The sequence below is a fragment of the Ochotona curzoniae genome, unplaced genomic scaffold, assembly GCF_017591425.1.
Source record: "Ochotona curzoniae isolate NIBS_2020 unplaced genomic scaffold, NIBS_Ocur_1.0 contig_430, whole genome shotgun sequence".
Classification (NCBI taxonomy): domain Eukaryota; kingdom Metazoa; phylum Chordata; class Mammalia; order Lagomorpha; family Ochotonidae; genus Ochotona; species Ochotona curzoniae.
In genome coordinates this window covers 28,111,597-28,172,447 of record NW_024466219.1, presented here as the reverse complement: position 1 = coordinate 28,172,447, position 60,851 = coordinate 28,111,597, and the positions used below count along the sequence as shown (strand labels likewise).

Below are 60,851 nucleotides of genomic sequence, written 5' to 3'. Positions count from 1 at the left end.
AAGACATGTGGGTGAAGGTGCAGAAAATCAGATTATAACTCAGGTTTCTTGGTCTGAAAATATTTACATTATCTCAGGCCCTGGGTTCTCAGTTAGTGACTGATGTATAGACAATGGAATGTTTCGTTACATGTATTGATGAGCATGAGGCATGAACTGGCAAGGGTGACGCTGTCTGCCAAGCAGTGTTGATTTCAAGTTTGTTGACAGAACATCCTGGAGGGAAATTGGAAAAAGATGCTCAAGTCCTAATGAAAGCGTGTCTTACATTTCCTTTCTCTATGAAAGAGCCATTTATAATTTTTTCCGTTTCTAACACTAACAATTTGAACATTCAAAATCCATCTAAATTCCAATGGGACTGGAAATTTTCAGAGTAATTCTCAGAAATCTCCACTGTGTTCAGGGATGGGATCTAGACCCAGTTAGGAAGCACTAGCACCATAAGGATTAGGACACCCATTTATGGACATGGCTATTTTTAGTTTAGAAAGTGTGATTTTTCAATACAAAGAACTCTTACATTTGTACTGACTGGAATAAGTGTAGGGATAGAACTTCTTTAACAGTTTTGAAACATTTTATACGACATCAGATGTTGTATGGCAGGCTATACTAGCATTACATATAGAGTAATTAAATATGCTGATACTGTTCTATTATGTTTTTGGGGTTGGAGGTTGAAAGTTGAAGAACGTAGCACTGACATCTGCCTGGCATATTTTTGCTGCATGATAACATGGAGTAGGATATCACATAGTGAGACTCACCAAGCACGTGTCAGCTCAGGTGTCTCTAATTTATCTTCTGTTTATAAAATCATCTATATCATCCTGAGAAATCATCTGTTCTAGCCTGATAGCTTTTTAAAAGTCATAGTTACCACCCACAGGACCACCTCCAAATGTCAATGTAAGAATTTGGGGATTCAGTTTTAATATGAATTTTATTGAGAATACTCAAAATATGGCCAGCAATAATGTGTTTGCTTGTATGAATATTTCACTAATGTCTTTAAGTTTCTTATGGCCTAGGGCATAGCTCCTGTTACTCATTACTTGTATCTTCAATGACATGAAAATGTTAATAAATGCATGAGAGCTATGGCATAGCCCAAGGGAACTGATGATGTCTCCTAATTGGGAGGTCTCTGAACTCTTTGTGGTCATGGCTGTCCTATGATGTAGAGTGGATGAAATATAAATTAAATCGATGGATGCCCCAGAAAAGGGAAGAAAAGTAGAGAACTGATTAGAGAACAAAATAAGATGATGTTACACATATTTATTTTATTGCAGGGCAGAGAAACACAGGGTGAGAAAGTGAGATAGGGAGACAGCACAAGGAAGCACTCTCATTCATGAGTTCACTCGCCAAATGCTCACAACAGCTGGGAAACGGAGTATGAGGGAGCAAAGTCTGGAGCTGGAGTACAATCTAGATCTTCCATGTAAGTGACAGGAAATCATTTTTCAGAGCCACTACCACTGCCCCAATGTCCACATTAGCATGATGCTGGAATCAGGAGCTGGAGCTTGGAATCACAGGTCAGTCCAGTGCAGTAGCTAAGAGGCTAAATCCTCATCTTGCTTGTGCTGGGATCTTATTTGGGCACCAGTCTGTGCCCTGGCTTCTCCATTTCCCATCCAGCTTCCTGCTTGTGGCCTGGGAAAGCAGTAGAGGATGGACCAACGCCTTAGGTGCCACATGGGAGACCTGGAAGAAACTCTTGGCTCTTGACTTTGGATTGGCTTGGCGCCAGCCATTATGGTCATTGAGGCAGTGGACCAATGGGTGGAAGATCTTTCTGTGTTTCCCTCTGTAAATCTGCCTTTCCAAAAAATAAAACATAAATAAATCTTTGAAAAAAAAAAAAAGAAATTGGACACTTCCATGTGGGACTGGAGTATCTCATGTGCCAAGCCAAACATCTGTCCCAAAGAACTCATTTTGAAGATGTTATTTTCATACCAAGGGGCCTGGAAATTCCCAGCTGCTTTGTGCCATATGGCTTATTTGGGAGCACTGGATTTGATAATGACTTTGTATATACAAAAAAGTGTTAAATGTCAGGCAGGAGCTCAAAACCACACCAACCCCTGCAGGAAAAAGAGCCTAAGGGTAGGAACTCAGGATTCTTGCCAAATGGTGACTTTGGGCTTACTGTCTTTCATGATTTGAAGTGATGTGCTGTAGAATTGAATAGTACACATCCTGATGCTTGTGCACACAAGGGAGGCAGATCTTAACTAACCCTTCGGTCACTTTCCTAGTAACTGTTGATGTTTCAAAGTATGACGAATGACTGTAATCTCACAAGTTTCCTGGAACTGAAGCATCTAACAGAGATGGCTATTCAATTATTGAAGCTATGAGTAGAAATTCAAAAGCTAGGAAATGAAATAACCCATGTGACTTTTAGCATCTCTTTCCACACAGACATTCTAAGGTTTTTAGCCTTGGGAATGATGGTGCTGACTGCATTTCCAGTTTCCCCAGAATAGTTCCTGAATTGGGGAGGATCTATGCATTTTGGAGATATGTGACACTCTTCTGTTAAGAAAGACAAATTTTATGTGTTCTGCACAGTTGTGGGAATTCTGGTTTTAAGTTATTATTGATAATTCCAGTGGGAGTGATATGTAAATAGAAAGTCATACCAGGAAGAAAAGACTGATGCTAAGTAGTATACAGGTGATTGCAGTCATTTTAAGGAAAGATACATAGATAGATAGATCTGAATTATATATCCCAAGCTATGTGAAGAGACTTCCCAGGGTTCGTGAAGAGGCACTTGGAGGGCTGCAAGAGTACTTTGGTGAGATCAAGTCACAACAGACAGCAACTGCTTCTCCTTCTTTCTTCAAAACTACAATTGTATTGTCCAGATTTGTACATTTGTTCTACAAACGGAAGTCACAAACATTTGATTAACTGGACATGATTTCTTCTGAAGTCTTTATGTGGAATTTATAAAGATGTAAGCACAGGGGTTAATTACTACCAGAACTATCCCAAGGCAACCATATTGTTTTCCTACTTGGCATTGTAGTTGCCTACCTACCTGAATATATGTCAGCTTATTCTAAGGCTGTCCACATACTTAATTTACTTAATTATATTAAGTAAAATGCTGACTAAGTATAAGAATTTTTATTTTGGAGGTGCCTGATATGCCTACAAAGAAAAATGAGAAATTATTCTGTTATAGAATACCTCTAGAAGTCTTACAATTATTTTTAAAAATAGACTATATTGTTAGAGATTTGTATATGAGAATAATTAAGGCACATTATTATTAAAGCTCAAAAGTTGTCCATGATAAGACATTTTGTTTTTGCTGTATTTTTTTTTCAGAATGATATATTTCCCATCGAAAGACATACAAGAATAAAAGCTTTTTTTATCCAAACACTCTTTAACACAGATCTGTTGATGATAACTAATGGCCCCTGGCTTTATCATGTGTTTATTAATTGAGGTGTGTTCTGTATTGTTTTCTGCAAAGAGAAGAATATGTCTTCCTGTTTCCTCTCATTTTCACATCCTTGTCCTATAGAACTTGTGGAATTATAAGGGGTTCTAGGACCACATCAGCTGAGAGCCCTAATAGAGAGATTTCTGTCCCAGATGTGAGTAATTAAGAATGACTCACTAACTGTGGCATGCAGGATTAAAAGTGTTATTGTTTTCTTATTAGAAGTGATGAGGCATGGGCAAGGGTATTTGTCCACAAATGAGTCCATTGACAGCTTCATGTAATTCTCATCTCTGATTAAAATGCTTAATTGAATTCAGAGCTCAAGATGCTAAAAGCCATGATTCATTTTTGATACTGATGGAAGAACGATGTTCACTAGAGATGTGCTTGTATAGAAGGAGAGAGAAACTGTTGCTAATCGATAGGTGGGAAGTCAAGTTCATGGTGGTGAAGCCTGGCAGATCAGGAATGACACAGATGTGAATCAGTCTTTGATCCAGTACTGGGGCAGGAACATATCTTTACTTCAATTTCTACTTCTGTAATGTAAGGATAATAATATCTCAGAGCTGTTGGGGCATGAGATGAGGGGCAGTAAAACTGTGGTAGCTTAATAAGCCTTTTATTTACTCTTATCTCCTTGCAAATTCTTAAAATGATTTCAGTTCCATTTACTGTCTTAATGTGCTACAGATAGAGGCCAAACATGGACTATTAAAAAATCTTCCTTTATATATTGGTAGATACACTGAATTTTATTCCTTAAATGTGTTGGGCCCAAATTGTTTTAGACATTTTACTTCTTCCATCTGGCCTGTCTGTATCCCTCCTTGTTCTTTCAACCTCTATGTACTTCATTTGGTCGAGAGAATATCTGTGTCCGTAAGTGAAAGAGTTAGTAGGGAATAGAGCAGGTAGGCAGTACTTTCCCTTGGAAGAATGATTCCCGTATATTCCCCGGGTTCCCTGATGGTTAACTTTGTGCATCGACTGTCCTGGGTCACAGGATACTTAGAGATTTGGTTAAATATTATTCAGTGAGGGTCTTTCTGGATGAAACGAACAATTGGACTGGTATCCTGAGTAAATCAGACTATTCCTCTCCATGTCATTTAATGCTGTTAATATGGGTGGACTTGGTCCAAAGTACTATAAATCAGAATAGAGTAGAAAGGATAGCTAAGAAAGGATTCTTTCTCTGTGTCTGATTGTCTTCTGTCTGTCACATCGCTTTTTCCTGTTTTTGGATTGAGACTCAGATAAGAATTTACATCATCAACGTACCTAGTTCTCAGGCTTCAACCTGGACCATACCATGGGACTTTTTATGTCTCTAGTTTTATATCTCTAGTTTTATGTCTGAACTTGGGGTCTGTTCAGTGTCTATAATCACTCATGCCAGTGTCTTACAATTTCTTCCAATCTCTTTTACTTTATCTCTCTCAATATACTTAGACATCTACTTGTGTGTCTTCATCTACATCCAAAGATGTATTTGTATTTTAATATAATAAATGCACCTGCATCTATAGATGTATTAATGTTACTCTGGATTCTGCAGAGAAACAGAAACACTATCTATATTTTTAGATCTATCTATATACTATTGCTTTTATTGTTCTGGAGAGCCTAGATTTTTTTTTAAAGATTTATTTATTTATTGGAAAGTCAGATATACAGAGAGGAGGAGAGACAGAGAGGAAGATCTTCCGTCTGATGATTCACTCCCCAAGTGAGCGCAATGGCAACGGCCAATGCTATGCTGATCCGAAGCCAGGATCCAGGAACTTCTGGGTCTCCCACGTGGGTGCAGGGTCCCAAGGCTTTGGGCTGTCCTCGACTGCTTTCCCAGGCCACAAGCAGGGAGCTGGATGGGAAGTGGAGCTGCCTGGATTAGAACCGGTGCCCATATGGGATCCCGGGCATGTTTAAGGTGAGGACTTTAGCCGCTAGGCCACGGCGCCGGGCCCGAGAGCCTAGATTAACATAGATTTTGTTGCTACAAGTTTGTAAGGTGCAAATATTATAAATTTCTGAGCATGAGACATGGATTTGAACTGGGAAGAGGCTGAAAGAGATTTGAGGTGCATGCCAGAAATATAGCTGTTAAAACGATTGCTATGATGGATTAGATGGAAATGAGAAACTGCTGGAAACTGAGGATAGGTGATTCAAGTACTTTGGCTGAACCATATTCAGTGTACTGACTGTATAAGGTAGGATTTAAGGGAGATGAAATGAGATATTAATTTGAAGAGATTTATAAGCAAAGAGTTGATAGCATGGTTCCTTTTGATTAGCAAATGCAAAAAAGGAGAGTGATGAAATGAAGAAGGAATTTTTAAGCAGAACTTAAATATTTAGAAAATTCTCTGCCTATCCATATTTAAGAAAGCAAATAAGCTTATTATGAAGAGAATCCTGAAAATGTGGTTGAATAACCTTTGATAAAGAGATCATGGGTGTGACTCATGAGCTTTAAGCTGTCATTTCAGCAGAAGCCAGGAATAGAGATGAAATTAAACCAGCAGAGACACTGTTTGTTTGAAGTAAAGCAGGCAGAAAATGATAGTGAATGAAGAAAGGCTTTTGTATTTAGATACTGTGGAATTAGATTATGGACTGTGTCTGTGATTGTGAAATACTCTCCAAGAAAAGTTGAGATGGAGCTGGGCCTGTGATATTTCAGGTTAAACCCCTGCCTGCAGTGCCAGCATCCCTATGGGAACAAGTTAAGCCATGGCAGCTCCATTTCAGATCCAGCTCCCTGATAATGGCCTGGGAAGGCAGCAGAGGAGGGCCCAAGTCCTTGAACCCCTATACCTATCTGGGACACCTAGAGGTTTGGACCAGCCCAACTCTTGCCATTGTGGCCATTTGGGGAGTGAACCAGCAGATGGATGATAACTTTCTCTCCTTCTCTTCTCTCTTTCTCCCTTCCTCCCTCCCTTCCTCTCTGCCTGTCAAATAAATATGAACAAATCCTTTAAAAAATGAAATGACTGTGAAGAGATTTATTAAAGAAGAAAAGTTGAGAAAGACCCTGTAGGCAGTTGAAAGATCATTAGGGCCACCACTTGGGTTTGAAAAGGCCACCTGGCCTTTTCCCAAGGCTGTAGGGTGGAGCACTTTGAAGAACCTTGGGAGCAGGCTGTGCAGTGTTGGGGTTGCAACTCAAGCCTGGAAGAGCTGCAAAGGTGGGATCATTACCTTTGTGAGTCCAGAAAGCAAAACCCTAAATCAGAAAGGATTATTCTGAGGACTTAGAGCTGGTAATTTTACCTTGTTAAGTCCTGTGTGTTTTTTCCCGCCCAGTACTCTTTCCTTTTTCTTAATTCTTTGTGTCTTTTAAAATTTATTTATTTATTTATTGAAAAGTCAGACTTACAGAAAGATCTTCCAACTGCTGGTTCACTCCCCAAGAGGCCAAAATGGCTGGAGCTGAGCCAATCTGAAGCCAGGAGCTTCTTCTTGCTTTCTCACATGGGTGCAGGATCCCTAGGCTTTGGACATCCTCTGCTGCTTTTCCAGGCTACAAGCAGGGAGCTGGATAAGAAGTGAAGCAGCCAGGATATGAACTGGCTCCAATATGGGAATCCAGCACATGCAAGGCTAGGATTTTAGCCACTAGGCTACTGCCTTCTCACCTGGGACTTCCAGTTGGACTTCCAGTTTCCACACTGTTAGAAATTTTGGTTGTTAGTTATTTTGGTTATTAAAATGTAAGTGTTTTGTTATAGTAACCTGATATAGGACCCTTAATTTTTTTCTTCTGGTGCTTGTGTGGGTGTGCATATAGACAGTGCTAATTTCTGTGAAGTCCAATAATTCCTAGCAAATGAATACATTTGGACACACATTGACCATAACTTTGGGGCTTCCACATTTATTACATAAGCTAATATTTAAAATTCCTAATTTCCCTAAGTTATTTTTAAACTTATTATTATTATTATTATTATTATTATCATTTTATGATATACTTCCTTAGGCTCTGGGATTTCTCTTATACTCCCTCCCTAAGTTCTCCCCCATTATTGAGTCCCTATATTATTACTAATGTATAGTTCTTCATAAACAGTCATATGTCCATTATTGTGGACATGGACAATGGCAGAGAGTCCAGCATCCCACTCTCAAGTTATAGTGAACAGTTTCATTGGGAGCCCATCTTTGATCTGGAAGTAGAGATGCATATGCATTGTATCCTCACATCTGGATATGATAGTCTCTATTACACAGTTATTATACATCCTCTTAAATGAAAAGCCACAATACAAAATCAACAACAGGAAGAAAAATAAAAATGTATAATAGCATGAAGTTAAATAGCATGCTATTGGATATGATAGTCTCCATCACACAGTTACTATATATCCCCTTAAATGAAAAGCCACTAAACAAGATCAGCAACAGGAAGAAAAGAAGAAATTAAAAATGCCCTGAAGATAAGTAACATGCTACCGAATGACTAATGTATCACTGAAGAAATGAAAAAGAAAATTAAGAACCTTCTTGAAGAAAATGATGCTATTGTGTAAATCAGTGAGGAATTTAATGAGAAAGTGGTTTGAAGAGATGAAACTAAATTGAGAAAATGAAAATCTATGAGATATAGTTTCCACTGACCTTTGTTGCTGAGTTATGTCTTCTGTAGGAGACAAATACATTTTTTTAAAGTTTTTTTTTTTATTGCAAAGTCAGATATACAGAGATTCACAGAGACAGAGGGGAAGGGATCTTCCATCCAATGATTCACTCCCCAAGTGACCAAAATCGCCTGAGCTGTGCCAATCTGAAGCTAAGAGCCCAGAGCTTCTTCCAGGTCTCCCATACGGGTGCAGGATCCCAGAGTTTTAGGCCATCTTCTTCTGCTTTTCCCATGCCACAAGCAGGGAGCTGGATGGGAGGCCAGGCTGTTGGGGTTAGAACCAGCATCCATATGGGATTCCGGGTTGCATTCAAGGCGAGAACTTTAGCTGCTAGTCCACGTGTTAAGGCCTGGGTTTTGCTTTTTTAAAAATCCAGTCTACTAATCTATGTCATTTGATTGATGAGTTTAAGCCATTTATATTTAGGGTTAATATGAATGGATGATAATTTGGTCCTGCAATTTTAGCAATGGGTTGTTGTTAATTGATTTAGTGTTCTGTTGGTTTTTTTCTGGGATGTTCTTCACGTTTGCCTTTAGTGTTGGTGGGTGCTATTTCCCTTCTCTATCAAGAGAACATCTTGAAGTATCATTTTTTAGGGCAGGTTTGGAAGAAGCATATTCTTTTAACTTTACTGTGGAAGAATTTTATTTCATTTTCAAAGACAAAGGACAGCTTTGCTGGGTACATTATTATGGGCCGACAATTTTTTTCTTTTAGAATCTGGAATATGTCACTCCATTCTCTTCTGGCCTATAGAGTTTCCTGTGAGAGGCCAGCTGTGAGTCTGATTACCATTTCTTTATATGTCAATTGATCTTTTTTTATGTGCACATTTAAGGATCTTTTCCTTATGTTTGATTGAAGAGAGCTTGGTGATCATGTGTCTTGATGAAGATCTCTTTTGATCAAGCCTGTTGGGAGTTCTGTACCCCTCCTGGATCTTGTTTCCCAATTCTTTCTCTAGATAAGAGAAATTTTCCTTTATTATTTCATTAAAAACATTTTTTTTAACTCAGCTTCTCTTTCTGCACCTTCTTGAACACCCATAACTCTTATATTTGTCCTTTTAATAGTGTCTTTCAGTTCTTGAATATTTTTTTTAGCTTGACCTAGCTCTGCTTCCAGCTTTTTGTTTGCTTCCCCCTGATGACAGGAAATATCTTCCAATTCAGGGATTCTTTCTTCTGCTTCCTTCAATCTCTTTTGTAGACTCTCCACTGTACTTTTAAGTTGCTCCACTGTATTCTTAATTTCTGATATTTCAGCTTTCATTTGATTCATTTCCTGTGTGACATGTTTCTTAAATTTCTTGAACCTCCCAGGCCTGATGCGGTAGCCTAGCAGCTAAAGTCCTCACCTCATAGGTGCTGGGATCCCATATGGGCACCTGTTCATGTCCCGACAGCCCCACTTCCCATCCAGCTCTCTGCTTGTGGCATGGGAAAGCAGCAGAGGATGGCCAAAAGCCTTGGGACCCTGCCCACATGGGAGGCCTGGAAGAAGCTCCTGGATCCTGGCTTTGTATTGGCTCAGCTCCGATGATTTTGGTCACTTAGGGAGTGAAGCATCGGATGGAAGATCTTTCTCTATGTCTCCTCTCCTCTCTTTATATATCTGACTATCCAAGGAAAGTTAAAAAAAAATTCTTGAACTGTTGTATTATGTGATTCTCATTGTTGATAAGAAGTTTTATAACAAGTATTTTGAATTATGTGTCCCCCATTTTCTCAATGTCTTCCTCAGTTAACTCTGAGTTTGGCAAAGGCTTCTAGTGCTTTGCAGGGGAGTCTTCAGTAATATTCATTTGCCTTTGTCTCTTTTGCTCTTGACCATTGTACTTCTGGTTAGCAGATTCTTCTTGGGGCAGGTTTCTAAGCTGTGTCACCACATGCTCTACAATTCGACTTTACTTATAGTGGTTGACACAGAGTTCTTTGTTCGCAGTCACTTGTGCCACTCCCTCCAGTGAGTTCCAGGTCTGGGTTCTTATGTTAGATTTCTACCATGTTCTCCATATCCTCAGCTCCTGGCTCACCACTCTCCACCTCCTGTGATACTGTGCTGAGGCTCCACTATTACCTATACAACCTTTCTGCCACTTCCGGTTGGAGCAGGCCCCAGGATTAGAGACACCAGGTGTCCTATTTAGCTAGGTTGTTGGTGGTGCTGATCTTACCAGCACCTGTTGGCTGCTATGTTGAGGGCCACACGGATTTTTTTGACCCGTTTGATGCCAAAGTCAGTATAATTTTTCATGTGGGACCAGTGCAATGTACTCAGCTCAGTGAGTTCTTGCTGAGCTCACCGTATGCACAACTCACAGTTGTCCCTTCAGTCTTAAAGTTTTTTCACATTGTACATGATGCCAATCCAAGAGTTCTTGATCTACTGGCCATCAGGTCTGAGGGCTACCTGGACCTGTCTTGAGTGGAAGCTGTAGGATGCTATGTTGCTGCAGTTCACTAAGCCAAAAATCAGTGCACTCCCAATTCAGTGCATGCACAGTACTGTCCCATAGCCTTTACTCCTTAAACAAAATGATTTCTGATTCGGCTCCAGGGGCCAGATTTGGCTGTGAAATTTACCCTGTTCCTGTACTACTCCTCTGGGACTTGCTCTGTCTTTGTTCCTGGTCAAATCACACAGACCAGCATGATGGGCAGTTCTTTGTTTGGGTTCATTTCCTGAGCTCCCAGGAAACATTGTTTCCATCTTGTTGCCGGTGAAATTCCAGCTGCCAATGAAGTTCAGATCACTGCTTACTGAATGCCACTGGGGTATCAGTCACTGCAACACCACACTGTTGTATCCACTGCTTTCCTGTCTCTGTCAGCCTCCAGGTGCCCCTTTGCTCTCATCTGTCCTCTCCTATTTCCTCAAATGTGCCCTCTCTGCTTCACACTGGCTAATGTTTCTCCATATGTTTAAACATGTCCTTACCCTATTCTGCCATCTTGTTTCTCCTCCCTAAACTATTAAGGGCTGAGAATTTCCTTGTTAACCTGGAGGGACCATGGTATAAATGCAGAGTAATTTTTTTGAAAATTATATTTTAAGAAGTAGAAAGATGGAACTGTAACTCCTTATGAAGAGTGTGACATTATGGGAAAAATCAATTGGGGGAGCAGAAAATGGAGGGGAGGGGAATCCCAGACTATACAGAATTGTATGATAAATTTTAAGAATTAAAAAAAGAGAATAATTTAAACTGAAAAAAAAAAGAAGTAGAAAAATAGGCTAGAAATTATGAGAATGGGAACAGCTAAGATTTTTGATCATGAAAACTAGTGAAATGCTTCCACTACTTTCCTTCTTTTCTTTCCCCTTCCTTAACATCATTAAAGAAAAATGGGTAAATATTAACTTTCTCCTTTTTTTTGTTACTGGTGTTTTTCCCCCCACGTAGCTTCTTGTCCTGAAATTCAGGCTGTCGTATTTCACTAATTCTTTATATGATTGCTGCTGGTCTGTGTATAAGTCTTGTTATGGTTTGATTGCATCCACTAAGAATTTCTGTATTGTAGGGACCCAACCTGTAGTGACTCAAAACGTGAACCTATTCAGAAGCAGTTATTACATATCTAATTAATTAAGTTAAGGTGAGGTTATACTGTGATAGGATAAATGAGGTAGACTCCCTGATCTATTATGACAGATATTTAGGTCTATTAAATGCGATAATGATAGCATCTACATTGTAGGGTATTTGATAAGGTGTTAATATATATTGATAGAATATATCTATATATATATATTGATAGAAATCATTATATTGCAGAACTGGAACGATTGCAAACACCATTTTTATCCCTAAATGAGGCTTGGTCAATTTCCCCTTAGTTGTTCAAAACATCTTTATTCAGGAAAGTAAAGGTCTATTTAATTTATCATCTTGCCAGATCTCCCCAAACAGCAATGGGATGTGCTGATAATGTCTTCCTTTGAGTTCACAGCTATTAAATGAGCAAACATACATATATATATATACATATACATATACATATACATATACATATACATATATATCAAGAAAGAAAAGTTGATGAGTTCAGCTTGATAATTTGGTAAACATTTAGGGCCATTATTTTTTTTAAAGATTTATTTTTATTATTATTATTATTTTGTATTGGAAAGGCGGATATGCAGAGAGGAGAGACAGAGACAAAGATCTTCCTTCCGATGCTTCACTCCCCAAGTGAGCGCAACGGCCAATACTATGCCGATCCGAAGCCAGGAGACTCTTCCGGGTCTCCCATGCGGGTGCAGGTTCCCAAAGCTTTGGGCCATCCTGGACTGCTTTCCTGGGCCACAGGCAGGGAGCTGGAAGGGAAGCGGGGCTGCCAGGATAGAACCAGCGCCCATAAGGGATCCCGGGCGTGCAAGGTGAGGACCTTAACCACTTGTGCCACCGCGCCGGGCCCTAGGGCCATTATTAACTTGACACCATAACATATTATTTAAAATGTAGGATTATAGAAAAGATTATGTGTCTTGGGAGGTAAGACTGCAAATAGCTTCGTTATAGCTCTTACCTAGAGGTTTAATCACCCATTGCCATTTTGTGTGTATATTATAAGATGTTAGAATGTGTTTGAAGAGGCTTAACACTGACAACCTGTTTGCAAGATGATGCAGTAATTGATACTTTTTTTTATTCTTAGCAGGATTCTAATATCCAGACTTGCAGATGCTGCAGGATTTTGCTTAATTAAGAAGTATTGATTCAGGCCTTGACAGAACTGGAGATGTAGGACCCATTTGTTAAAGAAATTTGAAACGCATGTTAACCCTTTTCTATTTTTATTAAGGATTTATTTTTTTGAAAGTAGAATGTTGGAGAGGGATAAGGTAGGAGGGAAGGAGGGAGAGAGAGAAGGAAAAAGAAGGAGAATGTAGGAAGGGAGGAGAGGGAACCATTTGCTGATTCACTGCCTAGATGCCCACTTCTACATGGGCAATGCTAGGCACAAGGCCCATCCAGGTCTCCCACGTGTGAGGGAGGAACCCAGGTACTTAGGCCATCTTCCAGTTCCAGGTACATTGGCAGTGAACTAGCATAGCCAGGACTTGAGCTGGCTTGCAAATATAGGAAGTCTGTATTCTAAGCAATAACTGAACCCACTACACCACAATACCACCTCAAGAATGGCTCTTTCTGTAGCAAACTGGTGACTGCTAGAGGACTGGATAGTTAATAGTATACACAAGTGTATGTATGTATTGGTTTAGATGTCCAAATTGAGAAGGATTTAGTAACTGGCCTAGATGGATAACATATGCCCCGTAGCAGTCATTCAGCCAATGCACAGTGTGGTGCTGTCAGCTCTGTGCAGTGTGGGTATTGGTTTGTCCTGTTCCAGGATGTCAAAGGGTGAAGCTAACTCTGATCCTCCCCTCTCTGGTGGTGGAAGGTAACAAGAGAAGTGAGGCTTTCTTCGACAATGCGGTTTGTCCTGCCTCCAGGTGGAGAGTGGCAATTGTTGTGGGATGGAGTCCCAAATGAGCAGGCTAAGTGGAACTAATGAGTGGAGAGTGGATAACTGAGAATCCGTCTTGGAAAGTAAATGGGATTGCAGGTGAATCAAAGCTTGAAGACTCCCTGTTTTAATGCATCATTGGGCCTTATATACTAATCAAAAATTGAAAATATGAACTTTGGAAGAATTTTGGAATGACAGCTGCAAATCTTTGGGCTCCAGTTGCAAGGCAATAAGCTCCAACTGAATAGACTTTTTGTGGGAAAGGTCTTATGTGGCTGCACTTGGTCATTGGTACCTTGAAGTTAGTCTTGATAGAGAGGCAACAGAGTGGAATTTCATTAGGAAAAAGACACCAGGATGTCACATCTACCATTGTGATTGATGTAGCTTAAGCTTGCAAGCCATGGTGACCTTCATCTTTGAAGGGTGATTTCAAGGCTAGAGTCACAGAAGGCTTGGGCTTGGATGACTGGAAAGACCACCTCATGCCATCCCCTCACTGGATATGTGAGAAGATACGAGTATTTACAAAGATGTCCTAGATCACACATCTGGTTATGGTCAGGTCTAGGGTATGAACTGGTGCTATTTCTTAAATCTCCTGGATTTAAGAAAGGCCCAAGGGAAGTCTTGAGAGTGATAGGTATGTTTATTACCTTGAATGCAGATATTGTTGTATGAGAGTTTACATGTATTAAAACTTAACTGTATACTTTAAGTATTTGCAGTTTTATTTTTTGCCAGTTGTACATCAATAAAACTGCTAAAAATATTTAAGGTAAGAACTACAAAAAGTACTTAAGAATCAGGGAAATGAAAGTTGAAGTTTAAGATACAGGGGAATATAAGTGAGTGGTTTGTTAAAGAAATAAACTGCCTATGATGTAATGCTTCAGATTTTCAAGAATCCTATTGTCAGCTCAAGCCTTCCTATATTATAGTTTTTTTTTTCCTTGAAAATGCTGTGTGCACAAGAGAGACTACCCTCACCCCTGAAAAAATAAAGCCAACTTTTGTCTGTGAATGGAAAGGCTCTATAATTTCTCCAGTGTTGCTTTTATTTTCACAGCTAATTATTTATTCATAATTCTTGCCTCAGAGATTTCACTTGGGTTCCCAAGTGATGAAAGCTCAAGGTCACAGGGGAAATGTCTTCAAATGCTAAGTGATCCTCCTCATACCTAGTGTTGTAAAATTTTTATTTCAGGAGGAATGTTGCTCACGGGGGAGATGATGGCTTAATTTTAGCTTCCAGATGAAATATTGACTATAGTGCTGATGAGGGGGTGGCAGACAGCACAGATCAGTGTAATGAGGGCTGCGGCTGACTTGTCTCTGCTCTGGATTGGCAACCCCTGCTTAGCTGGATGACCTTAACAAAATGATAATGTGGGGGAGATGAAAGGAGGGTTGAGGAAGGTAAATTATTTTTGGGGATTCTAGGTTGTTGCTAATTTCTGCCTCTAGTGGAAGCAAACAAACAAACAAAAATCCAAATTCTTCTTGCACTATTTGCAAGCTGTGATTTGTATGCCAAAGAAAAATTCTGCTTTCATATCTGTTGACAACAGTGACCTCAACCTTGCTGCATTTTGTTTCTCATTATACCATTATACACTGTGGTTCTTCAAAAGGGTGCAATCATTTATATGTGTTAAAGGATTAAGAGCTGAGATTCTATCCATCTCTAACAATTAATTTTAGATTAACTTTTCAAATTTGGTATTTTTGAATAATTGCGCATAGAATGACATTAAAAATATGTAATAACAAGTCTTATTCTTTGAACAGTATCTTCCTCTGTCTTCCAGTTCCCACCTACAGAGTCAGTCAGTTGATACTTTCATTGGACTTCTTCCAAAAACACTCTATGTTTATCAACGTATACATGTATAAATCTTTAAAAAAGTAATTAATAAATGCAAATTACCAATTTTCTTGAGGTTTTTCCTTTTAGGTAAAAATATTGTTCTAGTGTTACATGATGTTAGAAGCCCCAACATTCTGTGGTAGAAATTGTTCTGAAACTCGGCCTTTAATTTCTTTCCTATTTCCTTCCTACAATCCCAAATTATTTAGTTCCTGAAATACTTAGTGACAAGAAAGACATTCCAAATTGGTTATTTTATGAGCTAGGGTATTGGACATGTTTTTGTCATAAGTAAATAGCAAGGTGTAATTGCTTAAAGGAGACAAAAGTGGATACCTCCGTTGTATCACAGTTCAGAGAAGAGGTCTAGGCTGCCAGGATTCAGTGTTGTTCTCTATTTAGAGCATCCATTCTAAGTCTAAGGCAGGCCATCAATTCTCAGGATGGGGATGTCAATGCACATTTCTTTTTAGGGACCTGACCTGTAAGTGACACATATCATTTCTACTCACAACCTGTAGGCCAGAGTATATTCATATAGCCACACAGGCAGCCCAGCTAAGACTCAGGTATTCTATTATTCAGGAAGAGAGGGTGGAATTTTTTGGGGGCAGCAGTGTTGTCATAGTTAAACGATTTCAGTTGGATTTTGGATGTAGAAACCTGCTAATCCATAGAAAAAATTCTTCCTGTCTTCCCTGCAAAAGCCCAGGGTGGTATCTTTATTTATGGCCTGGCTCTAGGACTAGGTCTGACCCCAGGTAGAAAAGGAAACAATTTAAGAAGCTGAAAGTTGTTTTTCTAAATGAAATTTCAGGATAATTCAGTGCTGAGACAAGGAAAGTATTACTGCCATTTCTACATGGAACATACTTGGTGGCCTTCAATGGAGAAAGGAAATTACATGTTAGTGGGTGGGACAGATGAAACCGAATAGTAAATTATAGAACTCGTTTGATAAATGCTGTAGGAATAAACAATGGGGAAGGACAAGAGCTGATATTGGGTAGAAGTGATAGGGATTGTTATGATTTTGAAAGAGCATTCCTGAAAGGCCTCTCTGAGAAAGTGATATATTTATAAAAGTCTAGAGGATGTGAGCTATGAGTTAATTTGGTGTTCAGAGGAAGTGCATCTGGTTCTAGGAGAAGAACAGGGAGTCCAATATTTCTACAATGGGAAACATGTAATGTAGGGTATACTGGGCCATTGTAGAGACTTTAACCATCATGTAGTGTGAGATGACAGAGTGTTAGAGGGTTTTGCCAAGGTAGAACATGCTCTGACTTACTTTCAAGCCTCTTAGTGGCAATTACTATAGCCTCTTTCCCCCTTATCTAATCTTTCACTTACCTATTAGCCAGAGTCTGAAAATATGGAAAGGAAAACTCCAGAGACAAAAAAAATGACTTAAGTTGCACAGCATTCTGAGTAATGTGGTAGTGTCTCACACAGTCTCACTCTTTCCCATCCAGGGCATAGATCATCTCTTTATTCAGTAAAAATGCTACTACCCTTCCACTGACCATTTGGTAGCTGCCTTAATTATTAGATGAGCTTCTGTTGTATTGAGAGAAAGAGAGACCACATTCATACAATTTTTATTATAGTATAGTATGTCATAATTTTATTTTTGTGTTGCTATTACTGTCAGTTACTATGCATAATATATAAGTTAAACTTTATTTTAGGCATTATGAACATGCATTATGAATACATATATATTATAAGGTATATAGGATTTGATACTCTGCAGTTTCAGGCATCCACTGGGGTTCTTGTAATGGATCCCTCATGGATATGGAGGTGCCTACTACTTGTTGAAAGTCCCTGGAAAGACCAAGGCCAATATAGTTATTTAGGTGAAGGATGATGATGACTTGGTTGAAGAGCAGTGGTAAGAACATTTCATTCAGTTGTATTTTGCAGTGGGGCCTTGAGCATGATGAAGTATTAGATATGACAGATCAGAGAGAGAGAGAGAGAGAGAGACCAAGGGTTACACTAGGGTTTTTACTTGTATAACTAGAGATAGGGTTGTAATTTACTGGGAAGGAGAGGATACAAGGACAGCAGGCTTTGGAAGAGGATCTGATTACATTACATGTTAGGCTTAACAATCATTGGACATCCAGGAGCTATGATTTGAAACCCTGAACATACCTTTGCCTTTAGTCAGGCATCTATCTTGAATTTTTTTTTCGGCCCTTAGATTTTTACCTCGGTACTGCCCTCAGAATCCCTTCTTCACTTCTCCTCTTATCCATACATCAACAGCTTCATTTTTGTGAGTATTCTATGAAGTCACTGAGATTATCTCTCCTTGTGTATTGTCTGTCAGGTTATGATCCACAAAAAGGCAAGCACTAAGACTGTAACCTTATTTTCATAGCCTCTCCCAAGTTCTTTGTGTGTGAGCTGAGTGTGTGTGTATGTATGTATGTATGTGTGTGTTAGAGAATGCCTTTGACCAGCAAGATTCTCAGTCTCGGAACATTGCATAGACACGTGGCCTGACTGTGTAGCACATTTTGCATGACCAGGTCATTTCAATTATTGACTCAAGATAAAGGTTGAAAAACATAACCAGATACACATAAAAGACAAGATAGCTGGCTCTTCTAAACCAACAAAAGATCTCAGGTACCTCTTCAACGGGTGGAAAGAAAGGGCACAACACTTCAGGCCACGTTCCACAGAAAGTACCTAGGCCTGTGGATACTCTGAAGTAGAAATGAACAACCAGCAGGCCTTAGACTTTTTACATAGATAGCAATGAAGAGCCCTATGAGAACAGGAGGATTATGTCACCTCTTATACAATGAGCACTCAACATCTCAATGACATTTGTCCTCTTCCCCAATGCCCTTGTGGTGGCATCAAGAGACCATCTCTCTCCATGCCTTGAACTAATGTAGTCTGACAGTGAGGAGAGGTATAGGCTCTCCTCCCCATCCTCCACCACAACAAATCTTTCTCACCAGCACATCCCCACTCTATTGCTACCAGTGGCCCACACAGGTTTGCAATCCCCATCCCTTCACATCTGCAATGAACATTCAAAAGTAATTTTCAAGAAAGATAAATAAGCCTAGTACACAATTTTTCATTGTAACTTGATGTGTTCGCAGTGATCAGTAACCTGCAGTTCTTTTCATGTATGTTCAGTGTGGACATGATGGTGGTTTGAAGGGATCATTTTGTCACCTTCATTTTTGAAAATTAGTATTAGCTCAATTGGTGCAATTATAAAATCATCATGAATTTGGGTGGATATGTGCTCTGGGGTCACAGAAGCAATGGAAAGAAAACTCTGGAGCAGTTTCCCAGACCAAAGAATTTGAGCCAGAAGGAAAAATCAATGTATGGCTCCCTTTACTTAGGAAGTCTTTTCATGAAAAAACAAGCAGGTAAAGTAAGCAACTGACAGTGTAAAATTTGTATGCTAAGTAAAGGGTAATGTATTCCAGTGTATTATCTTCCACGTTGGCATTGAGAGTGAATTATAAATGACTTCCATTGGTTATGGAGGTGCAATGATTATAAAAAAGTTGAGACCACTATATCCACAGAGAAAAAAATCTTTTGATATTTCTGCAAGATAAGAAAACTGCTAGGCCTCATAATTTTAAAGACTTTCTTATTTTTTTTATCTGGTATTGACCCTAAAATTTCTGTGAAAGAGATTATAGCATGATTTTCAATGGCAGATGAGATCAAAGGCAAAAACAGATGTGAGAATCTTGGAAGAGCAGAGTTTCTATAGATTGCTATGATATGTTTCATAATTTAACAACTATCCTATAATTCACACTTTTGATATGTGGAAAATGCAAAAAAATCACCAAGCACTTTTTGTGTTTTGACAGAATATTTATTTTGTTTTCCATGTATAAGGATCCTTAGATAGGAAATTCATAGATCTGACATCTATTCCTTTAACTGATGTATAATTTAAATTCAATTATGGTTTTATTGAAAATTTTGTTGGTGTGATGACTGACAAAATATTAAAATGCTTTTTGAAACGAAAATACTATGCTACTTTCTTCATTTAGAATAAAGATTTGACATAAATGTCCTAGGCTTACTGAAGTTCCTTTTAAAGCTGTTGTTATCCTGCTGTTGGCATAGCTGTGTAAAGCTGGCTTATCTACCACCAGTGTTATTAAAGCACAACACAGCAACAGTTTAGATACAGCTTGGTACCAGCGAGAAGCACTGTGATCAATCCAAACTGGATCTAATTCCTTAATAAGCACAAAGCTTGCTCATTTTTCATGTTGAGAATGTTAATGTTGAAAATATGATGTGCCTTTGAAGTGTGCATTTAAACATTTAAAATAATGACTCACTCTTTTGCAAATAACTGTTACAATTGAAGAATGACAACATTTTAAGTATAACAGTGTTTTGCTATGTTTTTCAACCTATAAAAATATAATTAAAGACAAATTTTGTCATTTTTTTATGAGTGATAGTCTTGTATTTGTTGGCATGTAATTTTATGTCTGCTGAATGTCATAAATTTCTAGTGTTCATCTTTTTTTTTCAGTTTATCCTTCTAGTACTTCTTCATTTCATCTGCTGATTCACTCTCCAAATGCTTGCAACATTTGTGGTTGGACCATGTTAAAGCCAGGAGACTGCAACTCCATTTAGGTCTCCATTGTGGATGGCAGGGACCCAAGTACTTGGGGCATAATTTATTGTCTCTCAGTTACATTAGCAGGAAAGTGGATCAGATGTGAAGTCATCAGACATGAACTAACACTCCAGTTTAGCATGAGGATATCTAAAACACCTGCCTCTTTCTTCCCTATATCCTTCTTTCTGAAGGAGGAGCTCTCTGCCATCACCTGCATAAACTGGTCTCTAGTTGGTTTTCAAATGCTGTTTCAGGCAGGCCGTTCTGGTGAGAAGTCTCACTACCCCCCCCCCCCCTTGGTCAACCCCTACTAGCACTGCAACACTCAGCTTGGCATCACTTCACCAGGAAGCCCCCTACCTCATCCCCAGCCCCCTCTGGTATTCCCTGGTATCCCGTACCCATCTCTGGGTTTAACCATAACCATATCACATTATATTTAATTGCCTATATCATTTTGTGTTTAGGTTGTGAGCTGCTTTTATCAGGGATTCAGTATTTTTAAATATAACATCTAACCCAGAGTTTTTATGCTTGACATGTTGGTCATTTGTTAATCCTCAAATAATTTATGTGTGAGTAAAATAATGAATGAGTATTTGTCTACTTTTTGACTGTATCTATGGTTCTATACTTGCATTTCCTTTAGTCAATAAACTTCTCCTTAATTCAACACATACAGCAAGCCCAGGAAATATTGATTCTGTCCTCTTCACATTTCCAGAGTATGAAGTGTAAGACAGGAAGAAGCTGTCTCACATTTCCAGGCTATAGGTTTTACATCTCCTACGTTTCACCTTAGCTCACTTTCAGTCAGCAATGTTGTTATATTGTGAATTTGGCAGGAGCAGAGTCCTTTGATTGATGTCCATCACTTAATAGAAAATTTGTTCATCCTAGTGCTGAAGTGTCATCTTGAAGCTCCTGTTTACTGAAGCACCGGGAGCCTTTTTAAAAATTCTACTTGATGTTCTCTTTGAGCTTCTCAGTACTTCTGTTGAAGTGCATATTTAAAAGAAGAAAGCAAATTGTCTTATGACTGTTGTCCATGCTCTTGTTACTTCTATTATTTAGGGGTCTCCTGTCTTGCTTGCGAAGAAGGCAGCATGCTCAGCAAAAATTAAGTATTCCTGTATGTAATAACAGCATAAAAAGCAGCATTGGTTCCCACAGTTTTTTCTTCTGCATCACCTGAGTAATCCAGATTCTTATCTCTGCTCTGTCATCTGTTGCAGGTCATGAACACACAGTGGCTTATTGCAAAGAGGCAATTTACTCTTAATTTTATTACTCCTCTTACTCTTAATTTTATTACACTCCAAATTAATCTACAAAGACTTCTCTGATTATAACAGCACATTTACTGTATTCTATTTCCTTTTCAAATCTTGATCATAAAGGAGTTATTTTTTAGATGACACATTTAAATGGTTCAGAATATAGTTGCTAATACTCTTTAGTAATTATTAAAGTTGTATTCAGCTTGTCTTCCTAATTATGCCACAAACTCCAGAAGCAGGCTCTGTGCCATATATATCTTCTGAATCACTGCCAACCCCTTAGTTAATATTTGGATGAATAATCTTTGGATATAGTGACTTAAAGTTCATTTTCACCAAATATTATTTTGGAAATAATATATGTGGTGTGTACTAGATTTCACTTTTCTCATCTATCTGAGTTGTGCATTTATAAAGATTGTTTATATTCACCCTATTTGAAAAGTAGGGAGGAAAAGATGGAAGGAGGGGGAGAGGACACACAGACCCACACACAGACACAGAGAGGAGAGAGAGAGAGAGAGAGAGAGAGAGAGAGAGAGAGAGAATATTCCATGTGCTAGTGTACTCCCCAGATGCCTGTGGCAGATACGTTTAATTCATCACCTACTGCTCCCCAGGGTATGCATCAGCAGAAAACTGGATAGGACGCAGGGGAGCTGGGGCTTGAACTAGGCACTCAGATATGGGATATAGGTGAACTTCGCTTGTTCTTCTAGACTTCCTGTTGAGTTTCTAGGCACTGCAATTGTTCCAGTGTGTGTAACTTTGACCATTGTTGCTAGACATTCGTTCTTTCTTGTTTCTGCCATGCTGATTGACATGCTGATTGACATGCTGATTGCTGATTGACTGCTCTGTTGGTGGTGGCAATGGTAAATTCTGTCATGAGAGGGGAACTTGAAGTAGTGTGCTTTGACTGGTTTACCTGTGGTGGTTAATATGGAGATGAACGACAAACTTCCTAACAAAGTATATTAGGAGCTTGAGGCAAGATTTTCCATGTACTTTTTTTTTTCTGTGGGAGTATTTAAAGCTATTAGTTTATTTGTTGAAGTTGATTTGTAATTGTCAAATTTTTCTTTTGTACTTTCGTGTCTACATGAAAGTTTTCTAAGTTGGACTTTTTAAGGGAGTAGGTTCATCCAAGTTTTTGGTTTTAGATTGTAATATCTCCTGTTTATTTCCTTTATTCTTGCTGTTAAGTTGATTTTCTTTCTTGTTTTACATATGCTTTGTCATTTATTTTTATTGTTTCCTTCTTTTTCGTTGGCGGAGGTGTTCAGAGCTGTGAATTTCCTGTGATTGTTGTTTTTATGCCCTCATAGGTTGACACTGTTGATTTTGTTATATTGGTTTTTTGGTAAATTCCATACTTGTTGTTTATGATTCTACTTTGCCCAAGAGCTAGTGACCTGGGAGGGCCTCATCCTTTATCTTTATTTTCTACCTTTTTTGTAAAATGACCAACAAACACTTCTGGTGGTATTTCTTACTATATGAGATCTGTAGATAGTTTTTTCTCTGAATTCATATATATGATTAATGGTTATTCCACATGCAGTTGATTAGAAAACATGTTCTCTATCATCAAAGTAAGTTTGATATGTGTCCAAAAGTGCACCTTGTGTTTTTTCCATGTTTTATAGCTACCTTTTTGATTTACTCAATATGCTGTTCTAAGATTCGTATGTTAATGTATGCTGTTATTAGCATATTTCTGCTTATTTCACCATGAATCTCGCTTCATTGTGAATTTATATACATGGTTGCAGGGTTATTTGGTTTCCAAGGTATTTATAAATGTTCCCTCCTCGTTGTGGAATGTGACTTAATCACTATGAAAAGACTTCATCTCAATGAGAGATTTCTGGCTTGCCATCTTCTTTGGCTTTAGGATTGTAATATCTGTTTCTTTTAGCTTATACACTTACCCCTTTACTTTTTAAAAAAAATTATTCATTTTTATTTGAGAGAGAGACACACACACACACAAAGAGAGATCTTCATACTGCTGGTTCACTCCCCAAATAGGTGCAATGAAAGGTCAGATCTGAGTTGATCCAAAGCCAGGAAAGAGGAACTTGTTCGGGGCCTCTCAGACGGGTGCAGAGGGGCCCAAGGCCTGAACTGGAAGTAGAGCAACTGGAACGTGAACATCACTTATGTGGGATCTTAGCACTACTTAGTGCCATTCTCTTTTTACTTGATCTTTTCAAACTGCTAATCTTTTTTTTTTTTTCCTTTTTTGCACCATTCCTAGAGGTACTGCTATACCAAGAGTGGATGGACAGAGGACATATCATATAGGACATATCATATATTAAATTGAAAAGAGCAGACACTATGCTTGATCTTAGCCAAAAGTCTGAGAAATGATGAACTACTCATTTTAATTCTATCTCTTATACATAGCAAAGAATTACATGTTTTATGTAATCATTTGGATATTGTTATTGATATATAAGTTAGGCCTTCTCACATTTATTGATGTGTCTGTCATGTTTAGTTTCATTTCTGCTCTAGTACATGGTAATGATCATGTGTACCACCCCAAATCTGGTATGCTGTCTTTTCCCTACTTGATATACCTGCTTTGATTTTGTTTAATTTTTGTTTTGGTACTAAGTTGGTACTTTGTAGTATTGCAGATTTTATGTTGATGTCCATCGTTCTACTCTTACTGAAATTTTTATTTCTGTCACTTTTGAATGGTATTTTTAGACTCCCACCAAATGCCTACACAGCTGCTAATGATATTTATTTTCTGCTTTTCCTCTTCTGCTTTCACTTTTCTAGTTGCAATGATTTGCCTTTGTCAGAATATAAAACATTTACATATGATTCCTTAGCATGTACCATGTCCCTGTATGGTTTTTTTCTCTGCAGTGGAATAGATAAATATTTATTTGTCTATTTTAGACATGTGCTCCATCATTTTTTTGACTGGATGAAGCTTGGTTTTTTTTGTTAGATTTTTTAGAAAGGGCCTGGGCGTATTATTTTCTTCACTCAAAACTGCTTTTCAGTGAAAGAGTGCAAGTTTGGTAAGCTATCTTTAATTTTTTTCTTTCAGTTTGATAACATGCTGTTCCACTGCTGTCTTGCTTTGGAAGTTGTTTTGCAGAAGGTTAAGGTCAATCATTTGTTCTTCGCTTTTGAAAATTATTCTTTATTCTGTCATTTTGCATGGATGCCTCAGAGAATGTTTATCTTGATCTTTAAAGTCTAATGATTTTGTAAGGAGATGAAGACAATTGATAATTTTATACTAGACTCTTAATTTGTGGATTCGGATCTTTATGGAAAGATTTGTTGGGTTACCATGTTAAGGAGTAGTCACTTCCTTTTCCTTTTTGAGGGAATTCATACCATGAATGTTTGTTTTTCTTCATTTTCGGTGACTTTATTTCTGACCTTTTTATATTTCTCCAATTTTCACTCTTTCTTCTTGATTTTATGCCTTTGTTCAGTACTTCTTATAACATGTTCATTCAAGACTATCCTGTTTTGAGTTTCTTATAATTCAGTCTTGTTTTCTGATATGATCTTCTGCTTTTTCTATTTCTATTTAATTGAGTGATTCACTCTGCACAGAATGATTTGAATGTAGAAACCCTTGGACACAGGTAATTTTTTCATTATTTTCTAACTCTTTGGCTCTTTAGGCTGGTAAAGCCCTTGTTAAAATATTTTAACTTGCTAGATATGAGTATGTGATTTTCTCCAATAATAATATCTGTCTTACAGGTTTGTAATAAATATTAAAGGAATCAGTAATTGTAAAGCACTAAGAATATGGTTTGGGAGGTTCTTTTTATAAAAGGCTAGAGAATTGTTGAATATTATGGGTAGTAGTGAATTAAACCTGTGATTATAGAGTGGGCTGAAATTATGTCTTTGCAAAAATTTAAAAAAAAAAGAAAGGAAATTGAGGGAAGGAGATGGGGAGAGAGGGCAGTATGGTTATCTTCTTAGAAGTATTCTTATGAAATACATAAAGTAGGTTTTTTACATTTTTAAAAAAAATTTTAGCATTTGCAAGTCTCTGCTCACATATGAAAGCAGTCATAGACAATATATAGATGAATGAATAGGTCTCTGTTCTAGTAAAGCTTTTTGTTTGTTTGTTTGTTTGTAAAACAAGGCAGGACTTGGTGTGGTAGACTAGTGGCTAAAGTCCTCTCCTTGCATGTACCAGCATCTCATGTGGTCAGTGGTTCATACCCCTGCTGCTCCACTTCCCTTCCAGCTCCCTGTTTGTAGCCTGGCAAAGCAGTTGAGGATGGCCCAAAGCCTTAGGACCCTGCACCCAAGTGGGAGACCTGAAAGAAGCTCCTGGCTCCTAGCTTTGGATCAGCTCTGCTCCAACCATTGCAGCCACTTGGGGAGTGAGTCAGCAGATGAAAGATCTTTCTCTCTTTCCTTCTCTCTGTAAATCTGTCTTTCCAATGAAAATAAATAAATCTTAAAAAACAAAATCAATAAAAACAAGGCAACAGCCCATATTTTGGCCATGGGCATGGTTTGTCATTACTTGTTTTAAAATAAAATTTGTCACATAGTAAGTGATATGTAAATATTGGTAAATAAAACTAAGTACCAAAATAAGTTCAAATGAAAGAGTTATTTTTCAAAAAGGATGGTTAGGGAGTCAGCATTGTGGTTTAGTGAATAAAGCTTCCACCTGGGGTGCTGGCATTGCTGGTTTGTATCCTGGCTGCTCCCTTCTGATTCAGTTCCCTGATGATAGCCTGGGAAAGCAGAGGAGAATGGTCCAAGAAGTAGGGCACTTGTGCCCACGTGGGAGACTTGAAGAATTTTCTAGTCCTGGGTTCTGACCAGCCCAGCTCTGGCCATTGCCATTTGGGGAGTGAACCAAAGGGATAGAAGATCTTTCTCTCTCTCTTTCTCTATAACTTTTTCTTTTAAATAAAATAAATAAATCTTAAAAAATTAAAAATTTATTGTTAAACAGTTGCAACACAGCTTTGTACCTATGGTTAATGCAATGAGATACAGATCAGCATACACGTTCACACAGAGATGTCAACTGATCACCTGTACTCACACACACATCATTCCTGCCCTCATATATGTTCATACAATTCCTGTGCACATATTTTCTTCATGTTGTAGCTCAATGATTTTGTTGGATTTATTTCTCACTGATTGTCTGTTATAAAACATGCTGATTTATACTCCCTGTGAGCTAGCTCAGCATGCTTAGCAAGGGCACACTAATTGAGGTGGGACCTGAGCACATATCATCAGCGTATGAAAATCATAGAACATTCATGGGAGAAATTATTCACAGTATTTTGCTTAGGTTCTTTGGCCTGATTAATTTCAAAATTAATCAAGATGACAGAGGCTTGCTTATATAGGAGTATTGATGATCTGGTAACTTTTATGAACATATAGTTTTCGGTATCTCAGATTGTCTTTTTTTGACACTTCGACACTTCATGTTGGTTCAGTTCCATATTTAATTGAAATCTTCCTTTGGATTGTGTGCCCCTGAGCAGGTGTAGTGTGGCAGGCAGAAGAGTGAATGAGTCAGTGTCTCCAGTGCAGGGACTCGTGGCCTGTAAGAAGCACATGCATTCATGCACATGCACTGTTAATTCCAACACAACATGGCAAAGTAGGCTCTCAAGGGAGCCCAGTGGGCACTTGGGGAAGGAGAGATTGCCTCTCTTTTGCTTGTGCCGCACCAGGGACTGTGCCAGGTGCGAGTTTGATTAGTTCCTTTGGGTGATGAACATGACATTAATTGGTGCTGATGACACTGAAGAATAATTAGATTTCCCAGGTTCCTGAATTCCAGACACAGAGAAGTTGGTCCGTATCATATGAGTTTTGGTCACCTAAGGCTTTGAACTTAGAAGTTTCCTGAGTCACAGGCTGACTTTGGAAGTCCCACCTGCCTAACAAGTATCATTTCTTCCCAGGTTGCAATCTCTGGCAGGCCCTGACACAGCTAGAAAATTTGACTGTAATCAGTGAGTAGACCAGCTGTCTTTAAAGCAAGTTGCCTGCTTATGCACTCTTCTCATCAAGTCAGCCTCAGAATAGAAGACAAGTCGTTCATTCCATAATAGCTGATCTGCCTTTCCCCCAGAAGTCTAAAGGTGAAATGAAAGCAATATAACATTTTTGCCAGTTACATCCTGCTTTGAAAAGATGATTCATTCTCATGTTTGTACTCAAAGACATCTAGTTAGGTGCAAGATGATTTGCAGACTAATTTTTGTGCAGAAATCACCTTTTGACAGCAGATCAATAGCAGTATATGTATTTGGTCTGGAGAGGAACAAGATAGCCCATATTTTGTGAGTCAAGAGAATAACCTAAGCTATTGTTTCTCAAATTAATTTTGTAATGCTTTTACATAATTCAGGAGGTCATATGCAATGACATTTAAAAAGATAACAAACAAAATCTCCACTAATGGCTTGAGTAAACTTCAATACGATCCTAAAAATAGCCACTTACTCTCTAATCAGCCTCTTCCAAACTGAGTGAGATTCAAACAAATGTTTGAGTAAAAAGGAGAAGGAGATAGAAGAAACTCTCATTTCCTGGTCCATTCTTCAAATTCGCACAACAGCAATGGCTGGGTCAAACTAAAGTTGTCAGTCAGGAGCTCAATCTGGGTTGGTATGCAGGTAATAGGAATTAGCAATGGACTCAAACCTAGATGTACTGATATGGGAGACAGGCAACCCAGTGGCAGCTTGACCACTAGGTCAAATGCGTTGGAGGTTACAGTTTCAAGCATGTTTGAAAGCATCTTTATTTCCGGTATTTCTTTTCTTTTATCTTTAAAAATTCCGAATAATGGAGTCCTGGGCAGGAAACGAATACAAAAAGGAAGAGAGTCAATGTCTAGAAAATGACATTGTGAAGCTGGGCTACTTGCCGATTCATTTAACTTTGGTGAAAGAGAGAGGAAACGTGAAATTTCCACATACAAGAGCTGTCTTCAATGGTGGCATTTCCATTGCCATCTATGGATAGGACTGGATGATGAAAAATTTCATCTCTAGATAACAGTGGAAGTGAGTAAAGTTATTTTATCTATCTTCAAGGTAAGACAATGAATATTACTGAATAATTAAAATACTGAATATATTTTAAATGAGGAGCTAGGGGCAGCACAAGTTCAGAGAGAATTATTACAGAGTTCTTTTTTAAAAAGTGCATTTTCAGAGAAGCAGAGAAAGAGATAAAGGGACAAAGTAACCTTCCATTTGCTGGTTTATTCCACACATGACTATACTGGTTGGGACTGGGCCAAGGGCAAAAGCAGGAGTCAGAAATCCTATCGAAGTCTCCAGTGTTTGTAGCAGGGACCCAAGTACTTGAGCCTCACTTACTGTCTCTTGATGTGTTTACAAGCCAGAAGCTGGATTGTAAGTGGAGGCAGGACTGAATTGTAGGCTCTTTATGTGGGGTGTGGACATCCATAAAGTGGCTTAATCCACTGTGGTATAGTACTCTCAATGAGTTCTTCGTCTTACTTCCTTGTTCCTTTTGTTTCAGAACACTGGATTCAGTAAGCAAGGGCTCAAGTTTTAGAATGTTTAGGATGTTTGTCTTTTATAATTCTAGTCATTGATTTATTCTTAATTTTTAAGGTGAATTTGTTTGTTTGAAAGGCAGAGTTGCAGACAGAGAAAGAGATACAGAAAGAGACACCCATGTGGGTGAAAGGAGCCCAAGCAATTGGGTCACATTGTGCTGCTTTTCTTAACAGTATTAGCAGGGAGCTGGATTGGAAGTGGAGTAGTTGGGATATGAACAGTTGTCCATATAGGATGCCAGAGTTGTAGATGCCAGCTTTACTCCACTGTGCCATAATGACAGCTCCCAATATATCTGCTTGAGTACCATTTGTAGTATACATGGTGCTGTGGTTGATGCTCTCTAAAACTCATGTTAATGTGCCTGGCATGATAGCCTCGTAGCTAAAGTCCCCGCCTTGCACATGCCAGGATCCCATATAGGCACCGGTTCTAATCCTGGTGGCCCCATTTCCCATCCATCTCCCTGCTTGTGGCCTAGGAAAGCAGTCTAGGACAGCTTAAAGCCTTCGGACCCTGTACCCACGTGGGAAATCTAGTAGAAGCTCCTGGGTCCTGGCTTTGGATCGGCTCAGCTCTTATTGTTGCAACCACTTGTGGAGTGAATCAGTGGATAGAAGATCTTTCTCTCTGTATATCTGACTTTGTAATAAAAATAAATACATCTTAAAAACTCAAAAACTCATGTTGGTGATATTTGGAGGAAAGATTTTTCCAAAGCTATGCAGGTTTTGCCCTCATGAATATTCTGATGCTATTATGTGAAGAGTGGTTGATTATTCCAGGAATGAATTTGGTGCATAAGAGAGCTCCTTATTTCTTGTGTGCTCACTGTCCCTCTGCCATGCTACAGGAAGGATGCCTCATCTAATGCTGGCACTTTGATCTCATAATTCTCAGTTTCCAGAACCATAAAAAGTAAATGTCTTTTCTGTCTACTTTACTCAGTTTCAGGGATGGAAAAGCAGCAGAAAATGGACTCTGAAGCAATGAAGTAGTGTGAATGACTATACCTATGTGCATGTCCAAGTAGCTTGAAACCCATCCTATCAATTGCAGCTTAAGGATATCCTCCAAAGTATATGAAATAGCATGGCATTTTCTAAGCAGTCATAAAATATGGTTCAGTTATCCTGACAGCAGCCAAGTTACAAACCCTTTAAGAGCTTAAGACTGAACATCAGTCCTCAAAAGTGATTAGGAATAGAATCAGCATCAAAACAGGTCCTATTTTGATAATGTCTTATAGGCTTTTCTCTTGTGCTTTTATGGGGGCTTGTGTTCACGCTGTCCAGGCTGGCATCTCCTAGGGAAGTGTGAGGTGTAAAGAGGTGTATGGCCACATTTTCCAGAGGGGATCTTGATCAGTGCAGCAGCCCTCTCCCATTTTTCTGCTTATGACTTGGAAAAGCAGTGGATGATCCAAAGTTTGGTACCCTGCACCTGTGTAGGAGACTTGAAAGAAACTCCTGTCTCTTGGCTTGGAATTGGTTCAGCTCTTGCTGTTATGACCATTTGAGGAATGACCTAGTGGAGGGAAGATCTTTTTGTCTCAATCTTTATGTCAATGTGCCTTTTAACAACAAAAGGATCTAGAGTTTCCAACTTTGGATTTTTGAAACCACCTCTCTCATATATTAGCAGAGGTAATTGGAGTTGACTGGAGAGTGACAACTGATTGCTTTTCCAGGCTCTTGGCTGCTCTGCCTTCTTCCATCATCACAGTAATCATGATTACTGAGGCAATTGTTTAAATAGCAGGAGACATGTGGAACCTGCAACAGAATGCCTGGGAAAAAGATTGAAACATGGAGAGAAGAATGACAAAATTCACATAGCTGAATTTATTCAGGTTAGTCATTACATGACTAAGAGCAAAGTTCTGCCAAAGATGCAAGACACAAACACCTGGCCGAAGGAGCAGAACAAGTGCCAGGGAGAAGGTCAGAAAAAGGCAGAGCCTTCAATGGAAGCCCCAAGGCCAGAAACAGGTCAGAACTGCAGCTGCCCCAGTGATATAAGCATAGATGTTGGGTCTGGGCTACAAATTCATAAATTTCAAATAGATTCTTATTGGAATTAGTATTGTCTGATGTTGCCAGTGGTTCTGTCTTGACTTTCAGTTTTAGTGCCTTGGTTCTTACAATCTTACCTATATCTGACTAATTCCCTCCATAAGAATAAACCCTTCTTGTTTGTCTTCCTAGCCATTGGCATACAGGTGATTTCCGAACTTTTGATGTACTAGTTAGATTTTGCATGAATGTGAACGTCAATTAGCGTCATCTCTAACTTCCCAGTCCTTTGGAGGGCTTATTTAGGAAGTCTTGCTGTACACAGCTCTTATTTTCTCCAGATTCATCTACTAATGATATTCCGCACTTTTGATAAATGAAGGCATGGGAAGCCTGGCTTGGATATTTATTCAGGATATATTGGAGATGAATGCAGGTGGGGTGTGCAGACTTTAGAAAATTGGATGCCTCAAGGGGATCCTCTCTTCTGCGGAGAGCCACTTGAGGTTTCCAGAGTTCCAAGGTCACATTAAAATAAGAGACTATTGAGATAACAATGCTTTAGAGATTAGATGGGACTTTATAAAGTTGTTAACTAGAATATTGATTCTAGTCTGTGATCCTGTAACTTTGCTTTATTTGAGGAATTTAGAGCCATTATAAGTGGGTTGTTGGGCAGTGGTCCTGAAAGTCCATAGTTTGGGACTGTTAAGGTTAGATTTTTAATAAGCAACTTATTTGTGCAGTGGATGAGATTGTAAACTCATGGTTTCTGGAGTGTTTAATCAAAATGACCTATTACATTTTTTTCATTTGTTGCTTTGTACCTCAGATTATCATCTTAAATTAAAATTCTTGGCTTTATGATGCTATTTTATTTTCTTTACATTTATTTGACTTGAAATCATTCATGATTTATAGGAATAATTATGACAATTTGATTATATTGTCCTAGTTAACACTATGCTTTTAAAAACTAAAGTCAGAACTGACTCTGAAGTCCTAGAAGGAATGTGGGACAAGAGGGAGGCAGCAGGAGAGCTAGAGATGCTCATTCATTGGAATTCCCAATTCCATTCCCATTCCCAATCCCAATCTCAGCACAGTCTGGGTCTCCTACATGGATGGCAGGGATCCAGGTACTGGAGCCATCACTGCTGCCTCTCAGCATACACATTTGGAGGAAACTGGATTGGAAGCAAGACCAGACTCAAACCGAGGCACTCTAATATGGGATGGGTATATCCCAAATGGCATCTTAACCATCATTCCAAGTACCTCACTGAGAAGGTTTTTTAGGACTTCTGTCATTTTTATTTTAGAAGACTTTTTGCCTCAACATCTTCATATAATGCTGTGCATGTGAGCATCCTTCCTCATGTTTATAAAAATATTTTATCTTATGATTTTCTGGTTTTAGGCTTTGTTTATACACCAATGGAACTCTGGTCTTCTTACTTTATATTTGTGGTATCTTATGGCCGCAGATGAATCAAGCCTGTGATGATAGACTGAATTAAAATCGTATCTTTGCAACAATTAATACAAAGGAAAAGAAGGGAAAGAAGGGATTGGGCGAGGGAGAGAGAAGTATGGTTATCTTCGTATAATTGTACATATGATATACACGAAACCTGCTTATATTAATAAAAATAAAAAAGTCTTGAATGTCAAGTGTCACCACAATTTAGAAACATAATGGAAGAGCACAAAGATGAGACATTTTTAGGAAATCTTTGTTTTGTTGGCTACTTTTTTCAGGTTCTTTTTTTGAATAAGTTTTCTTTCCATTGAGATTCAGTGCTCAGAATCAGGAATTGGAGGCCGAGGACTCTTTTGGCCTCTGAGATAGCCCGTTGATAAGGATTTGAAAGTTAGCACGGGTGGTATAATCTGTACTCAGTTTCTATTGGGACAAATCATAATAGAAGGAAAGAACCCTGAGAACCTTTTATTGGCGATGCCTATTTCTTTCTTTTTCATGTCGTTAGGTTCTGGCCTATAAATTGATTTCTTGTACACCCAAACATGAAGAGATATTTGAAGATTTTATAGCTAAGAACCTCACTTGAGTCTATATTTTTCTGTGAAGTAATAATGGTGAGATTTAAGAAAAAAAAAGAGTAGCATTTTCATTCTTCTTTAGAGGGGCTTCTATTTATCTCTGGATAAAGAAAGATAAAGGAAATATCTCAAAAGTCAGATGCTTGTACATGTTTCTGCAGGGTGTTCTTGCTCACAGAAGGAGAACACAGGGCTCATATTTCTTTCTTCAGTCTTAAACTAGAATCTCAGGATACATATGAATACTGAGATAGGCTGAAGATGGGATTTTGCCCAAGATCTGCCGTGAGAATTTAGGTTTCAAATGATGGGAAATTTGTAGAGGAGGCGGATGTATGCAAAGCTTTCACTATAGAGGTGTAAACATACACTCCTGCTAGCTCCTAACCAGCCATCCTCTGAGTTGAGCTGTCAGGATTAATTACTCAGACTTTGTATGGATACTGCAAAAAGGAAAGGCTTGTATGTATGCCAAATGTCACCAGTTTTCATAACAACTTACATATTGATGGAAAAGAAGATAGACATTTTTAGGAAATCTATGCTTTGTAGATTTCTCTTGTTTTCAAGCTTTTATGAGTGGAGGGGAGATGTCTAGGTTTTCGTTTCCCTGAGGATCAGTGGCTCATGATTTTTGTTGGTATTTGCAGGTTATTAAAAAAGTGTTTCAATCTGTCTATCTTACATATTTTCCTTCACCTTTGTTCTTTGCAATTTAGTTAAAAACAAAGATCTTTGTAACAGAATCAGAATTCCATGTTGGGAAACATACAAAGGGAATATAAGGCAGTTCCTGGAATTGTCTTAATTGTAGCTCTTGAAAAATACCTTCCTCTGGGAATGGAAGTTGATTCCTCCCCTCACTGCAGCTGCAGCAGCTTAGAGATGAGGAAACCTTGTATTTTAGCATCTGCAAGGATAATGCTCATGCCTCGTGTTTCATTCCCTCCTTCAATCAATGATGTGTGGTATTTGTAGGGGTTTGGTTCCAGGACCCTCTGCAGCTAACAGAATCCATGGACACTCAAAAATGCTTTACATGAAATGGTGTAGTATTTGCATATCACCTACGCTTATCCCCTGCATACTTTAATTCATTTCTAGGTTATTTGCAACCTGATACAATGTAAACAGTTGTTATACTATATTGTCTAGGGATCAATGGCAAGACGAAGATCTGCGCACATTCATAACAAATGTTTTTGATGCAAAATTGGTTGAATTTGTGGATATAGGATCTACAGATATGGAAACCTACTGTGCTTTAACATTCTATTTTCTGTCTGCTGTTAAGCAATATACATTTATTAAGCTCTGCAGAGCTTTGCTTAGGTGCTTATGATGCAAGGCAAATAGATTCGTTGATGTTAAGTAGCTTAAGTCTGAAGAAGAGGTAGACAAGAAAACCAATACTCACTATATTACACTGTATATGTATTATGTGTGTGTATTAAACTATATTATGTAACCTTTTCATATAGAACTAGCTCAACTTTTATTGTCAGACTTCAGTGACAAATCTGCTTGCTTCAATATTTGGGACATTCTCAGCTGTTATTATTGCTATTTTCTTGTGAAGGATTTCCCTTTTTTAATGATCTATATTTTTTCTACCCGGAGAGAAAAATCTTCTTGTTTCCTCTATATGTATTAACCTCTCATTTTTCATTTACTTATAGTTTTATCCTATAATCTTGGATATTTCCATGGAACTTCATTTTGGTGCACTGGTTTCCCTAAGCTGGTGCTCTACCCTTTGTGTAAATTTGACATTATCTCCTTCACAAATACTGAATTTTTGTATGAAGTTAATGGTTCTAAATAGGACCATACAACCTCTTCCCAAACATCAAACCAGCAGAGCAGAGTCTAGTAAAAATAAAGTATTATGCCTTGGACTGAGGCCAGTATTAGACCATGACTACTTAAGTTTCTCCAAAGGAAGAGAACTTATGATGGGAGTGATTGAACAATGAAGGAAGAAAGAAGTTTTTGTTTTGTTTTTATTTACACGGTGGCTGATAGCTGATGCCTATAGAGATGATAAATCTTGAAAAATTTTTAACTTTAAAAATTTATATAAAAGGAACAAATTTCATATATTTGATATATGCCATTTCAAGAGTGTAAGACTTCCCACTCTAGCCCTCCCCCACCATTTCTATCTTCCCTCCTTTTCCTTAGTTTTCTTTAATTTTTATATATTTTCCATTTATGTTATGGTCACAAGCTTAAATCTAAAATAACAAAGACTTTAAGTAGTAAGTGAAAGATCACTGTTCCACAGAGCATAAACAGGGGCTGTAAACAATAATCACTTTCAAAACAATAACTTGTCCATGTACTTTAAACTGTTTTTGTGCTTTGTCTATTTGTTACCACAAACCAGGGAAAGCGTATTTCACTTTTGGAGATTGACTTATTACTTAAAGCATAATGGTCCTCAGTTGGATCCATTTTGTTGCAAAAGACAGAGATTTAATTCCTTTTTATGGTTGGGTATTATTTCATTGTGTATGCATGTCACAATTTCTTTATTCCATCATCAGTCTATAGACACCTGGGTTGATTCCATGTATCAGCTATACTGAGCTGAGCTGCTATAAACATGGGGATACAGATTTTGTTATATGATGATTTTATTTCATTTGGGCCGATTCTCAGAAATGGAATGGCTGGGTGATATGGTAGATCTATTTTTAGATTTCTGAGGAATCTCCACTCTGTATCTTTCATAATGATTGTAGCAGTATACATTCCCATCAATAGCAAATTAGGGTACCTTGTTCCCCACACCAGTACCAGAATTTATTGCTTTTTGGTTTTTAGACAGTAGCCATTTCAGCTGTAGTGAGGGGAAACCTCATTGTGGTTTTGTTTTTGTTTACCTGATGGCTAGTGATCCTGAACATCTTTCCATGTTTCTACTGGTCATTTGTATTTCATCCTTTGAAAAAAATCTGTTCATATGCTTAGCCCATTGATTAACTACATTGTTGTTGTTGAGTTTCTTGAGCTCCTTATAGATCCTTTGTCAGTTGTATAGTTTAAAAATATTTTCTCTCATTCTGTCAGTTGCCTGTTTACTTTGTTCTGTGTTTCCTATTTGCCTATTTTGCTTTTATTGCTTGTGGTTCCAGGGTGTTATCCAAAGAATCTGCCTATGCCAATGTCTTGTAGTGTTTCCCTTATTTTTCTGTAGTAATTTGGTAGTTTCAGGTCTTAGGTTTGGTACATTGTGAGTTTACTTTTATGTAAGGTACTAGATATGAGCCCATTTCATCTTCTACCTGAGAAATCCTGCAGAGAAAAACCTCTTATAACTTTGCTTTTAGGTAAAAGAGGCTTTGTAAAGGTCCAGTTTCATTGTTAATGGCAATCACTCCTCAACTAAGGTCCTGAATTTGTGCTAAAAATGGGAAATTTCTATTCAATGAGTGTAGCTGGTACTGTCTTGGAATATGAAGAAGTGAAGTGAGTTATTCTAATAGGAAGAAAGCCAAAAAAAAAAAAGTTATGGCAGGAAAAGTCTGGCATGACTTGTCAAGAGCTTGTCCCAAACTGAGCATGATCAATCCTTTGATTAAGTGTTAAATAGAACAATCTGTTTTGCCACTGAGGCTTAAGAACTGAATTGTCAAATACAGTGAAGTCTCATAAGGTCATGGTTAAGAACCTGCTCCAGGCTCTGGATTTAAACTGAGGCCTATATGTTTGGGAAATGAATGCAGAGATCTCACAGTTATGGTGTGTGTCCATACCCTCAGTTTCTATTCTGTTTTGACTCATTATTTTTCCTTATTAGAAGCAATCCATTATTATTTCTTTAATAGAAACAGTGTTTTCTGGTGGCCCTTATTACTTTTTTTTAATTTCATTTTTGTGACACAGTTTCATAGGCTCTGGGATTCCCCCAAACCTCTCCATGCCCTCCCCTCATGTTGGATTCCTCCACATTGTTGCAGCAGTACAGTTCATATTCAGTCATGATTCCCTCATTGCGAGCATGTTTCATGCATAGAGTCCAGCATCTTATTGTCCAGATAAATTAGGCAGTTTCATTGGGAGACCATCCCTGGTCTGAAAGTAGAGCTGACAGAATACCATCCCCTCCAATGAAAAGCCATAACACAACATCAACAAAGATTTACAACATCGTGGAGTTACTTGGCATGGTATTGAATGACCAATATGTTAGAAAATGCAAGTTCTTAACCATATCCTGTGACTACTTCATTGACATTTCAAGTTTAGTTTATACACAACCAGCTGCTATGCACTTTAAAATGGTTATAAGGTATTATTCAGCTGTCTCGTATCTATTTTCATTCTTATATTTAGCAGCTTATAGTATTGAAGCATGATTTTTACTGAACTTTGTGAATTTTAGGATAGTACAAACAGGCTTATAACTCTAACAAGGCATGTTAAAGATTGGGGCGCAGAACAGTTTTAGGAGGAGTGTGCAGAGAAATCTTCAATGCCTTAGTGAGGAGTAACTTATCTTTGTGTCCTACCTAGTAAGGTATATGTGAGTCCAAGCTATTTCCTGTCTGTTCTAAGCATTCCTTGTTGGTCTCTGTCTATCTACTCTAAGTTTGTTTTTGTGGGGGCCTCCGGAGTGACCCTGATGGTCATTGCAAGAGAGGGTGGGGATCCAAAATTGGAACTAAGTAAGAACCAGAGAAAGCTCCTCTCTCTAGTCCCGAAGGAAGTTTACTGTTCTTCTGTTTTTGAGGACTGTTGAGGGCTCCTGGCTGTTGTTCCGATGACATTAGATCCTGTGAGGAAGGATCTGGGCTTCTTCCATCCCATGTGGGAGATCTGATAGGGAATGGATGACCTCAGAATTCTTGGCCTACAAGGGCATTCCATTTCCCAGTAGTCTCATTTGCAGTTGGGATATAGCCCTTGGTGCCCATGCTGATAGACCTGGGTGAGGATCTGGGAGTCTCCAGGGGTGGGATACAAGCCTCTTCCTGTCCTGCTCCACTCTGGGGTCCCCCCCCTGCTCTGTGCAAATGACCTCCTGTTAAGAGGCTGTCAGGATTGCTCCTGATTCTCACTGTATGACTTTATAGTTTTGCCAATGTCTAATACAGATTCGTTTCTGCTGTCTATAAGTTACCTGTTATATTTCTGTAGGTCATATTTAACATCTTCCTCATACATTCTAAGAAGGTGGGAGATTTCTCTGCTCTCCCCACCCATTATGGAGTAACATAGGGTATTAAAAGCAAATTAGGTTTTTCAGTTCTTTAATGTAGATCATAAGCAGTCTGATTCACATTGATTGTTGGTTCATCCCAATCCTTTTTGCATATGATACAGGCTGTTTGAGGTTGATACAATATTACAATTTACAGGTACTATTTTTTGGATTGACATCACTTCACCTTAAATTAAAGCAAACGTGATATTTTAACCTTTTGGGATTGGCTCATTTCCCTTAGCATAATGGCTTCCAGTTGGGCCTATTTGGCCATAAAGAACTGCATTTCGTTTTTTGTTTTTTTTTTTTCTTAATAGCTGAATAGTATTCCATGGAATAGATGAACCATAGCTTTCTTATCCAGTCTTCTATTGATGGGCATTTCGGCCCTTACTACTTGTAAGTTAATCTTTGTCATTTGTGTTCATGAATGCAGTCTTACAAGTTTGATATAGTATCAGTTTGATTGGATTGATGAATACTTAGAAGCCTGGAAAAGTGTTATTTGGGGTGTGTCTATGAAAATGTTTCTAAACGAGCTTAACATGTGATCCAATTCCCTTACTGTGTATCCCTCCTCACATACCTACATGTGTATCTCATCAATTCTGTATCTCAAGGGAACCCTGATGAATAAAACTGGTTAACAAATCATCATACTGGGAGTAACGTCTGAAGATATTGTTCCAGTAATTTCTGGATTTTACTCTTGCTCACAAACAGCTCACTATTCTTCCATTTTAGGAGAGTGATGCTTTCTAAATAGCTTTTTAAGATTTTCTTTGTTTTTTCAACTTTATTATAATATGTTTAGATATGAATTTATTTCTTATGTTTGAAATATTGATCTATAGGCTCATATTATCTATTAGCTATAAATGATAAAATTCCATGACATTTTAGAATATTGTTTCTTCTTATCATTTTTTATATGTATTTATTATTACTATTTTAAATATTTATTTTTTTTTATTGGAAAGCAACATATACAGAGAGGAAGAAAGAGAGGAAGATCTTCCCATCCACTGATTCACTCCCCAAGTGGCTGCAACAGCCAAAACTGAGCTGAACCAAAGCCAGGAACCTGGAGCTTCCTCCAGGTCTCCCACAAGGGCTCAGCCTCTCAAGGCTTTAGGCCATCCTCTATTGCTTTCCAAAGCTACAAGCAGGGAGCTGGATGGGAAGTGTTGCCACCAGGGCATGAACCAGAGTCTATATGGGATTCTGGCACATGGAAAGTGAAGCCTTTAGCTGCTAGGCTCCCAGGCTGGGCCCATCTGTTCTTATTGTTTTATTTTATTGGTGAGGGGGTGTTGATCAGGAGCTTGACAGGTCTTTTCAGGTACTGTCCATCTCTCTCTTTCTCTTTTTTAAAAATTTATTTATTTGTATTGGAAAGTCAGATTTACAGAGAGAAGGCAATATAGAGAGAAAGATCTCCCATCTGTTCATTTACTCCCTAAGTGGCTGCAATGGCCAGAATTGCCAGAGCTAAGCTGATCTGAACCCAGGAGCCAGGAGACCTCTGGGTTTCACACACAGGTGCAGGATTTCAAAGCTTTGGGCCCTCCTTTACTGCTTTCCCAGGCCACAAGCAGGGAGCTGGATAGGAAGTGGAGCAACCAGGACACAAACCAGCACTCATATGGGTTCCTGGTAAAGGAAGATGAGGATTTAGCCACTGAACCATTGCACTGGGTCCTGTCCATATCTCTTAACCTCCCTTTCACATTTCCCATCCTCCCATGCTGCAATGTGATAATTTTTTTAACAACTATAGCTTATATCTTACTTATTTTTCCTTCTGTTGTACCTAACTTCAAAAAGCTCTTTTAATTTAACAGATTATATTTGTTTGTTTTCTTATGTGAATAGATAATACATAGAAATAGGCAAAAATGCAAAGATTCCAAAGATAATCTAGTGGGATATCTTCTATCTGCCACTGTTTCCTATTCACCTAGCTCCCTTCCATTGATTTTTTTTTGTTGTTGTTAGCCACTATGTTACTTTCCAGTGATGGAAATATTACTTAAAATTCAGTGGTGTTTGGTGTGGCTAATATCCCTCCTTCTTTCTGGAGACACCACGTGATTATACTCTGCACCCACTGAACTCTTTGCCTCATTCTCCTTTGCTTGGTCTTTCTTTTATTCTGATTCAGATTTAGGAATTCCTTGGTTCAGTCTTCAGTCTCATTCTTTTGTATCCATACTTCTTCTCTTGATGATCACAGAGATTTAAGTATGATTTCTATATGATGGCAGGAAAATCTACATCTCTCCTAAATCTGCCATTCCAACTCCAGACCTATATAACTCATTACCTACTTGGCATATTTTGTAGATACTTCAAATCAACCTGTCACAACTAGAATTCAAGATTGTTTTCCATGAAGAGAGATACGGCCAAATTTCAGTCTCAATACATTTTCTGTTTGTCTTGGATAAACTCTGTACAATGTGCCTCTTTTTAAAATTCCAAATCCAGAATTTCTATTCATACTCTAATTCACAAAATCCGTAGTGGTGCTGTGCAATAGCCACTTTTGGGAAAAATCCTATAAACCTTTCCTATATCACACCAAGGGAATGGCTGAACAGGGAACATCTGTCTGAGTATTATTGTCTGGCTGGTAAAATGTCACTGTTGTGCATATACTTTGTACATCTGGGGTGAAGGGAGGATTTTCTAGATTCTGTAGGAGAGGGAATAAGTTGGATGCTTTTGTTTCCTTTTTGGATGGAATTTGAGTGTAGTGCTGTTAGTGCCCTAATGTACTATGTGTGAAATCTTCTGAGGTATTGTGTTGATGTGAGTGTTTATATATACCTGGCAGTTAAATCTTTGTATTCTAGAAACTAGTGAATTTTTTTTCTACAAAACTATTTGTTACAATATTTGTAAATAAGAGCTCTATTTTTTTTGCCATGAATATGTTACATTAAACCTAATTTTGATAAGATGTAAAGAGACTCTAAGATTTGCCAGATTAAGTGGCAGTCATGTTCTCGCTAATGCTCCTTGCTTCGTCTTTTAGATTTCCCTTTGGCAGATCTAACTCCCAGGGTTTCTTGATTTTAGTTCTTGATGTTTGTGTTCTGAGCAAGATGGGTAAAAGGAGGAAGAGGAGTCTGCTGAAGTGTATTGATGAATCTGTGGGCTGAGTGTATGCATGGCCGTTTTTTCATAATGCAGTGTGGCTAGATCCGTGATCACACACCAGAGGGTTGTGCGTTCTTGCAAAACCTTAGCAGTGCTGAAATCTGCAGCATGGGATTAAGGAAGTTAAAGTTTGAGGGTACCCACTTTGTTTAAAAGTTCTTTTTGTTTAATTTAAGTAGAATGGGGTTGAAGTGAAACTGATTATGTTGGCTTTGTTTGTGAATTGCAGATGCAGTGTGCGTTGGTAGAATCCTGTGGCAAGCTTTAGTGATACTTAGTTTTACATATTGTGGTCTCTGTAGATATCTATATAGAAAAGAAAAACACAAACTCCAGATTTGCTTTTATTGGTGAGTTTCCAGGATTTCATGTCTGCCCCTGAGCACTGCTTTGAATATGTATATTCTTTGCTTTTATTTTGTATTAAAAAACGAAAAAAGGAACGTTCCCTTTACTTTTTGGCACAGTATCTTAATTTTTCTCTTTTGAGGACATTTTGAAGCCCGTTACTTGCTTGCTTTTCTTTTTTGCTTTTATAAAATTTTTAATGTTTTGTTTAGAAATGATTTATAGAAGGGCTTTATTACCCTCCGCCCACAAGTCCTCAAGAAAAAAGAGAAAAAGAAAAGAATGCTTCTTACAAACCTGCCCTCATGGGATCCTAACCCATCTCAGGCACTTTTTTTCCTTCCGTAAGCCCCAGTCATACCGCCTGCCCCCAGACATCCTGTCTAGATTTAGAAACTTCAGCATTTAACTATTGCTAGTCTATTTGACATGAGGTGATATTATTTTTTATTTTGATATATTTTCCTGATTACTAATCATTTTGAGCTCATTTAATAGCTTTTTGAGTTGTCTTACTTAAGTATTAGTCTATTTTTCAGTTGGGTTTTTAGTTCTTTTGTCTGTTATCTTTTTTTTAATGTAGAAAGCTCAGTGTCCAATCTTAGGTTGAGTTATCTGAAAGTAAAGAACAGGGTTGTAAATTCCAATATACAAAAATATGTAGTATTTGTTGGGGACCAGAAAAGTGCCCCCATTCTGTTCACTTGCAATCTTTAGGGGGAAACTGGCAGATTAATCAGAGCTGTTAGAGTCGAAGACAGTCCTCTCTATTCCATTTCTTGAGTCTGAGTTCTCCTTATGCTTCTTATAATGGGAGGAACGTGCCCTGCCTTCTAACTTCCTGCTGCCCTGCTCTCCCATCTTCTCTGTTTCCCCCTTTTATTCTGTCCTAGTTTTGAAGCATTTTTAAGCCTTCAGTCCTGGTCTCAATCCTGTTTCATTGTTTATTTGACATGAAATCTTCTAAGCTCATATTTTGATGAGGAAAACATCGTTTCTGTTTTTATATTCATATTAATATTGAATGTCTTAAAAATTTCCCCTGCAATCTGTTACACAGACTCATAGGGTTGCCTTGGGAATACATTCTAGCACAGAATCTTGTCTTTGATGTGGAAACATTATTAGCAATTAAAGGAAAAATTGGAGTCTAGTCTTACATTATTGTTAATTTCTTTGAAACTCTTCTATTTGAGGCCAAATGCTGTGGGGGTGGGCGATAGTGCTGTAGGAAGCTGAAGTAATAAGTAATAAGTTCAAGTATTTTGGCCCAGTTGTTTCTAACACTACATTGTGGAGTTTGTGAAGTCCAACAAGTTCAGTCAGCGTCTTATAGATCATTGTGTGGCCAAGCAGAGCCAAAGTGTGGGCAGTTCTGCTCTCCCCTGCTTCCCCTACAAGCATGTCATCTCTATTAGTTTTACTGGGGTCACAATAAGATTTTTTATTATTATTATTATTATTTTTTATTGGGAAGGCGGATATACAGAGAGGAGAGACAGAGAGGAAGATCTTCCGTCCGATGATTCACTCCCCAAGTGAGCGCAACGGCCAATACTATGCCGATCTGAAGCCAGGAGCCTCTTGCGGGTCTCCCACGTGGGTGCAGGGTCCCAAAGCTTTGGGCCGTCCTCGACTGCTTTCCCAGGCCACAGGCAGGGAGCTGGAAGGGAAGAGGGGCTGCAGGGATAGAACCGGCGCCCATATGGGATCCCGGGCGTGCAAGGTGAGGACCTTAACCACTGCGATACCGCGCCGGGCCCCACAATAAGATTTTGTTTGAAAGAAACCTTGAATACATTTTGCTCATTATTTAGCCAGTCAGTCTTTCCCCAAATTATAGTATAGTGTATGGTTAATTAGAACAAATTTAGTGGGGATGAAAATAAACCCCAGTTGGTGGATTAAATTTTTTTCTTTATGTCACCTCAAGGTTGCTTCTGTTAGTGCTGAAGCTATAACAAGTACAATGAAGCAATAAGAATGCCATTATATTAAGGATATTTAAGAGTATAGCATTGGCAATGGTGCGATTGTCCTGTGGCTAAATCCTTGCCTTACAACCACTAGGTCCCATATGGGCACTGGTTCACGCCTTGGCTGCTCCATTTCCCACCCAGCTCCCTGCTTGTGGCCTGGGAAAGCAGTCGAGGACAGCCCAAAGCCTTGGAATCCTATACCCATGTGGGAGACCCAGAAGAAGCTCCTGGCTCCTGGCATCAGGTTGGTTCAGCTCTAGTTGCAGTTACTTGGGGAGTGAACCAGCAGATGGAGGAACTTTTTTTTCTGTGTCTCCTTCTCTCTGCAAATCTCTTTCCAATAAAAATAAATAAATCTTTTTGCAAAGAGTGTAGTATGAAATATAGTCTATAACACGTGTGTCTATATTCATATGCGTGTTTCCTGGAATATCTCCAAAACAGAGGACAACATGAAAATGAAAGGAAATTAATAGCACGTGACCTTGTGAATTAATGTGACATATTGAAAAAATCTGTAATTTTTGAGGTTTACTAATCTTGGTTCAGATTAAAATTTTTCCTCTTTAAAATAGCATGCAGTATTAGTGTGGAGACTAAAGGAGGCAGCTCATATGAATAGTTGTTCATTAAATGCTACTCCTTTTTCCTTCTTTCTTTTAGTAGACATGTTGCCTGTTTTTATCCCTGTCAATCCAATCCATATTCTCAAATTCCAGTATTTAAAAACTGTTAGTGTATGTGTGTGTGCACCAACAATTATGCTATATATTGCATTTATTACCAGACTGTAAATTCTTGAAAGTGAGGACATTCTGACAGCTTAGTGTGTTTTATCACTTCAGATTTGTTCCCTGACTTCTGCAAGATACAACAATATCTGTTATATATGTCAAACCCTCTGTACATGCCAAAATGAAAACATGTAGCCACACTAATGAATCTGACTGTATTTAATTAATTCTTAATTAAATTGTAGATAGTATAAAATTACTGGCAATGTTAATGGAAATAGAGATTATCCAAACTATGTCAGAAATAGGCCCTCTTCCCATATGTCTACTAAAACATCAGTAAAAGTCTCTTTGGAGAACGTTGTTCACTGGCACTGAGATCCTATAATTCCTTGTGTTATGATTCTCATCTGCAAATGATTTCCGCATATCCCTATCCAAGTAGTGAGACTTGAGCTCAAGTTGACACTATGTCAGAAAAAGAAAACTCAAGTAAAGCCAATGAGAAGTTTTCTTTAAGAAATGAAAGAGGGAAAAAATTTAGTGTAGCCTTTTGCCAGTCTAAAAATGGAAATTCACATTATCTGTTATGTTTAGCCCCAGAGATTTATGTTTCAAGTCTTAATTCTAACTAAAATAGTGAGCCGCACCTAAAAGCATTTGAATAAGTCCTTTGACTAATCTAGAGACAATAAAAAATTTTGGAACTTTATATAGAAATGTGAAGCATCCAAAAATGTGATAAATGCATTTACTGTTCTCACAGTGTCTTGGCAACCTAAGCTGCATTTCAGATATGGCTTTTAGGGAACATTGGTTTTGTGTCATAATTCCAAAACCTTGGCTGTTACCAAACATTTGGTTGTTGGGATTTAAAAAAACATGTTTGAGGGAGTAACACTGTGGCATAGTGGCCACCTACAGCACTGGCATTTCATATGAGTGCCAGTTCTAATCCATGATGCTCTACTGCCCAACAATCTCCCTGCTAATGTGCCTGGGAAACAGGAAGCAGATGGCCCTAGTGCTTGGGCTCTTGCCAGGCACCAGAGAGATATGGAGAGTTCCAGGCTCCTGGCTTCAGCCTGGCCAAATCCCGGGGGTTCCACTTATGATCTGCTAATGGCCTGAAAAGGCAGTGGAGAATGGCCCAACTCCTTAGGTCACTGCACGCACATGGGAAAACTGGAAGAAAATCATAGGTGTTGGTTCTCACCAGCCCAGCTGTGGCCATTGCAACCATTTGGGGAGTAAACCAGTGGATGGAACATTGATTTGGGACGGTGTGAATAAAGCAAAACTAAAAAGAACCTTCAAGGAAATTTGACACTTGGCTAGTTCTCAGCCTGCGTGGGGATGGTGAGATCAGGTGGAATCAGAAATTTTCAGCTGTCAAGAGTTATAAAAAATCTGTAAAAAATATTATGCAGCCATTTTTAGCTCTCACTAAAAGAGTGATGCTTATCATAGATATGTGTAACTCCTGAGCTTTCACTGTGATGTTTTCTTCTTTTTTTGAAAAGGATTTATTTATTTTTATTGCAAAGTCAGGTATACAGAGAAGAGAGACAGAGAGGAAAATCTTCTGTCTGATTATTTACTCCCCAAGTGACCACAATGGCCAGATATGAGCCAATCCAAAGCCAGGGATCAAGAGTTTCTTCTTGGTCTCCCAAATGAGTTCAGGATCCCAAGGCTTTGGGCCATGTTCTACTGTTTGCTCAAGCCACAAGCAGGGAGCTGAACAGGAAACGGTGCATGCAAGGTGAGGATTTTGCCACTAGGCCATTGTGTCTGGCCCTATCTGTATTTTTTAAAAGTTTATTTTGCTTTTATTGGAAAGTCAGACTTACAGAGAAGTAGAGACAGAGAATAAGATCTTATGTCTGACGATTCACTCTCCAAGCAGCTGCCAGGACCAGGACCAGAGCTTATCTGAAACCAAGAGCCAGGAGCTTCCTCCTTCAGGTCTCCCACACAGATGTAGGGTCCCAGGGCTTTGGACCGTCCTCAGGCCAAAAGCAGGGAGCTGAATGGGAAGTGGGGCTACCGGGATTAGAACTGGCGCCCATATGGGATCCTGGTGCATGCAAGAAGAGAACTTTTGCCGCTGGGCTATGGCGCTGGGCTATCTGCATTTTTAAAAAGATTTATTTTCTTCTGGTTCTGAGGACCACTCAGGGGTTTTTTTTTTTTTTTTTTTTTTTTTTTTTTTTTTTTTTTTTTTTTTTTTTTTATTTTTTTATTTTTTTTTTTTTTTTTTTTTTTTTTTTTTTATTTTTTATTTTTTTTCCCCCCATTGTAAAACCTTCAGATTTGGGGAGAGGAGCCATAAAAGGGGTGGTGCTAATATATATGGCTAACATAAAGTATTGCCAGAGCATAGTTAAATGAAACAAACTATTATACATGTGGTTTTATGAATAATTCATAAAAGTAGATTCCACATCAGCGAAAAGCACATGATAGTAAGACCATGTAATAAAGAACATTATAGTATGTTTCTTTTGGAAGCAGCTGAAAGAACACATCATATGCATTAAGGGGAGTTTCTCTTTATTAGATAAAGAAAATGTGGTATAGAAGCACCATTGAGTACTACTCAGTCATAAAAAATGATATCTTGTATTTTGGAACTAAATGGGTGTAACTGGAAACTAGTATGCGTAATGAAATAAGCCAGTCCCCAAAAGATAAATATTACGTTTTCTCTAATCTATGATATCCAAATACTCGGTGTACAAAAAATGTAACCTGTAAGTGTGAAAGTGACATTCTGTAATCAGATTATTCTGTATAGCCGTTGTGTATAGTCTTTATACTTCAGAGGAACAGTAAGTTTTTGTTGTTGTTTGGTATTATTATTTTCTAATTTCCATGTATTGATGTTAGCCTAGTCTTTGTTCAGCCTGTGACTGCAAAGATAAATGAAAGTATGACATTTTAAAGATAAGAAAAAAAAAAAAGGAATAAGGAAGCAGGGGCTGAGTGGGAAATGCAGGCAGGAGGGAGGGTAGAGTGGGAAGTATCATGAAACTTCTAAATCTGAATTATGATATCTGTAAAAATTTCCCAGTTTACAACTAAAATCATTAATGTTACAAATAATGCACTTGATGATGATGGCTTCTAAATGCAAAACAATGTCTTTATTTGTATGTAAGGGATCTGCCAAATCACCCTCAGCTCACTGATTCTTGAGAACTAATGGAGCTTATCATGTCATGGTACCCAGGACTGTGAATTAGTACGAAAAAAAAAAAAAAAAAGCAAAAAAAAGCAAAAGTAAAACCAGCAAGGGGAAAAGTTGCCTGAGTGAAGTGTATAGGACAGCAGGTGCAAGGTTCCAAATTCTCTTCCTGTAGAGTCGCATGAAACTTGCTGAATTCTACTAGCAACAAGTGGCAACATGTAGGAAATGAGCTAGGGAACTTTATTAGAGAATCTGGGCCTGGAGTGTTTACTGTGGGCTCATCATGTAGACAATATTTTATTTTCAAAGATTCTGGACTTCCAGAGGGGAGCAGATGTTCAACAGAAACCATGTTGTTTGCAAAAGCAGTTTAGATAGCAGTGAGTTATAATTATCAGTTAGGGTTGTGGGTCTCTGCTCAAAATTCAAGTTCTCAGATGATAACCAAAGGCCAGTGTTGCAAGAAGTCCTATGGAGAAGATCCTATGACCTTAACTCTTCTCTGTATAATTGACAAATAGCATGACTGATTGGAGTCAAGCTTAATGGAAGCAAGGGAATGTGCAAAGCTCTGATTCTCTACAAAGGAGGCAAACACAAAGTGACTTTGGAGATGAAGCTCTGATGATGGTGCCACACCTTGATGAGAATGCTAAGTCTACAATTATTTCCCTTAGACTCTTCTATCCTGTCTTTGCTCTGAAAATGACTTGTCAAAGTACTTGAACTTGTATTTGAAAATGACATGAGAAATCCTGTTCTGGGTAACACATTCAAATTCTTTGGCTCAAGGAGGTGACAGCCACTATCTGAAGGTAGAGTTCTTATTAGACTCTCTGAATGTGTGGCCATTTCAAGCTGTGCTGCAAGTGTTCAAAATAGGTGTTTTTCTTCTGAGTTATGCTCTGTTAGTGTTACTCATACAGACATTGCGAATAAGTTTGCTTCTGTGGAGATTCTAAATGTGGTAAGCCATTAAACCTGAACTTCTCTAAATTCCATACTTCTGTCCTCATACACAACTGAATGAGACATCTTTTTTTATCAATCTTCAGAAAATACCAAAACTATTCTGAAATGGAAATATAAATAACATGCCTATAATTAGAGATACTAATGATGAAAAGGACCTTATTAGGTCATCTAGCTTGCAGCTGGGTGCTGCTTGATACAGTCACCCATGTTCACATAGGGCCAGCCTAAGATTCCAATGCCTCTGTAAGATGACTGTACTACCACAAGGAAAAAAACCCTGCAAATTTCATGAAGAAGGTAATGGTGTTAGGTGTCTTAGAGCTAGCATGTACAGCTGATGAGGAAAGTACATTTGAGTGGTTTTTAGAAGAAAAAGAACTGGTGCAAGCGTTTCTGGTGAGGGGAATGTATAAATCATCCAGAAAGGTAGGTGAGAGAGGTACAGAGGTGGTGAGTGAGTCCACAGCACTGGGTGTTGCTTTGCCATGCTGCTTGTGCTAGGCACTGAGTCAGTGACTGAGGAATGGCAGAGTAGCTTATACCCCAAATGACTTATTTTCAAGTCTGAATATGAATTGAACGATAAAGGATATTTTTTCTCTTCCTAGCCTCAAAATTGTTGCATTGTAAAGTCCAATTATGTGTTATTACAGTGATTTGACTGTCCCCTGAAGCTCATGCGTTTGCTATTTTTTTCTTTATTTTTGACAATCTTTCAATAGTTAATTAGGGCACAAAGATTCAAGGAAAGTGGGCAAGACTATTATTTCCACATTTTTTCCCTGTATCTAGGGTAAAGGAGAAGATAAAGGGAGAAGCCCCACCCAGTCTCCCACCCATCCCAGGTGGCTGATATGGGGCGTGCTCTTAGGGTAGCTCATGCGTTTGAAACTTAATCCTCAATCCAATAGTGCTGACATGTAAGACTTTTGAAAGGGGATAGATCCTGAAGGCTCTGTGTTAAAGAGTGAGTTAATGTCAATGTTGTGGGAATGCACTTGTTATAAAGGAGAAGCCACCTTCCTCTTGCTCTCCTATCCTTCCACATTCTGCCTCTCTTGTGGTGTGATGCTGCAAGGTCAGATGGCAGCCCTTATATCTCGGGCTTTGCAGTGGCAATAACTGTGAGAAATTAATTTCTGTTCTTTTTTAAAACAATATTTATTTATTTATTCATTGGAAAGTTAGATTTACAGAGAGAAGGAGAGACAGAGAGAGATCTTCCATCTGCTGCTTCACTCCCTGAGTGACTGCAGTGTCTGGAACTGGGCCGATCCAAAGCTAGGAGCCAGGAGCTTCTTCCAAGTCTCCCACACAGGTACAGGAGTCCAAGGCTTTGGACCATCCTCGACTAATCTCCCAGGCCACAAGCAGGAGCTGGATGGGAAATGGAGTAGCTGGGACACGAACCAGCATCCAAAAGGGGTGCAAAAACTTGCCAGGTGAGGATTTAAATCACTAGGCTACTGCACCAGGCCCGAATTTATAATTCTTTATAAATTATCTGATATTAGGCAATCTGTTATAGCAGCATAACATGGATTAACTGAGTCATATTCCACTCCTGATGCCATTCACCTGCTGTCACTGCGGCACATTTTCCCCACAATTCTTGGGGGCCTGGATATAGGCTTATCTGTGGCCCAGGTTTTCAGTGTTATTTGGTACGTTTCCAAGCCTGAGAACTAAATAGTTGTGCAGTCTTGTTTGGAATGGCAGAGGAATGGACATCCACATGGTTACACTTGGCAAAAGCTTAACATTTTATATGTACATTAGGTTAACATGGAAGGGAAAAGTAATACAACTTATGTTTCAGATTTATCTTTACACCATGCAAAGGCTTAGGGAGGCAGAAGAGAACACCAAGAGCTTTCTTCTCTTTCCTTTCCTCCCTCCTACCTTATCTTCTTCTCTTCCTTACTTTGTAATATTTATTACAACATTCTATGGCTCAAGTACTATGTTCATAGTCACAGAAAACAATACTGTACCAGATAGATAAGATCTTTTTCACTAGCAGAATTTTTGCTTTGTCTAGAGATGGAGTATATGAGCAATTAACAAATGACTTGACAAAATATATGAAGAAGAAGAACTAAGTCCTGATTAAGGAGATGTGTAATGTGGTATGTAGCTCAGTTTAACGCAGGAAAAGTACTCATGACCATGATGTACGCAGAAACCCCGTGAAGAGGCAGGAGTTAGCTGTGTACAAGAGCTAACGAGGAACCCAGGGGGAGGCTTGAGTGCAGAAGCAGGCAAGGAGTCTAAGTTTTAGATCAGGGGATATGTATGTGAATAGTCCACAGTGAGGGAGAGGAAACTGAGGTTCAGGCTAAGAGGTATCCAGATGGCCTTCGAGGAAAATGAAAGGAGTCTTTGGGGACAGGACTGCAACAGCTCGAATTGAGCAATAGTGTGTGTGGAGCCAGGTGAGCAAGAGCTCCAGGAGGGAAGGCTTTAAGAAGGCAAATCTGCAGCAAAGCTGATGGGGTTGAATGATTTGAGACTACACTGCCAGTGGGGAACCGGGAAATAGATTAATACCAAACACTTGGTACATTTGACAATTTTGTTAGTTTCCTGGGGGCGCTGTGATGAATTACCCAACATGGTGACTTCAAACAACACAGATTTATTCTCTCACAGTTCTGGTGGCCGGAAGTCAGTAATCAGTTTCAGAGGTGTCTCCAAGGTGTTGGGAGAACTACACTCTCTAGAAACTCCAGGAAAAAGGATGTTTATTGCCTTTCCTCACTTCTAGAGTTGCTTTTCTTGTCCTCCTCCCATTGTTTCATCCACAAGTCCTTCCTTCATCTTAAAATCTTTCTATTTCCCTTTTAAGTAGTAAAATCTCCCCTTTATAAATCTGTGAATGATTGCATGTAGCATACATCTGCATAATGCTGAATAATTTTCCAATTTCAAAATCTGTTTTAATTATATCAGAGAGCCTTTTTCCATAAGGGGCTAAAACTCAGGGCTAGGCTGTTGACATCTTTAAGGGCCGTTATTCAGCCAGAAGAATTAGAACTAAAGCAACTTAAATCAATGGAAAATGTGTTAATAATAAAAATGCAATTATAGTATATGGCATGTGTCACAATGAATAATATTTACATAGTCTCAGTTATGTCAAACTGATTACAAATTTAATTTCACATGTTTATGCAATTACTTTGCCGAATAAAGTAGGGAAAGTGTATCGCTTGGACAGTAGTTGAGAAGGCAAAAATCTTTATTTTCCATAATGGAGATTTATAATATCAGAAAATATAATATATGAAAAATTATAATAAAGTATACTGTATTATACTAAATAACAAAATAAAAAGGAAGGAAAAATCAATACAGTGGGAAGAGTGGGGAGTTTGAACATTTGGTTGTTCTTTACAATGGGTCTTAAGAAGTTCTATACAAACTTTAAAAAATTACAGTTTTTGAAAATGAAAAACAGATAGTGGAGGAATAAATGTATTCTTGCTGAAGTGTGAAAACTAGGAGCAACAAGTTCAGAATTGGGAGACTGACTAGGAGTGAGACTGGAGAAGAGCAGGGATGAAGAGTAACCAGATGGCAGATGTTTCTGAAGATGTATTTTTTTTATTTGAAAGAATTACACAGAGATAGGGAGAGATAGAGGCAGGTAGACACATGCACTCACACATACATAGGGAGGGAGGGAGGGAAGGAAGAAGAGAAAGAGAGAGAGAGAGAGAGAGAGAGAGAGAGAGAGAGAGAGAGAGAGAGAGAGATACCCAAAGCAGCCAGGGTTGGTCCAGGCAAAATCAGGGGCCAGAAACTTCTTTCAAGTCTTTCTTATAAGTGGCAACACACAAATACTTGAGCCATGTTCTGTTGCTCTTCCCAGGCCATTAGCAGGGACCTGAATTAGAAGCGGAGCAACAACCGATGCTCGTATGTGATGTCATTGTCACAAATAGTTAGCAGGGGGAATCCCATTAGCTGGCCTCCCCCTTAGACATTACTTCGGTCCTCTCAAGAGAAGGCAAGCATGGTCAGCGTTCTCCATGAGACGGCTTCCTGGACTCTCCACTCCTGAGCTTTCCCTCCTTAAACACTCATCCCTTCCTACTCAGATTTTTCTTTGTACCTCCTTGTTTTGAGAAGAAGGTGACTGACGCTTGCTTCTGATGCATCAAGGGGCTGTCAGATATGACTCTGGTTTCCTCAGCAGGAGGGCAAGTGGGGGCAGAATTTCTACTTCAGATTCCTCACCGGTGAAAATTACTTCCCATCACAAGGTTCTCCTTGTTGGTCAATGAAACACCAAACCTCCAAGACAAAATCATTTTCCTTGGTGATAACACAATCTGTTGCTTCTCGGACTTTTGGCTAAGATCAAGTGATAACACAATCTCGTACAGAGCTTGCAGCTTGGAGGCCAGTGGCCAAATAGGTTTTATTGGACCTGAATGTTTCTAGACTACATGGTGACTTGTTGTGATGACTGCTTTCCATACATTATCAATATTTAAACATTCAAATTCCCCCAAGTTCTTTTGAAATTTCAGAAGATGTACATTAATAACTCTGGTTTCTCCATGCTCTACACCATGGCCTCCACTGCCCCATTGCTTCTGAAATGCTGACTGCTTCACTCACTCTGGGGTAACCTGCAGGAGGAAGCTGCACTGATAAATCCTCCGCTATTATACGGTACAAGGTTCAGCTCTGTCTTCTGAGGCCTGGAACATCATGAAGAAATCTCACCAGCTCCCTCTGAGAAATCAATATTACCAAGGAGCAATGGCATAAGTCTCCAATTAGGTTCTTTTGGTTTGGAGTCCGTGTGTGAAATGGAAGGGAACTAGAGAACACGAGATTTGGCCAATGGAAATTTCTCAGGACAATTATCCCAACACCACATACCTCTCATTTTCCTTTACACTTTGTGCTTTCCAGACTTTAAACTTCAAAATCCTGCCGCAGATAATTATAACTGTTTTTGCCTACATAAAACCATGACTTCTATGTTTGTAATGTAGCTAAATGTCTCCTACTATTAAACTGCTACACTGAGGCTTGTGCTAGTTTCCCAAAAGAATTTGGCTTCCACTTTTATCTACAGAAAATTAATTGCTGCAAGAATTACCTCCTACCATTCCCAATCCCTAAAAGAGACAAAATACTCTCAGAAACTATCTTCAAATTCTGGAAAACAGTCAATGTAGGACTGTGATTCTTGAAAATATAAAGCACAGATAGTGAACCCTGTAATTTCCGACTCCAATTTCTGCCCACAGGAGTTATCATCAGGTTGTAGTACAGAGATAGGAACCCAAATAGAAGTTAGTGATATTGAGCTGTGTAAGACAGGAATCCAAGAAGGTAGATACAGTCACAGTTTATAGCACAAGAGCTAGGGCCATGGCTCAGCAGGCTAATCTTCACCCTGCAAGTGTCAACATCCCATATGGGTACTAGTTTGTGTACCAGCAGGTCCACTTCTGATCCAGCTCACTAATTATGATCTTGGAAGGCAGCAAAGGATGGCCCAAGTCCTTGGGACCCTGAACCTATATAGGAGACCCATAGGAGGCTCTTGGCTTCTGATTGCAGTTTGGCTCGGCTCTAGCCGTTGCACCATTTGGAGAGTAAAACAGCAGATGTTATGTTATGTTCTGTGTCTTTGGGATAAATTCTCAGTTCTTTACATTCTTGCTGCTTCACTGAGTTCTCACCAAGGCAGTTCATGGGTAGGTGAAGAAGGGTGTCAGTGTGCCCTTGTGGCCATCAGAGGGCTTTAGAAGAGGAGAAAAGAGACTCTTTTTGGTCATTAGAGTCTTCTAAATCCTTTTCTCTCCTTCTCTCTTGGAGACAGACCCTCAGCCTCTGATATGATTGGGAAATGAAGAGTTGGGTACTCTCTTGCCTTGGCTTGGAGCAGTGGCTTTTTAGAAAGCAGATGCTTTCTAAAACATTTTGAGAAACTAAAAGACTTGGTTGGATAGGAGGAAAACACAATGGCATTTGGCGAATAAAGACCTGATGTAGACTTTGGTCAGCAGAGTGAGCAATTCACTGTGCAGAGGAGTTGCGAGGATGACCCTGGCTCCGTCATCAGCCTCTCCCCGGGGCTGCTGCACAGCAGGATTAGGTAGATGTTTCTTTGCCTTCCTATCTGTTATTTAATGGTACCCCCATTTTAAGTCATCCAATGCTTGTTCACAGTTTGTCATTTCCAGGACTTAATGCAGTGACAGCATTGCAGAAACATCCAGTAGGAAATGGCAATAATATGTTTTGCAGACATCAGAAATACCCCAAGGAGAAAAGTTAATGAGTGAGAACATAATAAGCCTTTTTTGCAAAGAAAAAGTTGTGTTGATATATTTTATCTGAGCAGTTTTCAACAAAGCCCCTGGAGGTAGTTTTTATATGGTAGAGATTTTTCATTAAAGTTGAGGTATTTTTCCTTTTTAATTTGAAACATTTGGGGGGGAGGTTCTGAAATATTTTTGTTCCCAAAGAAATCAGGCCAAGTCCCCTCATCTCTGCAGTCCCCCAGTTAGGTTGGTTAATTTCAAGTGTAGATCGGTCAGGACAAGCTTTATAAAAGCCTTCTGTCTCTTTTCCATTGTCAGTGTACATTGGCAGAGAGTTTAAAAAATTTATTCACTTATTTATATTAAAAACTGGACATGAAAATTATATTTGTAGTGTGTCATGTGACATTCATGCATTTTATAATGTCCAATCAGAGTAAGTGTACCTATAACATTAAGCATTTGACATTTCTTAGCGACAAAAACATTCAAAATTGCTCTAGCTTTTCTCTGGTAGAAAAATACACGGCATTTAATTGTCATTATTGTGACTCTACTGTGCACTAAAGCACTAGACCTTGTTATTCTGCTCTAACTTGCTATATTATCTGTTTGTGACTCCACAGCCCACACCCTGCTATCCTCCCCAGCATCTGACAACCACTGTTATACCTTGACCCTTTATGACTTTCATGTTTTTTATTCTGTGTATAAGTGAAATCCTGCAGTACTGTCATTCTGTGTATGGTTTATCTCATCTATCTTAAATACCTACAGTTCCCTCCAAGTTGTTGTAAATGACAAAATTTCTTTTTACGGCTGAGTAGCATTCCATTCTGTCCATGTTCTTGCTCATCAGGTGGTGGATGCATAGATTGTTCCTATCTCTAATCTGTTGGAATAGTGATACAATCAACATGGGAATAATTATAGCTCTTTGACACACTAACTTCAAGTCTTTCAGGCAAAAACCTAGAAGTGAAACTTCCAGATCATATGAGAGTCTACTTTCAGATTTTTGATAACTTTTATACCATTTTCTACAGTGGATATATTAATTTACATTCTCATCAAGAACACGCAAGGGTTCTCTTTTAGCCACATCCTTACCAGCACTTGATATATTATTTTTAAAAACCCTTTTGAAGATTTATTTTATTTATTAAATATTTACCTATTTTTATTGGAAAAGCAGATGTACAGAGAGAAGGAGAGACAGAGAGAAAGGTCTTTGAACCACTGGCTCACTCCCCAAACGACTGCAATGGCTGGAGCTGAGCCGACTTGAAGGTAGGAGCCAGGAGCTTCCTTTGGGTCTCTCACATTGATATAGGGTGCAATGAGTTTGAATATAATATATATTATTGAATACATATAAATATATATATAAGCAATAATTGCGCTTCAGATAGACCTCATTGGTTATGATACTGCCACTGAACAAAGCTATATTTCCCTTTTTTATAAAGGACTGTCAACTTAGAGTGAAGTACATTTCATTGTGATTGATTTCATCTCCTCAGTGATTATTACTGGTGAACATTTTCTCATGTATCTGTTGGCCTTTTGTACGTTTCCTTTGTGAAACATCTGGTTTGGTCTGCTGCCTATTTTGACTGGATGGTGATGATTATTATTAATTTTTGCTATTGTGTTTTTTGCATTCTTTATATATTCCAGTTATTGGTCCTTCATCAGATGTATAATTTACAAATTCTCCCATATTTTAGATTATTTCTTAATGTGTTGATCATTTCTTCTGTTTTGTAGAAACTCTTTGGTTTGATAAAAATCCCATTTATCTATTTTTGCTTTTATTTCTTATGCTTTTGAGTCCTGCTTAAAAAAAATCCTTGCCATTCAGACGTCCCAATATATCTCTCCTATGTTTTTTAGTGGTTTTGAAGTTTTTTATCTTAGCTTTAGCTCATTAATATATTTTGAGTTGATTTTTATACATGATTAGCAAAAGTTTTGTTTTTAAAGTAAAAATACTTTTTAAATGAGACACAGAAGGGAGGAAATCTTGTTAAGTGTTGTCAGTTATAAGGGATCTATTTCGGCTGTCACAGACTTAACAACTTAGAATCTGACTAATAGGTGTGTGTGTGTGTGTGTGTGTGTGTGTGTGTGTGTGTGTGTGTTGTGTGTATTAGACATGTGTATAAGTTAGATCAAGGTAGAGGTGTAGCTGTCTGCACTAAGGCTGTAATTACTGGGGGTGAAGTTACTGTTACCATAATGTCCTTAAGCACACTCTGTATGTCAGCATCCATGAATGCTGCTGCCATTTCTCTTTTAGTGACATCTTTAATTATTTTATTTTTGAGTCAAATGAAAGTCAAACTTTACCAATTCTTTTTAAAGATTTTTTTTTTTATTGCAAAGTCAGATATACAGAGAGGAGGAACAGAGAGGAAGATCATCTGTCCGATGATTTACTCCCCAAGTGACCGCAATGGTCGTGCTGCACCGATCCGAAGCCAGGATCCAGGAATTTTCTCCATGTCTCCCTCATGGGTTCAGGGTCCCAAGGCTTTGGGCCATCCTTGACTGCTTTCCCAGGCCACAAGCAGGGAGCTGGATGGGAAGTGGAGCTGCCGGGATTAGAACTGGTGCCCTTATGGGATCCCAGTGAATTCAAGGCGAGGACTTTAGCCACTAGGTCACTGCGCCGGGCCCAAACGTTATCAATTTTTGAGCATAAAAATTATTCTTACTTGAAACACCAAGTGAAAATTCTTAATGTAGTAAGTGTATGTATATTGCTTGTAAATTTTAAACATCTATAATTTATTAAAATATAAACATATAGTTTGTAAATTCTGACAAACCAGGAACCTTTTAAAATTGTATACTGATTTTAAGTAAGTTTTGAAACAGAGGACTCCAGGGTCAAAGCCATGGTCAATTTCTAGTGAATTGTAATTTTGTAAAATCTGTTGGCCTGAGCATTTTTGTATGAAGAGATAGTCATAAATTTCACAAAAATAATATTATGTAAAAACTATAGATTTCAGTTTTTTGTACCAAAATAATATTTCCATTTTCTTTCAGATTTTTAAAAATGCTCTCATACATAGGACTATACTTTTTCAATTTGTAATAAAATTTTTAAATGTCAGCTATGTTATATAACATGTTCATTATTAACGGGCCAGTGCTATGATGCAGTATCCTGTGTTGGAGTCCCTGGTTCAAGCCCTAACTACTCTGCACTTCTGATCTAGCTAACCGTTCACGTGACTGAGAGGCAGCAGGTAAACACCCAGTATCTGAGTACTTGCCACCCACATACATGGGAGACCCAGATTGAGCGCTTGGCTCCTGGTTTGGTCTTGGTCTAGTCCCAGTTATTGTAAGCATTTGAAGAGTGAATCAATAGATGAATCCTCTTTCTTCTTCTCTGTCACTCTGGCTTTCAAATAAATGAATATTTTAAAAATGAATATAAGAAGCACCAGCTATATCAGCCTGAATTCAGAAGGAGAATGTTCTAGCATAACACAGAGTTCCTTTCATTCTGGTACATGCTAAGACATTTGGTGATTCTCCTCTGTAACATTGTGTAAGGCTGACTGCCTGTGAGCTCAGGAACAACAAACTGATCTGGTCCTCCGTGCTGAGGCTTGAACTATGAGATGTTCCAAGAGGAAGGGTTGTCATTGGCTTGTGTATTCTTGAACAGCAACAGAACTCTAGTCATAAAGAGGGAGCATCTTGATATTTGGACTTCAGTGCACATAAGGGAAAAATAATTCTTAATGACTCATTCCAATGCTGACATAAAGGTTTTTTCTTTTTTTTTTTCCGTGATCTGAAAAGTTGAATTTCTAGTAAAGTCATAAGGACAAATGAGATTCTTACTGGTTTAGGAGATTAGGATGGAACCTAGGGGAAGAGGCAGAATCAGTGAAAAGGTATTGATTCCTCTAGTTATGAGCTATGGTAAAGTTGTTCATGGCAGAGAGGGATGCAGAGGAGTGACTGGCTGTTGACAGAAGGGGCTTTAGGGTCTGGGAGATGACGCCATGTTTCAGCTAGTCTGTTTTTCTCTTTAACAAAAATTTCCAACCAAGATTACATAAACACAGTAAATTCAATTTGTGGTGTTTCAAGTGGGGTGCGAGTGGAAGACGGTGTAAAAACTACTGTGTGTGCCCTGAGTGTGAGAACTGCCTGCAGAGAGACACATCGCAGAGGGACCACCGACCATTTGGAAAGGGGGTACCAGACAAATCAGGGCAAGGAGAGCACATGGGGATCCCTGGTCTGGGAGTGACTTCATTCTTGGGACAGAGATTCTCTCTTCTGATTTAGAAGAGGCCTTCTAGAATTGATTTCTGTCAGACAGAAACCACAGACTTCTCCCATTATATAGTTCCAGGCGAGGGCTGCTATCATGTAGCCCCACAGCCTGTGTGGCTTAAATGACAGAAACTTACTGTCTTACAGTTCTGGGTGCTAAAAGTCAGATCAGGGCGTCAACGGGGTGAGTTTCTTCCAAGACTTGTTTCCTGAGTTTAGAGTTCTCCATCTTCTCTTTGTGTCTTTATATAGTCTTCCCTCTTTATGTGCCTTAGTGTCCACTTCTCATAGGGACATCATAATGCATTAGCACCAACCCTTGTGGCTTCATTTTAATGCCATTTCCTCTTTAAAGGCTCTTTCAATGCAGTCATATTCCAGGGTTCTAGGGCTTAGGATTTCAGTATATGAATATGGGAAGGGGATACATGTCAGTCTGTAACACCTAGGCACTAAAATAATTTTCTTTCCTGTATCCTGTAGTTTCTTAGAAGTAATGGAGTACACTAAATGAAGACTCTCTGAAAGCACATTTGTTTTCCAAATGATAGAGATTTCAATATCACATTTTAGAGAAACACTAAAGATCAAGAATCAAAAATATGCTTTCAAGGCCTTGGAGGCTTCTGATGTGATTCCTTTGTCTGTCTTCTCTATTTCCAAACAGTTAATAAATGTGGAATTATTCTGTCCTGGTCCTCTGGGAAGGATTTTGCTAGTTACACTGTCTTTAAAATGATTTATTACAACTTAAACTCTTGTTAAAGTTAAAAAATCAGTGAAGACTTTTAACTTCTTCCTGGATAATTAAAAAAAAGACTAAAAATGTCTAGCTACATTTATCCCCCCTCCAAATGTATAAGCTATTTATGTATTCTTAATTCTTACATTGTTTAAAATTCCATAGCCTTTACTGTTACTGTTGTATATAGTCAGTGTTTATTTAGATCAACACACATGATTTCCCTGTTCTTGGCTGTTTAATCTCTTGTGCGTTTCCAAGCTCCTATCTGGGATAATTTTTATTCTAAAGAATGCCATATATTTTCTATGTTACATGTCTGCCAGTGTTTGATTCTCTCATTCCTACTCTCAGAATATCTTTTTATTTTGACAATTTGTTCTTGCTTAAAAAATGTTTTTTGATTTTCTTATTTTTAAGGAATGTATTAACACACTAGATTCAGGGTCACAAAAATATAGAATTTGTTTTTTTTTTCCTTTTAAAAATGTTTATTTTATTTGAAAGACAAATGAGATGGAGATGGAGGGAGGGAGGGAGAGAGAGAGAGAGAGAGAGAGAGAGAGAGAGAGAGAGAAATATTTCCACTGTTTCACTTCCCAAATATGTAAGCACATCTTACACCATGTACCAATACTGGACAGAGGCTGAAGCCAGAACCTAGCAATAGGCTGTCTCCCTTGGTGCATATTCACAGGAATGGAATCAGAGCCAGAAGTTGAACTCAAGCACTTTACTATGTCGTCTGGATATACCAAGCATTTGTTACAACACAATTCTTATGAATTCATATATATAGAGAGAACAGATTCACAATAGT

General features: G+C 38.5%; 1 pseudogene; it reads right to left on the bottom strand.

Moving 5' to 3' along the window:
• Nucleotides 1-23,695: 23,695 nt before the first annotated feature.
• LOC121160124 lies at nucleotides 23,696-23,794 on the bottom strand (annotated as a pseudogene).
• Nucleotides 23,795-60,851: the final 37,057 nt, after the last annotated feature.